Below are 72089 nucleotides of genomic sequence, written 5' to 3' on the forward strand. Positions count from 1 at the left end.
CCTCATCCCTGTCCTTATCTGTTTTGTGCTGTACAGTGGCTTCATTCCACTTTTGTACGGATTTTCTAAATGTGTAACAAGATCTACAGGAAATTCTGTTAATAACTGATTTGACTGCTATTTTAACTCAGAAATTAACATTTCATGTGTGGTGACAGGACATAACTGTTTAACATCTGGATATAATGTAAGTGTATCACCCTTATCTGGTTCTTTACCATCAGAAGATTTTTTTCTACAGTTTAACTTCAACAATGGTCTGAACTGTACTTGTATGACTTTGCACACTGAAAGCAGTTTGATATGACTCGTACAGTAAACATTTACTGTCATACCACAGATTATTTTGTTTGAGATACCAGTCAAATGTTGTAATTCCTCTGCATAATGCCTATCAACTTGCTCTAATAAGGGTTTACATTTGCCAGTATGCTGTTTATATGACATTGCATTCTGTCCCAGATTTTGTTTGATTGTTTTGATACATTAAGAGTAAAACTCTGTTTACTTTTTTACATTGACATCTAATGGCATCCATACTGTATGTGACACTGGAAAAAGTGTTACTACACAGCAAATAGACAGGTGATCAAGCTGTTATTTTGCAGATGGCTTGAAATTATTCCATAGTCTCTCAAAAAGCTGGTGAAACAAAACTTGCAGTAGCAGCTTTGAAACCTTGGACTTCACCAACCTGGAGTATTTATTACACTGGGACAATCCTGCATGACAGTCTCACTCCAGATTCAGACATCTGAAAACTGTACTGCTGCAAGCTGTATAAAATCAAGGTCACCTGTTCAGGACTCACTCATAAATTTTAGTTAATGCACCTTTACTGGAGTGACCCGTACAAGGCACCACTCCCACTGTCTTTGAATACATGCCAGGCTCACCACAGAAAAATTAATTATCATGACATTTTGTAATACACTTTAAGCAACTTAAGTGCAGTTACTAATTAAATAACTTATCTATATAACAGACAACATGTACTATATGTTGCAGCTTACAGCTTTTAATGTACAAGGTTTGCGTCTCCATACAGATACAGATGATAATTTTCCATTTACCATGGAACTGTTGTTCCTACAAAATACCCAAACTAACACCATTTAGTCTACAGTTCTTCTTATGAAACCTGACTCCTTCTGTTACTCTGGTATTTGGTTGATGTCAAGCAGTCTGCTGATAAGCTGAATTTTGTTCAGTTTCAAGGTTAATTATGTGGCAACCTTTAAGACTTAGGGAGTCATTGTCTCTGGTCATCCTTTCAGCTGTACTAGTCAGGAATTAGGAAGTCAGCTTTATCTGCAGTTCTCTTTGCAGCTGTACCAGTCACAGAACAATTATTACAGTATGGCTGCCAAACATATACAGCAATAAACTACTCTATTTTTCCTACTTTTTCTACTTATTTTCAGCTAAGAAAGTTTTAACCCATTTATACACACACACACACACACACACACACACATTTATATATATATATATATATATATATATATATATATATATATATATATATATATATATATGTGTGTGTGTGTGTGTGTGTGTGTGTGTGTGTGTGTCTAGGACTATTCACTGAAAGCACATTTCACTGAAAGTCAAATTACTGTGCACAAATCACTGAAAGCTCAATTCACTAAAAACACAATTCACTGAAACATTTCACTGAAAGTTATATATGGCCTTTTCCCCAATGGAGTGCAGCCCTGGAGTTAGTATATATAGTAAGTGGGGTGGGGTGTAGCCCCACCACATAGTTTGGATATATATTATGTTCAGAAAAGAGTAATTTATTGGAATTTCAAGCATCCATGTATATAGTTCAAAATATTTAAAATAGGTGGGAGGGTCTAAGCCCCCCACACACCCCAGTGTGAGGGGCGGTGCCCCCCTTACTATATATACTAACTCCAGGGTTGCACTACAGTGGGGAAAAGGCCATATATAACTTTCAGTGAAATGTTTTTCAGTGAATTGTATTTTCAGTGAATTGAGCTTTCAGTGAAATGTGCACAGTTAAATGCGTTTTAGTGAAATGTGATTTCAGTGAATAGTCCTAGATCCATATATATATATATATATATATATATATATATATATATATATATATATTTTTTTAACAAACAGAAATGTACATACACTACTGTAAGTGATTAAATATATATATATTCTAATGCAATATGTAAATGATATTGTTGCCAGCAGTACTATAGCAATATTTATTTTATTTTTTAAAAGAAGTTAAGACTTGTGGATGAGGGATGTTTATTTTTTATGGTGGATGGAGCACATACAGTACTTATATTCTTACTGGCTGTTGTGTGCCCTTTAATGTAACCTACTAAGGCTTGCAGTGAATCATTTGGCAAAAACATGCCACAGGTATCCCAGTCATTAAACAGATGATGCAGAGGTAATATTCACTTTGGTTAAAACACTGATTAATAAGTCTCATGTATAGACACAGCTTATATCTGTAAGAGACTTTCCTATAATGCAAACACTGCAAAGTTTTATGGTATGTTTCAAGTACTTGCCACATGCATTTTTCAGAATAATTCATAGAACAGTTGCCTTGGTTTATATTACGTGAGTACTTAGATCATTGTACAGCTGGAGGTATGTGGATTGTAATTCCTACAGGTATTTGTTGCAATAGTCTGTAATTATGTATATATCACCAATATATATCTCATGTTTATACTCATGTAAGTAATTAGGGGCCGAAATATGGCAACCTTTTTTTGTTTCAGTGGAAAGTCTAATCTTAAAAAAAAAGCAGAATAATCAGTGACACAGATACAACACTGGAAAATAAATACCTACAGTTAGATATAAATATATATATATAGATATATATAGCTATATAGATATATTGGTTCCTTTTTTGTTACATTCTTTCCAGCTTTCTGCAGTACCCATTTCCATTGCTGAGTCTTCCAGCATCTCCTACAGCTCCCAAAGTATTTACTTTCTAAGGCAGTGGATGAGGCAGAACCTAAGGGTGTCCTGGGTGTGTCATGCCTTTAACTGCTTACTCTGGAGAATTTTTAATTTATGACCTAAACCTTGACCTGCCCCCCCCCCCACACACACACATACATTTCCCTGTTTAAGTCTAAAAACTCCTCCCCTCTATGAACCATTCCTCCTCACAAAGAATTCCTAGTCAAATGTCACCCCCTTGCTAGCACCTCAGACTCCCTAGTCACTTACTGAGTGTGGGTCACCTGTCCCATAGTTAGGGCTCTATTGCTCTACCATGGTGCTAGCTTGTCATATTTTACTTTTCATGCAAGCAATATTTTAAGATAGTTCATAGATGGGGTCTAGGTTCTGATACCACAATAATTAATTTTCAAATGTGTTAAATGAAAAAAAACATATGTACAGGTATGAAAGGAGTGCAAAATTCCTAACTCTGAGTACCATGACCTATAAAAACAGAAATGCAATGAATTCCATAACCACACCATTAATATGTTGTTTCAAGGTGACTTTTGTCTGTTGCACCACTGCTTTGTGAGGTGCTAAGCCTTCAGGGCTTTGTTTCATACTAATACATCATTGTTCCTCAGAGTAATTTGAATAATTTCTAGTAGTGCATTCTCAGAGTTCCCCTAGTCACATTTTGTGATTAAAATTATAGGATTCATCATTATGGAACCAACACTCCTGCAATATTCTATTCTGCACAGATAAAACTTCCCAGTCAAGATCAGAAACCAAAAAACAAGACCAAACAGCTGGAATGGAAGCACAGCAAAAAAAAAAAAAAAAAAAAAAAAAAAACTAGATGCCAATGCAAATCTGAGACCAATACTTTAGCGTAAAACATGTTTAATTCACTTTCAAATGTGTAAGCTGACTTCTTCAGAAACTAATATAACTCTAAAAAACATCTCCTTATAAACCAAAAAACACACCTTATTTCAACAATTAACCAATAAATCAATTAAAAGAACACCAACACCACCAACAAACGAAAACGAATGTAAAAGGCAGAAACCACCAAACAAATGATAAAAAAATACAGCTCACCACAATAGGTAGATCCAGAAGAAAAAATCCAGTATTTCAGTGGAAAAACAGCTTTTATTTAAACGCCACAATCCTCAACGTTTTCATCAAGATAAGACTTCGTCAGAATACAAACATCTACAGCAGAAATACTGAAGTTAGTAGCTCTTGCGTTAAAATCTAAAATAAATCAATTAATTAAACTACACAATAAAACACATATTTTAATGCAAAAATACATAAACTAATCCTGTAATAAAACTTTTTACCAAAAGGTTGTTACTGAAAAATACATAAACATTTTTATATCAAAAAATACTTAAGGATAAATAGTTAATCTTTTTTGTTTTAGAAAGCATTTGATATTAATGGTATCAATAAGACCAGGAAAAGTGTCTGCCCCTAATTTCAACTGCCGTAATGTTTCTCTTCTCTCTAATCTGTTCCTATAGTTACCCACTCTAAGGGCCTTAGGGACGTATTCTAAAATAGTAAACATAATTTTTTTATTTACTCAATGAGTTTTATGTCTATATAGGGCATTTTTCGTGTCATTACTTTTAACAGAATATAAATGCTCTTTAACTCTTTTAAATAAACTCATTTCAGTCATGCCTATATAATAGCTTTCACAGTCAGAACATATTACAGTGTATATTATTCCTGCTGTTTATAATTGAAAACTGCTGTAACAGGTAGTGTCTTCTCGAAAAACTTCAGATCTATAAAGGGGCCTTATAATATAAACCTACAGATTCTAAAGAACCCACACTTGTATATCCTCTTGTTTTTATTAGACCTACTGGTTCTTAATTATACCAAACGGGCATCATTCTGTCAGATCTTTTTAAGTTTATAATTATTCTTAAAAACAAATTTAGGGCCATGACCCACTATCTCCACTAAATCTGCATTACTCTCAATAATTTTCCAATTGTTTTTAATAATGGAACAAATATCCCCATTATCAACAGTCATATCTAGGGAACAAGTAACAGAGAATTCAGAATGTATTCACATTCACCTTTCCTAGTTAAGGGTTTCCTAAGAATCGGCAGAAAAAAAATCTTTCTTTTAAGTTCTAATCTCATTTACTGCATTAGCCAGTAATTTTCTGTCATAATCCCTATCTAACAACATATGTCTTATAAGTTCTACGTCTTCATGAAAGGTCAAATCAGTAGTAGTCATTCAAGAGCCTCTAATAAGTTGACCTCTAGGTTTATTTTTCTTTGTTAAATACAAATAGTTACTAGCAAAATGTAATTGTTAACAAAAGTTGTCTTTTTATATGCCTGACTGTTAAAAACATTTTCTGAGGCAACCCAATAAAGGGTAACATCTAAATAGTTGACTGTAGTACCTACATCACCCACCACAAAATTCAAAAAATTCAAGCTCTCATTGATTTTCCTAATGAAATTGTTAACATCATTGTTGTCACCATCAATAACAAAAATCAAATTGTCCACAAAACAAAAGTTGCCTTGTCTTTCGGCTTTTCCCGGTTAGGGGTTGCCACAGCAGAACTCCGGTCCGCTAATGATTGGCAGTAGATTTTTACGTGCCGAGTTGCTGGCCCTGATGCACAACCTTCAATGAAGGTATGCCCATTCACGCATGTCTCCACACAGAAGATGCTCTAGCTGAGAATCGAACAGGACAATGTCTTACTGTGAGGCGACAATGCTACCGCAGCACCACCACCGCATCCACAAAACAAAAGTAAAATACAATATTAAATTTTTCCATAAGTGGAACAAGGGCCTCATGCTCCCACCATCCCAGTACCAAATTTGCATATACGGGTGTGGCTGCGGAGCCCATCACCACCCCTCTAATTTGTTTGTACACTTTTTTATCAAACAAAAAAGAATTATGCTTTAACATAATTTCTAACAAACTACACTTTAAGTAAATAGAATCCACTGAAAAACTCTCTATATTACTTAAATAATTTCTGACATAATCTATTCCAGTTTCATGGGGAATGCATGTAAAGCGAGAACTAACATTGACTGTAAAAATCAATTTACGTGATTCATTAAAAGCATAATTTTCTGAAAATATTCTTACTTTCTCTAAAAAGTCCCATGAGTCCTTAATGTAAGATTTCATCTTTTGTACTATGGGATTAAGTGTATAGTCAATAAATAATGATATCCCTTCAGTAACATATTTAGGGGCAGACACTATAGGTATAAAAGGTGGATCGGTAGGATGTTTATGTACCTTGGGTATTCTAAATAAATTGCCAAGTACTGGAAATTCCACGTTCATAAAATCATATTGTTCTAGGTTAATATCCCTTCCATTAAATACACATTGAGTAACCACTGTATCTGTTTATAACTCTTATTAACCTCTATGCTAGTTGTTAAAATATATTCATGATCATTGCTTAACATCTTGGACATAGACTGTACATAATTTTTATTGTACATAATTACCATCTCACCCCCCCTTATCTTCTTTGATAAATCTTAAGTCATTCATATTTTTAAGTTTGTATAATGCAGCATGGTGTTCACAAGTAAGGTTAAATAATTTTCTACATGGTTTGTGCTTAAATAAATCTCTAACATTTTTTTCACAGGCATCTTTAAAAACCTTTATTGTGTGGACTAAAACTGGGTTAAATGTAGAATACTTTTTAAAATGATTAACTGGTCTATCAAGATTATGCGAAATTTAATTTAAATTCACTTTCTGTCTAAAAAGTTTAAGTCCAGCAAAAGTCTATCAAGGTCCAATATTTTAGCTGGTACAAAGTTAAATCCAAATTTTAAAACTTCCAATTGTGCCTGATTAAATAATCTCTCAGTAATATTAAGTAAAACTATTCCAGTACTTACCATGCCATGTTGGTTAAATTGTTCCTGGTCCTGCATTGAGTCTGCACATGTTGTGTCATGCTTTTTGATTCCCCCTTCCCCAAAAAAAGGAGGAAAAAGCTGGTGCATTATCTTTGGTCTCACACCGAGGGATGTTCCTTGCCCACTTGTGTGTTGTGGAGAAATAACAGAAGAAGCCACTGATGACAGACCACTGTTTCTGCCTTCTAGTGGATTTATTTGTGCACTCGTATGTGTCAGTGAAAGTAAAGGGAGCTCTTTAAAACCTTCAACATCCCTACTGCGACTTTCTGGTACTGGTACTTCCTAATGGTGTAATATGTCATCTTCAATAACATCATTTCCTTCTTTGGACACCAGCTCTAGTGCAACTTCTGACTTGAGAAACGCTGATAAATGTCAGTCTTCTTAAGGTGGATCCATGCTGTTTGCCTTGATGTAGATTACCTTGTTCCCTAGGTTGAAACAAGGAATATGTCATCTTGTTACGATAAGCGAGAATGTTTCTATTCAATTTTTTCATCTTACGTGAGACAATATTCCTCTCTTGCTGTTCTACCAATAATAAAGTGCTCTCCAAGTCTTTTTTGAGCAAAGGATCTCTCTTAAGCAACTGCTGTATGGTCTCCTCGACCTTAAGTATATCTTGCTGTAACTGTTGTACTATTTCTCTGTTACAGTCATTTAACAGTTTTAATAATGAGAGTCCCATACCACTGAAGAAGGAAACTAAGGTGGTAAAACTTGAGTCATTCATAGCAACACCATTTAGGCATTTAAATCATCTCAGCCCTTTTGGAACTACCTTCAAATCAATACATTTATCAAAATACTTAATTTCTATAACCATAGAATGATATTTGACTAGTATATTTTTCTAGTTTATGCTGTAAATCCTTCATCTCAATATGCACTTCACTGCCTTCAACATAGGACATGGACCCCAAAAATGGGTCATAAAGTGAATTCAACACATTAACAACATCCTTGTATTAAAACATAGTTGAAGTAATATTTTTAGTCTTACTGAAAGGCTTGAATTTGTCAACCACGGTGTTGATTTCTTCTCCGAAACTCTTAGATGCAGGTAAATTACCTGAACTTGTGTTTATTCTCTCTAACAATGTTTTCAACATCTTATGGGTATCATTTACAGAACATAGAAGATTTAACATAATAGAATTACCATTCTCACCCGGAGTGATGTGTAAAGACAATTTAAGTAGTGGATCACTCTCTGTGCCAGCCATAGGGAAGACTTCAAAAAACACAGATAAATCTTCCCAGTCAAGATCAGGAACCACAAAAACAAAACCAAATGGCTGAAATGGAAGCACAGCAAAAAAAATGGATGCCAATACAAATCTGAGACCAATACTTGAGCATAAAACGCATCTAATTTGCTTTCATCTGTATCACCCGACTTCTTCAGAAACTAATACATCTCTAAAAAACATCTCCTTATAAATCAAAAACCATACCTTTTTTCAACAATTAACCTGTAAATCAATTAAATAAACTATACAATAAAACACATATTTTAATACAAAAATGCATAAACTAATCCTGTAATAAAATGTTTTACTGAAAGGTTGCTACTAAAAAATACATGAAAAAATGTTTATATCAAAAAATACTTAAAGGCAAATAGTTAATCGTTTTTCTTTTTGAAAGCATTAATCTATTCTGGAATGCAGTAATTTAATTTTACATTAGAGAATAGGCAAACTGTACATCGACACCCTGATTGAAGAATGAGCATTCTCCAGGAGGGTATTAATGTACAAGTAATGTCCACTGACAAATGAGCCCACAACTTCATGGCAGCATATCAAGCTGCTGTGGAGCTCAGACTGCAAAAAAAAAAAAAAAAACAACTAACATCCACCATTGTTTTACACTTACTAAGCAGTGGTTTAGCAAGCGTAAAAAAAAAAAGGAGAAAGACTGTATGAGTGAGTGTGTGTGTATGTGAGAGAGAGAGAAAGAGAAAAAGAGATCAAGAGAGTGATAGTGAAAGTGAGAGTGATCTTGTGTGACTGAATGTGTGTATGAAAGCAGAGGAGACTGTGTGTGTATGAGATTGAGAGAGAGTGATCTTGTGTGAGTGAGTGTGTATATTAAAGCAGAGGAGACTGTGTGTATGTATATGTATGTGTGTGAAAGCAGAAGAGACTGTGTTATGCGCGTATGGGAGAGAGAGAATGGGCTGTATGTAAAATTGCTGTGTTTTACTTGGTTATTATTTTTTAAGATCTATATTTTTTATATATGTTTGATGTAAGATGCTTCCTCCCAACACCATTTACTTATACTACCGCAAGTCTGAAACATTAGATGGAGGAACTATTTTATAATAAAAATAAATAAAAAAATAATATAGTACTTAAAAATAAATAAGCAAGTAAAATACAACACTTTTACAATGATCCCATTCTCTAAGTGCAATAATGCCCTCCAGGATGTATGTTAATGTGCAATTCCCTTCCAGTGGTGCATAGGCCCTCAGTCTGTGGTGTCCGGCCTCTTAGCACCCCTGGGCATGCGTTAATTACACATTACCACACACCCTGTCAGGCATTATTGCTTGCTTATTAACCTCCATATTAGCTAAAAAGAGGCCTCAGCCACATAAAATTAACTTTCCAAGGAAGTGTGCACCATTTCCCACTCAAATGGACATATCATAATGTCCTTTTCATTTTTCTGGTATACGTCAACATACTGCACTGATTGTTTTTCCTACTGCACTTATCATTTTTATTCATCAAATGAAGAACACTGAATCTTTATGTGTTAGTCCACATTTCTGAAATGAGATTGTTGATCACAGCATTCTGCATCAAAGTATATAGATGTGGTGCGCTACAGATCATTTATAGAGTAGACTGTCTGCTCCCTGAAACCATGAAATACATGAGAGCTAACAATCCGAATATCACATCTGTTTTGCTGCATCTCATTAATTGAAAAAAAAAATTGCGTATATTTCTTCTTCATTTGTGGTGGTACAAAATAAATTCATCAGTTCAACTCACAACGCGTTGTACACAGTAGGCAGGATTCACAAAGGCTTGCACGGAGTGTAAGAGACGTGCAACACTCCATGCAAGCCTTGCGATCCAGGAACAGCCCTAAACTCCATGTAAGAGACCAGCTAAAACGTCTCTTACACAGATTGGGCGTGGATATGCTAAATACCTCCACTGCAGCCAAAAGGTATGCAAATGAGGTATATTAGCGATCCACGAAGCAGAAACCAGCCCGTGTAAGAGACGTTTTAGCTGCAGAAATGTACTCAGTTGACAAATGAGTATGTTTCTGCAAAAATCACAACGGGGCCATGTCATCTCCAAATAAAGGGTGCATATGTGTCAGGCAACATGCCAATGGCCAAATATGTGGCCATTTGCAGGGTAACCCGATGCAAAAATTATAAAAATATATTTTTTTTCAGCGATCGCCGATGTTTAAATGCAGCGCAGCCCCGCGCAAACGGGTTGCGCTGTATAAAACATAAAAATGAAGGTTATAAACCCACAAATTTGGGTTTTTTGCAATACATGGAATGACAATGCAGGGACCAGCAGACCAAAAACAACATGGCCACCGTGTAGTGGTTGCTAAGGGGGGAAGCTGAGTCTAAGACATGTAACTAAGCATTAGTAGGCAATCTCATGTAAATGAAGGTTAGGATACTGAATCTCACAATCACATAGCAAATGAGCACAGTCTGAGTAGTGTAAGAGATACCTAAGGGGGAAGAATAGAGTAGGAGATAGGTGACATCACAGGGGGGAATGGTAGAAAGAAATGCAGTTCATTGGAGATCAGTGTAACATGACAGATGACAGACACAGATCAGGGAAAGAGGAGTGCCACAAGATAAGCATGGGAAAGTCAAGAAATGGAAGGTGTACACTGTTACTTACACCAAAGATTCTTGCTGGGCATGCATGCACACGTGCGCGCCATGAAGCGCAAGTAGGGCAGTGTGCGCACGTGTAAGGCAGACTGAGCATGTGGGAGCATGTTGGTAGATGTTTAACACTGTTTGCACTGGTGTACGCGTGTTTTAACCCGAATAGGCAGATCCTGAACTGTGTAAGCATGTGTGCGCACGTGTAAGCCACTGTGAGCATGTTTCTGCTGGTATGCATGCTGCTCCCCCCTGAGGAAACAGAAAGGAAAAAGGAAGCAACAGAATTAGTAGGAAGCTAGTAGGGAATACTGCTGGAGCTAGCAGGTGAAAGCAATTAGACGCAGGCAATTACACAGGCAGAATAGTAGCCCAGCCCAGCACTTAAAACTCTGCAAACAGCAGTGCAGGATGTTTCTCTCAAGAGACACTGCAAGACAGGAGTAAGCTATTAGAAGTGAAAACTGAAAAAGCTGAACTCAGAGCAGAAATGTTAGGGGCTGCCATAGCTGTCATAATGAGACATAGGCGACTTGCTGAGGGTGGTGACAATGCAGATGGTGCCAGACAACCCACAGTGAAGAGATGGAGAAGAGTGTACAGGCCCAGGGTCACCTACCACAGGTTACATGAGCTGGAGATAGTAGAGCGCTATAGAGTGGACAGAGAGCTCCTGCAGCAAATAGTTGAGCTGTGAAGGCCACGCCTTACACACAGAACCAACAGAGAGGAACCCATCCCAGTGGAAACCAAGGTATGTGTTGGCCTAAGAATACTAGCAACAGGTACCTTCCAAAGACCAACTGGTGATATGATGGGGATATCACAGGCATCAGCCTCCAGGGTACTGCACCAGTTCCTGGATGCCATGTCAGCACATGTCGGTGATCATGTATATTTCCCCAATGCCCGTGAGGTATTGGCCAGCAATATGCGTCTCTTCCAGCAAATAGCGGAATACCCTGAGGTAGTGGGTGCAATAGACTGCACACACATACGCATCAAAGCACCAGCCAGTGAGCAGGGTAGGGCCTACATTAACCGCAAGGGCTTCCTCCATCTACTGCCAGGTCATGTGTGATGCCCAGGGCATAATAATGAATGTGTGTGCTGGCTGCCCTGGGAGCTACCATGATTCCCACATCTGGCATTTGACGCAGCTGTACCAGACATTTGCCAATGGGGACATCCCACACGGACACCTAGTGGGGGATGCAGGTTATGCACTGGAGCTGTGGCTGATGACACCCATCAGAAATGCACACACACCTGAACAGGAACGCCATAATGAGGCACATGCACAAACACGTAATGTAATAGAGCGTGTGTTTGGGCTGCTCAAGTCATGGTTCCGGTGTCTGGACACATCTGGTGGAGCCTTGCAGTACACACCAACTACATATACCCAAATTGTCATGGTATGTGCTATGCTACATAATATGATCTTATGAAAACAGCTGCAGCAGGACCAGCATAGGGCTGGGCCAAACAGCCCCCCACCATTGCCAAGGCCATCACAGGCAGAGCGTGACTCGGAGGAGGAACAACCTGAGCCTGCCCCAGTAGGCAGAAGGAGGCGTGCCCAGTATGCCCTGGCCTTGACAAAGAGGCAATGCATAGCACATACACTGGCTCAGTAGGAACCCTGGGAAGGATACCCCCTCTGACTCACTCAAATAATAACAGGGATGCCTAAAATGACATGACCTGCTCACAAACATGTACAGGGAGTGTAATATGCGCATCCAACAGAGGCAGCCCTGCACCACCACCTGAGGCATGAATGCCATGTGTTAAGTAATGTAACACCATGTACTATATGCACACCTGAGGACCCTGACTAACATCCACCCTCACCAAGCATGAAGCCACAAAATGACGATGGGATGATCAATTGCAATAACTGGCTGAAGTAATGCAGTTAGTCAAAGGGGAGCCAATGTGTTCCAGCCTGGGAAGACATGCGGAGCATGTAATGATGCACCACCTGCTAGGGGTGGCATGCACCTATCAGTCCAGGCCCCATGGATACTGGCAAAGGCTGTCAGTACCCACAGCATGCCCTGAATAGGTAAGTCTCAAAACACAAACCCACCTTCATAGGTACCACAAGGGATAGGAACCTAGATGTAATGCTACCCATTGCCAGAAGTCTAAACAGCAAAATGTGTGCAGTGTAAATGCACACAGTATTGAGAATGTAGATATCAGTCCTGTAATAGAAAACTTGGTCAAGGCTCACATCAGCACCCTAACACTACCAGGTCACACCTCATACTGTGCTGTACAGCCGCAAAACATGGAACAAGCTACAAAAGGAGGGTGACTAGCAATAAATGTCAAGGATAACCACACCCCCATGTTGGTACCACAAGAAGAAGCAGCATGGATTAGCCATGGTCAAATACCAATGGCTAAAACCGCCTCCCAGTAAATAGCCTGCTGCAGACTACTGTCTTAATACCATGAACTGCACCTGGCCTATGTTGGAATACATGAATATATCATGCCCCCCAAACCACATTATATTGCTTGACTGAAAATACCCAGACATACACTGGGAGCATTATACTAGCACCAACACAGTAGGAGAAAAGTTCCCAGAATCCATAAACCAAAATGCCCAGGAACAACGTACCACTCCCACAAGAGGGGTAAGCATACTGGATGTGATAATCAGCAACATGTGTACTGGATGGCAAGATGAGAAGTGTATCCCTCACTGGTAAGACCAGACCATAGAGTAATCACACTGGATATACACATACTGACCCCAGTCCCTGGTCAGAATACCACAGTGAAAACATGTGTAAAGCAGAGGTTGCACCCCTCCAAACCGATGTGGAATTCACGAAAGGCTCTGTGCAAGTGCAGAATATGGGACACACCGCAGAACATGTTATACAGGCATTCCATGAACACAGCCAGGAATGCTTGGAGTATGCAATCACAAATAACAACAAGAAACAATGCCATACACACAGGCATCTGGCATGCTGGACTCCAGCCATTACCAAACCATGCAAGAGAATGAGGAAGCTACTACATGATAGAGCAAACATAAAAAGGGAAGTAATCACTGATCAGTAGTATGGCAATAAAATATGTCCACACATACAATCCACTAAGGCCAGCCACAACAAGTAGAATCTGTGAATCCAGAGGCAATGTGACACTTGGCCCAAGTACACAGACAACCCACAACTCCCCCAATAAATACAAATATATGTGAGAGATGCAACCAAGTACCCAAACTGGAGGCTGAGCTCCCCCAACTCAGTACTGTCAAAACTAGGCAGGAGGAGAAGGTAACCACATACACCACAAACCCAGTCCCACATAGACCTATCACAACTGTAAACCAAACACATAAACACAGAAAATCATTCCCAGAGGCCCTAATTACAAACACACCACACCAACAGAAGCCTCCAAAGCAGATCCCAAGCAACCACATCCTCCAAACATAGCACATGCAACACATAGTACACAAAGCTGGTGTGCCAAACAGTCACAGGCCAGAAGGAGAAACAACATGCCTGATACAGTTGTAATAGGAGTCTGTATAGGCAGACACACTGCTGTCCCACTCACCAGACTGAACAAGGGAAAGGGTACAGTAAGATGCTTGTAGGCTGCCACAATATGCCACATAACACAAGTACGCAGGTCACCCCAAAGCAAGCAGAAATATGATGCACTCATTGTCCATGCTGGTGTGAATGACCTGAGATGTACCTCCCTGGACTACATAAAAAGAGACATGGGTATGTACCCCAGGCCGGTATGACACTGGCCATTTGCAGCATCCAACCCTCACCAAGAATGATGCCACAGTACAAACACAGAATGATCATCTTTAACAGGTGGCACAGTTACAGCTGTCAGTCCAAGAGGGTCTAATGTCTGTCTGCTTGAGATGTCGTGCATGACAAGCCATGCTGCTGTTCCAGGGATGGCTTGCGCCTTTTACCCCTGGGCATCTGGATACTGGATAAGGCCTTTGCCCCCTCCATAGAGCCATACATACGCAAGGCCAAAAAGACTACCCACCACCCTAGAAAACATAAGTGGTAAGAAACATAAGGGTAATGCTGACCAATGCCAGATGTGTAAACTGCAATATGCATACCCCTGAGGCACTTCCAGTATGGAGAACATCAATGTCTGTGCGGTGACAGAAGCCTTCTGCAAGCCTACTGATAGCACACCAGCACTACCAGGTTATACCACATATCATGCGTTATGGCTCCAACACCTGGACCAAAACATCAAAGGAGGGGGAGTATCCATATGCAGCACAGACACCCATACGGCCAGGTAACTGACAATGCACAAAGCAGCGGAGACCACCCATGTGCACCTAAGTGTAGTCAAAACTGCTGTACAGTCTGTAGCATGTGACAGACCACACTCTCACACACAAGAACTCTACCCAGACATCCTGAAGACACTGGACAGTATGAATGTCCCACCAAATACCAGACAAGGTACTCACAAATTACCATATTGGTGGTAAACCATTATGTATGCAAGGAGTAATCAGGGACCTAGGGACGCAAGTCGACATGTAACGCTCACAATGCCAGTGTGGCTAGGAAGATTGTCGATATTGGACACCGTATCATGAAAGGATTCACATCTACATCAACAGAGGTCACTGTGCCCCTGTACTGTTCCCTTATCAGACCCATAATCTAGTACAATGACTCATATGGAATGTACTGTACGTGACACCTGCAGCGGTTCGGAAGACCTCAAAGGTACCCCACCAAGAGGATAAAGGGTGTCAAATATATGTCATATGCTGCCTGGCTGTAGACACCCCAGCTGAATGCAGTCACAGACTGCCTACACAGAGGCATTGTATGTCTATTGTACAAGGCCATGTCCAACACAGGAGTAATGGACATGCTCCACCACAGGAAATCAAAGCCATTGGAGCTGTGAGAGTGACAGATGTCAGCCTCAACACATAATGAAATAGGATGTGCTGGAGGGACAGAAACATAACCCAGAGGCTTCCCACACCCAGAAACAGGATCCCAATCCATGTTAGGCAGAGCCCCTCACTGACACCCCTCAACAGGAATATTGCCAAGTGGATGGATGATCGTACATGTACACTGGGGGTGTTCACTGTGTCACGTCCAGACAGAGGCACAGTAAAGAAAATCATAAATGGTCATAATAGTCACATAGCAAGGGCGTGAAAGACACACACACTCTGGCTTGGCTTACTAATGCCCTAGGATGGATAGCCTAGTATGAACCCATGAACCTATGAAGATACAAATTGTACAGGACACTAAGGATAATCACAAGGCTTACTTAACTGATGGTAGGAACCATGCTGGGAATCCACAGATATGCTCCGAATCACACAGATATTACAAGCAACATACCAAACACACACACATATTGCCAACATACAACCTGACAGGTGCAGTGCAACCCCCCCACCCCAGAATGCAAAATATCTATCCCAGCAGACTGCTGGTCCCCTGACATTGCAGATGCTGAGGTAACAGCCATCATCTGCAAAGCCAAACACACAGCAGGAAAGGTATGTGATGGTGTCCTGGGCTGAGGCCAACATGGACTCCAAGAATAATGGAATGCCAAATCACACTACTGTCCAATGTCAGCCTTACCACAGGATATGTACCCAAAGAGCAGTGTACAACAACAGTGGTCCTTCACAACAAAGGTGTTGCCTGAATGGATACTGCAAACTACCACCCCAGGATCCCGACAAGCTTGGTCTGCACAGCTACGGAAAGGATCAGTATGTACCGCAGACATAAAGCTATCGTGGACCTACTGATACCGGACCCTACACAGTGTGGCTGTCATAACTGCAGATCCTGCCCGTAAACATGTTTGACCCATTTGAAACAGTCATTAAGGTCATTGATGAGGGCAATGTGGTCCACACAGTGTAGCTGGACCGTGTATATGCTTCCAGACAATACCCTACGAGTTCAGTATGGATATGTTCACCAGCTTAAATATATACCCCTATGTTATTAGAGGGGTTGCAAACCAGACCAAGGACAGAAATGACATGGTCAGACATGCTGCATCCATGTCAGACTACAAAGCAGATATGAGTGGCATCCCATAAGGCTTGGTCCTGGGACCCGCCCCCGTTCCGTATATAGGTCCCATAGGTACAGGCCAACATGGAAGGACTGTGACTGAACATGTAGGCAAAGGAGAACAAACAGCCAACCATATCCGACCCCCAGCTGACACAAGCAACCCACAAAAGGGCCACCTAGAAACACACAACTGGAGCCATAGCCATGTCAGCAAGCTAATTGCAGAACTGTGTATAGACAACCACCGTGGATATACAGTATGTGCCCACAAATTACCACACAGGTGTTAACCCATTACGTACCTAACATGTAATGAGAGACCTGGGTACACAAGGTGATAAATATCCTGCACTGGACAAACATGTGGCTGTAGTGTTCGCAGAAACATACCCTATACCCACCCAATCATGAAGGTTGTCAGATGTAGATAAGGGGAGGTCACTGTGGCTCTGCAGTCATCCTTCATCAGCGTCACAATTGACTACAATAGGCCCTGTGCGATATAACTCAGCAGACACCTCCATCAACTGTAAAGTCCACAACAGTACCCCACCAGGAGTAGCAAAGAGCATGAACAGATGCCATGTGTTGCCTGAGTAAACAAACTGCAGCGCCACACACTGCCATACTGCCCAGCCAAAGGCAAGCTGTGCCTGATGTATGAAGCCATGTCCAAGCTGGAATCAATGAACACACTGCACCTTGTACAATCTGAATGGCAGTGAGCTATGCACATGACAGACCTGAACCCCAGCACTGACATGCATAGGACAAGCTGTACAGAATGATCCATAACACAGAAGGCACCCCCACTCTTGAGTAAACTCCCAGTACAGGTTAGCCAGAGAGTCACCTATCGACACCCCTCAAGAGGAATCCCGATGAGTGGATGGGAGATGGTAGGTTAACCCTGGGTATCACTGTTATGTCAGAGGTAGACGGAGGCACAGTATACTAACCATGACATATGTCATGGCAAACTCCAGTTACAATGTGTGTCAAAGGACAAATACACCCTGTGACTAGCATCAGAAATGGCCTAGGGAACATCGCTAGTATTTGCCAATGTCCACCTATGTTGTGGAATACACTACCAATGTTGGACGAGCCTGGTGTAGGTAGTCCATATCTGAACATAATGCAACATGGTCAAATGTGCACAACTGGCCCCTGCACAGTCTGTTGTGCTCACTATGAAGATGTCAAGCAGTGATAGGACTAAAGCCCAGGATACTGTCCACCACAGTGAAAGTACTGAACCAGTACACTATACGGTACTACAGTGTTAGGTCATTATGAAAGTATGTTGACAACTGTCTGCAAAGTATCCCATGCAATCCCTGCAGGCACAGTATAATCCCTGTTGTGGCAGACACGAAGCAGTTGGCCAGTTAGTACACAACATGACACCCAACACACAACCATAAACATGAGATATTGTTGAAGTTCACACACACCCAAATATGTGGTGGACTTCAGAGTTCAACATATGGAAAGCTCACACTGGGCATGCTCGCACACTTTGATAAATGAGGCATATGTCAGACAATATGCCATGGAAAGGCTGAACTGGGCATGCTCACACACTTAGGCCATATCTCCGTTTAGCAGTTGGCCACACATATCTGGTATTTGTATGTGTCATTCCAGGAACCAACCACAACACAGCAATCTGCCCAGTGCACACAGTAAATGACTACAGAGACATAACTGATATAGTGGATCGCCCTCATATTCAAGCATCTTCCACAGATACACAAGTTGTTCATAGGAACAGGGAATGCTATGGCAATAAAGACCTGCAAACAGTATAACAGCACAACAAATATTGTGCATCTGACAATTGAACATATGGCTGTAGAGGTCAATACTGGGCTTGTTGCCCTAGGGAATGACAGCTTAGCCAGAGTGTGCTTGGCATCTGCATCCCCAGTACAGTAGGCTACTGTGCCACTGTAAAGTAGGTTACATAAGGCACCGTGTGAGGCTAGTGAGCTGTGCCTCTGTCAAGCAGGGGCACAGTGGAGATCCCAGGGTTTGAATGTGCTCAGCCACAGCCATGTTGTTGGTGTGTGCTGGAAGAGGGCTGCTGAGGACCTCTAACAGTAAGGGGCCATCAATAACAGACTGAGGGGAGCCCTATCTGCATTGTCTAGACAATTCCACTGTCAACACTGTGTTGTGATGATTATGTGGGAATGAAGTGTCATGCCGGAACTGTTCACAGATGTCCTCCCTCTGTGGGCTACAATTCTGCAATGTATTAGCTCACTCTGTCTATTGGACGGCTCATATATGGCTGGTGTACACCTGACAGGTGTCTTGTTGTGGAGCAGTCATGGGTATATGTGGGATAGCATGATCAATGCAAACCTTACACATGCTCATAGAAAGCAATTGTCAAGGATTATGCAGAGTGGCCAGTATAGTCCCCCAGCATGGGTCCTTTGAAGTAGTCCACCCCAGTCTTCACAAGTGTAGAGTCTGCTTGTGTGAAATACAGTTTGTGTGCAGTGACAGCCTTGCCTGGGGGTGGGGATGGGATATGGATGTCCAGGGAAAGGTGGGTATGGTCAGATATCAACAATGGTGGTCTACCTCTGGTGTGGAACAGTGAGTACCCATGTTGCAGATGGACAGGTGCAATATGTATTCCCCCATGTGGCTGTGGTGTGTGGTTCTGCCATAGCACATGGACCCACAAATTGTAGTGGCTGTAGGGTAAAGTGGTAGAGGCCTGAGTAGTTCTCACACACAATATGCCTCTACCTGATGTTAACAACTGGAATGGTGTATGTGAACACCTGCATATCCTGGCACTGTTCCCAGGGAAGCAAAGTGTGTGTCCTGGATGTGGGAGTGGTGTTCTGGACTGGTTGTGTTGTGTGTTACAGGTCCTGTGGTCACGAAGCATGGTATAGAACATAACCTGCCAGTGCGATGTGCATATCTCACCCTGACGTAGGTGGCTGCAAATGCATATATATGCTATCCCCCATCTGACAGGTAGTACTAGATGTACATACCTCTGTAGAAATAAAGATGTCAGCACCCTATAAATACTGCAGGTGCAGACCTGATGCCCAGTAATTCTGTTAGCGTGCTCTGCTAATGCATCTCCCTCAAGTGTCATAATATAGGTAGGTAGGAGTTTGAACCATGCAAATGCTCAGTGTGTGTGTGTGAGTGAGTGGGGTTGATGTGTGTGCAAGTCTGTGTGAGGAAGATGTCCCTTTTGGCAACTGTGAAAGCACTCTACAGGATGCACATTCCCCTATCTAAGCACAGATGATGTCAGCACCCTATAAGTACAGCAGGAGAAGGGAAACCTCCCAATAATTTGAATAGTGCGCTCTGCTAATGTGTCTGTCATGAGTGTCAGAACATAGTTAGGTAGGGGGTTGAATCCTGAAACTGCCCAGTGTGTGTGGAGGGGGGTTAGTGTGTGTGTGAGGGAGATGTCCCTTTTGGCAACTGTGAAAGCACTCTACAGGATGCACATTCCCCTATCTAAGCACGGATGCTGTCAGCACCCTATAAGTACAGCGGAGAAGGGAAACATCCCAGTAATTCGAATAGCGCACTCTGCTAATGCGTCTCTCTCAAGTGTCATAACATAGTTAGGTAGGAGTTTGAAACCTGCAAGTGTGTGTGTTTGGATGTGGGGAGTTTGTGTGTGTGCAATTCTGTATGAAAGACATGCTTTTTTGCAATCAGGAGATCACACTACATGATGCACATTACCCTTTCCAAACACTGATGATGTCAGCACCCTATACATACAGCTGGAGAAGGGACACCTCCCAGTAATCCGAATAGCTCACTCTGCTAAAGCATCTTTCTCAAGTGTCATAACATAGTTTGGTAGGGGTTTGAAACCTGCAAATGGTAAGTGTGTGTGTGTTTGGATGTGGGGAGTTTGTGTGTGTGCAATTCTGTATGAAACACATGTTAGTTTTGGCAATCAGGAGATCACACTACATGATGCACATTACCCTTTCCAAACACTGATGATGTCAGCACCCTATAAGTACAGCCAGAGAAGAGAAACCTCCTAGTAATCCGAATAGTGCGCTTCGCTATTGTGTCTCTTTCATGTGTTGTGACATAGTTAGGTAGGGGTATGAATCCTGCAAATGGTAAGTGTGTGTGTGTTTGGTGGGGTAGTAGAGTGTGTGTAATTGCAAGTGTGAGAGAACAGATCCTTTTGGCAAATACTACAATACACCAGATACTGCATATTCCCCCAGTAAACACAGGGGATGTCACCACACTATCAGCACAGCCAAACAGGGCTAGTTGGCCAGTAATGCCAATAGTGCGCTCCGCTACTGGGTCTATTACCATTGTCAGAGTACAGATAGGTATGTTTTGGAAACCCACAACTGCCATGTGTGGTTGTGTCACACATTATGACCTTGTGTGGGTCTTTGTGCATAACAATGCATGCCATTGCCTAAACCAGCAATGGCAATGCACACATGATGTATGTGTGTGACACATACACATAAATACCTGTGACCTGCAGTAGTTACCATGTCTGACACATGCCTCGAGTGGATAAATGGTATTTGCAATGCATAACAATATGACTGTGTCTTACTGTGCAGGGGCCACACATGGAATGTGTCTATACAGTGTGGGTGTATATGGTAAAATAACTACAGCAGGGGATACACATCTGGTCTGGGCCATATAGTCTACATGTAGTCGATGTACATGTGCTGCATTTTCCCACCTGTTGTGGGAGTGGTAATATGTTATTCCACTGCAATTCAGTGACCACATGCTGGGAACCTTTCAACTAGTGTGTTGTAGCTACAGTAGTGCTCACGCACAATGTTTGGCTGGATGCAGTCCAGCCATATAAAGACAGTTCTTGAGACTGTCATATTGCCAGTGTTGTTATGGAGGATAGGTGGGTTTCCTGTGTATGGGAGGGTTGTGTGTGCCAGGCTATGAACCAGAAGGCAGTCCGACACACTGTTAGCTGCACATGAATAGGCCCTGATGCTTTGTGCTGTGCCAACAACCTGGAGGTGTGTGTATCTGTGGTGCCTTGGGATACCACCCCCCTGTCCATGTGTGTTACATGTGTAGGGGATGACAGGCATGGTATGAGGTATAACCTGGCAGTGATGGGTTGCACCTGTGAGCCGTGAATCAGGACTCTGGTACTGAACAGACATTGCAGTTCACCGTGCTGAGGACAGTGACCAGTGCATGCATCTTGCGGTGTACACTGCTGGTGTTGTGTAGCATCACTGTTAGTGTCCTATCCTGTGTGATACCCATGGAGGTGGCTATGTAATCCGTGTCCTGCAGCATAAGGCAGTATGTGTGTATCAAGGGGCTTCACCAATATACATTGACCCATGGGTGTCACATGCAAGCTGCCCCTCGCAAATCATTGTGGCTTCCCTAGCATGTAAGCACACATTGACAGCCAGTGGATACCCTATGAATGACATTGGAGATTGAGCAGAATGTAGACATAGAACACCCTTCCTACATATAGTGGTAGCATACCTGGTGAGGGCATGATGGCAACCAAGATCAGGCTCATACTGGCCCATGCCACATGCTGAGAGATCCCTTCTATGTTCCCTATCATGTAGTCCAGGGAGGTATGTCTCAGGTCATCCATAGTGGCATGGTCAATGACTGAGTCATATGTGTCCATGCCTCTGACTGACCTGTATGCATGTGTTTTGTGGTGGACCATAGTGCCCCACAGGCATATCACTGTGACCTTCACCATGTACAGCCTGTTGAGCGGGACCCCACTGCAGCGGCCAAGAGATGTACCTGACACATCTGTAGCAGGTGTGTTGTGTAGCCCTACAGGCTGTGAGTGTGTGGCACACGGGATGTGTGTGCCATGTGTGGCATGTGCTCTGTTCTGACGTAACGTATGCCTGTGTGCCAGCTGCAGAGGTGTGTGATGCTCAGGCAGGATGCTATTCTGAGTCTCCAAGTATGCCCCAGTGTGTTCAGATTGCTGTCAGTGTGGGTCTATGTCTGACTGGTATTGTAGTCACTGTAGTATGTCATGCCACCTGACAGGGTATGGCATTACTGGGTTCAGAGTGCTCAGTCCCCAGATTGGCTATGTGGTGGCATCCCACACATGTGTTGTACGTTCCTGGCCAGGGGTGATGGTTGACTGCATACATGTGGCAGCTGTGACATTGCCACATGACTCACATAAACCACAACTGGACCATAGAGGTGATTCACAGGTTACCTTTGCACATGCTACCCTAGTAGTGTGATTGCCATGGTGATTACCAACACATAGGGCCAATGGGGAACAACATACTGAAGGTGTGTATGTGTGGGTGTCCTGCTACTTATTTCATAGCACTGGCATATATGACTGCACACGTGGGTAACTGCCAGGTAAGACATGTGCAATGTGTCACAGGCAACGTACATGCGAATGGGACAGACAGTGATGTTCTGTCATGTGTAAACTTGACATATGTATCATACGCTATGCAGATGTCACTAGGAGTCCACAGAAGCACTGTAACTCTGCATTGCAGGTGGAAGCAGTGTTCCAGGGAACCCCAAGCGAACATGCATGCAAACAAAGCTATAGTAAGCAGGGCTGGAAGTAGTCCATTGTACAACAAAGAATGGGTAACACTAACAGTAGGTAACAGTGCAAATATGTAGGCACTATCAACATGTACCCAGGAATGCACAGCGCAGATGGTCATGGTAGAACTGATATTATGTCATAGTTAATTGTGATTTGGATTACATTGGTACTGCACACATATCAACATGCACAAACATCCACATTGCATAGTCATTTTGGGCAACTTGCCACCATTACTGTACACGTCCATCATTGCGTATCACTACTTGCATTAGCTTCCCCCCTGTGCTACCCATGTATGTGACTATCTGTTGACATCCTTACCACTGGTATGCAATAATGTGCAGCTTTTACACTTTGGTACGTACTATGGGTGCAGATAACAATTCAGGACAGTCATACAGTTACTGCATCAGGCATACTGGGATATACACACAGTCATATCAGCACACTGTACTGTTACCAACATGATACTACTAATACACTTCTATGTAGTCACCCTGTGCATCAGCAACGTGTTTATCTGTTCCTGCACTGATGTTGGAAATTGCAGGAGGTGGCACAGTTTCATCATATGCACAGGGTGTGAATTAGGTATGCCTGAGTCTGCCACTGATACCACCAATTGACATGTGTGTGTATGTGTGTTGGTGAGGGACAGCAGTACAGGGTGGGGCACTGTTGGTGCAGTGTGTGCATGTATGTGGTAGCCCTAGGTGTTAACATTTCACATGTGTGTATGCACGCACACAGTTCCACCTCATGGCTGCCATATACAGGGGTTTGTGGACAGCCACAGACTGCACCTGGCAGGTCATACAGATCAGTGTCTGTGGGCACGGACACGATACCTGTGCCTGGCAGGGTGCTACGGACCATATCCAGTACTAAGCCAGACTGGGTACTGTCATCAGAAGCGGGAGTGTGTTGACTGGACACAGGTCCCTGTTGGGACTGTCCAGAGCCACATGCACGTGGTCTCCTGGGGCGTTCCGATGACAGCACAGACCCAGCATTGCTGGGGCTGCTGCTGGCACTATGGGGGCATGCGCAGGCCTGTTGTCATCTGTGCCGACTGCCAGCTGCTGCTGTTGCTGGCATACGGCCACATTGACGCCGCAACCACCCACCATTCCCCTGGCTCATGGACATGTGGTTGTGGAACTGCTGTAATATGTCCTCACAACATCTGTCTATGACATCAGTGAAATTATGGATAGCATCCGCAATGTCACGCATACTGTCAGTCATGGCTGTGCGACATGCTCTCAGCTCCCTCAGACCCTGTCTGGTGTACCTTTCCATACGCGACTGTGCCTGCATGACAGTCCGAAACATAGCTGAGGTTGACAGACCTCTTTGGGCAGGTCTGCCAGAGGCAGTACGCCCACGGATGCTCCCACGAGAACCCATGGGCAACTGTCTGTGTGGTACCATCGCAGGACCCTGCCCATGGCTGCTGTGTGGGGAAGCATGTGCCACAGATACCACATTACCCTGGTCAATGCCCACTGTATCCTGTCCATCACCTAGGGACAATGGTTACATAGGATGTACTGGCAGGATGACTGTGCGCAATGATGGGGTTGACAGCTGTGTACTGTCAATTGGCTGACCAATGGCGGACCCTGACACACCTTCCTATGCCATTACACAGATATCATCATTACCAGTACCTGTGGCACCAGATTCAGGTTCCCTGCTGCAGGACACCAGAGCAGCACCAGAACCTGTGGGAAGAAGACAGCAAACACAGTTTACAGTGTCCACACAATGTTACCAGTGATGCACTTATGCACACATGCACACATGCACACATGCGCACGTAGACACATGCACACATGCACACATGGACACAGGCACACATGCACACATGCACACGTGCACACGTGGACATGTGGACACATGCACACATGCACACGTGGACACATGCACACATGCAAACATGCACACGTGGACGCAGGTACACATGCACACATGCACACATGCACACATGGACACAGGCACACATGCACACATGCACACATGCACATGTGGACACAGGCACACATGCACACCCCGCAGTATACACACAGAGCACTACTGAGTTACACTAGTATTACTAGCACTATCAGGACTATTATAGGTATTGTTAAACACACTCACCAGCATGGATGGCCTGCCTTGCTGTAACACCGGAGGGACCTGCAGAAATGAGGAGATTAATGTCAGTGAGCACAACTGTGCTATTGATACTGCATATGATACAGTGCAGTAGTACACCAGTTGCCTTTCACATGTCAGCTACTGATATTGCCAATATCACACCTGCACAATTACATACTATGTTGACAGCTACATACCACGGACACACCTTACACATGCATAACTAACAGTGTACAGAATAGTGAAGTGTACATATGGCATATTACCTGCACGCTCCATGTCTTGCTGCTGTGTGGATCCAGCCTCCATCATGATGCAGGTGTATTGCTGTTGCTGTTCCGGGGCTGGAGCCACAACACTTAGGAGTAGCCCCTCCAGTCTGGTGAGGGGGGATGTGTGGCCACCCCACCTCCTGTGACAACCTGTTGCCTGTGGATATCCGACGCATGCTGACGGACATTTCTGATTAAATCACTGCAGTGATGTCGTACCTGCTCATATGTCCTATTATGCGTGCCAATGTCATTTACCCTATGGACAAGGTTTTGCCACAGTGCAGTCCTCTCCTGCTGATTCTGGCTGGTGGGGGAAAACAGTATGTCATAATCCCGCACCAGGCTCTGGTGTATCTCTTCATCTTCTGCTGCAGAGTAGGCGGGATTACGCTGACGCACCATCTCCCTGGAAGAGAACACAAACAGGATATCAGCAGACTATGTCAGCAATATATGGCACGCATACTATACATGATACTCAACTGTAGTGATATACTACTACTCCCATATGTAGCATGTGTGTGTCTCTCTTAGTGGATACACAAGTACATGGCCAGATATCAGTGCTCAGCCAACACCTGTGCAGCAATACCTGCCACATTCCATACAACATAGTGGCATGCCCCATCAGTCAGCACACTGTGACAGGTCCAATGCACAACCTCACTCTGGGGGTTCATACCAAGGTACTGTATGTGGAACGCCATCCATTAGTGTGATCTGGACACAAGTTACTCGGCCTGGATATACATATCCCGCCACCACCACCAGCACAGTAGACTACTTTGATATGTATGTGATTAGACAGTTATTCACTTGTTAGGACTGAGATGGTATCCATGCAGCCCACTGGGCCAGTGGAAGCCAAAACCCACACTGCTGACCCCTTTGCGAATGCTTCCCATGGACATCCCAAAGATTGCATGGAACATGCACACACATTTCTAACCCAGACCCTATGCACAATGGTTAGGCATCCTGTCCGATGGACCCCAGCCAAAGGCAGATTGTATAACAATAGAAGGAGGCTACTGCAGGACAGAGCAGATTCACATTAAGGGAAGGCATCTGTGGTCAGCACTGGTAATAAGCTACGGTCTCTCATAACAACATCCACGGCCTACTCTGGGAGGGAAATGGCCACGAACACTATAGATAACCACAAGGCCTTCTTCAGTTATGTTACACATATGGACCAAACGCCTCAGATATGCTCAGAGTTAATACACACCTACTTAACATTCATCGAACACACAGATATTGGCAACATTCTTGCAGACAGGTTTGGTGCACGTATCCCCCCTCCTTCTCCCCCACAAGTAGAAATACTTATCACAGCTGAATGTAACCTCCCTGTCATCTCACATGTCCATGTGAGGGCCACCCTCAGCAAAGCAGAACACACAGCATGAATGTGACCTGATGATATCCCTGGATGTGTGCTACGTGAACTCCAAGAGGACATGCAACCGCATATAAGACTGATATTTAACCTTGGCCATACTACAGGATATGTACCTGAACACTGGCATACAGCAACAGAGGTCCCACTCCACTAAGGAGGCACCTCTACTGACCCTGGGAACTACCGCACCATAAGCTTAACCAGCCTGGTTTGCTAAGCTATGGAATTATTCAGTATGGGACGCATATACAGCGATATTGGGTACCTGCAGACACTTGTTCCCAGCCAGTTTGCCTTTGTGATGGGCTGATCCTGCCTTTTGAACCTGGTTGACCTTTCAAAACAGTCACTACAGCCATTGATGAGGGCAACGCAATCCATACAGCCTACCTGGACTTGCCTAAGGCCTTCAACACAGTACTCCATTCAGGCATCATAGACAAGCTCATTAGCTTACATGTTACTACATATGTCACATGATGGGTTGCACACTGGTTGACATACAGAATCCATAATATCGATATTGTAGGAGCCATGTCAGACTCAATGCCAGTCACATGTGGTATCCCACAAGCCTCTGTCCTAGGACCCCTCTTGTTTGGCATTTATTTCTCAGATGTAAAAGTGAACATGTGCGGGTTGTGGATGACAAAGTTCCCAGATGACTGCTAACTAAGAGCATTAGTCGTTACACCAGCTGACACACACATCCTACAGACAGGCCTCACTGCAACAGAAAACTGCTGCCAGGATCATGGCCTAACACTGACTGACATGTAATGTATAGTCATCCCCTTTTGGTGGAACTATGTGCACACAACATATCACATGGACATACCTATAGATACAGACCTATGACACATATGGAGGGTTCACAGTATGCAGGCTATTAACCTGCTACTTTACATTACCTGTGTTTGTCGCAGCTGGTTGCATTCCCGCTACTACTGCTTCCTGCTGCTGTTGGCACGGCTTGCTACTGTCACTGCTGACAGCTTAGACTCAGTGTGTGAACCATGTGTTGTTGTTTGTGTTTTTTTTCTCTCTCTCTCTCTCTCTGTCTCTGTCTGTCTCTCTCTCTCTCTCTCTGTCTGCCTCCAGACAGTGCAATGAATGTATTGCATGTGTGGAGTGTGAGTACAGGATGCTTTTGTAGGTATCTGCATAAGTCCATGTGATGGCCTCTGCACCAATTGTAAGCCAGCATTTGCTAATTGCATGCAGCTAGTTGTGTATTGATTGTAGTTCTCACTGTGATTTCAGGACAGTGCTATAAAAGGGTATGTGAGATAGGCGTTGCCCTTTCAGATTGTAAGGGCGGGGACCATGCTGGTATGCTGTGGACACTGTTCTGTGAGTGTAAAGGTTAGTATCTCTCTCATGATTCAGGCTGTGTTGTAGATTAACATTTCTCCATTCCTCTCTCCTGTTTCCTGTAGTAAGTGTGTATGCACACTGACACCTACAACTATATATATATATATATATATATATATATATATATATATATATATATATATATACATACATTTATATATGTACATTAGCTGACATTATTACCTACTAGCTACCAACTAGCATGGCTGTTTCTGTTCACACACTATTATTATGGAAATCCACTAGTTTTGACAGTAATTCTAAATGACATGCTTTGTGTACTACACATCCTATATTCCCTTTACATTCATTCCTACTATTACATGATATATTTATTTTAGCACAATGTTCTTGTATAAGAGTCATTAAATTATGATAGCAGATCCCAAGTCCTCAGCTCGAACAGGGCGATGTTAGTCACAGTTCACTTTTAGTACAATAAGGTGAAAACTCGAAGTATCGATAAAACACAGGTTTATTGTCACAAAAATGTACACTCCAAAAAATCAATTGAATGTCAGGTTAAGCGCTTTCATCTGAATCACTCAGACTTCTTCAGAACCAAGATTGTCAAGTAAACCAGCCCTTTTAAAGTTAATTAGGCGCCAAAACACCTTGTTTAGAATACTAAAATTTAAAGAGACATTTTAATAGACATATACATGTTATTAGACACAAAAAGACTTATAAAATACTCATGTTGCATATACTAAAAATACTAATAATGTTTAAAAGTGATGTACTGATTAAGTAAATTAAAAATAATACTAGTGATTGTATACACAATATACAAAAATCCTTGGCAAGAAATGACAAGACAAAAAATGGGGTAATATGTAATTGTTTTACTAGAGGTTAGTTCCAACACTAAGTCTACTAAGAACAGGAGTGGAACAAAAAGATGTGGTTCCTGCAACCAGTGTAATAATATCAACGAAAACAGTAGTGTTAAATTAGACAATTTATTGAACACTCGGTGTTGGAGTATTAAAGGGAACTGTAATAGCCAGAGGGTAGTGTATCTTGCCACCTGTACAATCTGCCCTGCCTACTACGTAGGCAAGACAGAGAGGAAACTTAAAACAAGGGTCTATGAACATCTATATAGAATAAAGAAAAAAGACATTAAAAATGCATTAAGTAGACATGTTTTGGATAAGGGTGAGGATCACACATTCACATTCACCATAATAGACCAGGTAGAATTGTCAGTATATGGTGGTAATTGGAAGACCTATTTGTCATACAAAGAAAGTGAGTGGCAAATTTTTTGTGACGCAACAACTCCCCCCGGTCTTAATGACAGTATTAGTATTAAGCCTTTTTTCCTTCTAGACCGGGTATGATAGAAATTCACATGTCTTCATTCATTTTGTGTACATATAACCCCATAATACAAAAATTTTTAATTAGGGAAAAACAATTACATATTACCCCATTTTTTGTCTTGTCATTTCTTGCCAAGGATTTTTGTATATTGTGTATACAATCACTAGTATTATTTTTAATTTACTTAATCAGTACATCACTTTTAAACATTATTAGTATTTTTAGTATATGCAACATGAGTATTTTCTAAGTCTTTTTGAGTCTAATAACATGTATATGTCTATTAAAATGTCTCTTTAAATTTTAATATTCTAAACAAGGTGTTTTGGCGCCTAATTAACTTTAAAAGGGCTGGTTTACTTGACAATCTTGGTTCTGAAGAAGTCTGAGTGATTCAGATGAAAGCTCTTAACCTGACATTCAATTGATTTTTTGGAGTGTACATTTTTGTGACAATAAACCTGTGTTTTATCGATACTTCGAGTTTTCACCTTATTGTACTGGAAGTGAACTGTGACTAACATCGCCCTGTTCAAGCTGAGGACTTGGGATCTGCTATCATAATTTAGTGGTTGGAGTTTTGTGTGCTTTTTACATCATCGTGATTATGGCAGACACCGGGTCTCCTCCTGCTTTATTGGGCAGGGACGAATACTCTACACTCCGTGCGGAAGTAACGTCACTTCAAAGTGACGTTAGCAGGCTATTGGAGCTCGTGGGGAAGCTTTCCGAGTCTATACAACATGGAGGATCCAAAGATCTAGGGCTACGGACAATATCTAGGGAATCACCACCACGAAGCCGTAATAATTTAGAAGCTTCAGAGAGTGAAGAAGATATTCCAAATGGACAAGAAGCAGTAAAATCCACAGGAATTCCCAGAACAGATTTGGACCTAGAATTAAAGGAAGCGGACATTAATTTATCGCCAACTGGTGACTTTACTTTTGATCTTAGTCTCTTACAGCAAGAAGAGACACACAGACTGGGGGCTAAACCTAAAAGGAAGGTACAAGCCAAATCCTATTCCGCTACACTTTCCACGAGACAGGAGTGTAACAAAGGTACAGATTTAAGAGACACTATTTCTAGTCCTGTTTCTAAAATCAAGTATGCTTATAAACAGGGACACATGTTTGGTGAAATTAACAAAAACCATAATGTAGTTAATATTGCAAATGATGCTTTAAATAATTTTTTAAGTGATGATGTTGAATATTTCTCGGAAGGAACTAACTGTGATTTCAATAGGGACTCAAATGACAACAATACTGAGCCCATTAAAGAAAAGATTTGTTTAATGGGTAAAAAATTAATTATTTTAAAATGTGCAAGAATTGATAATGCCTATTTAGGAAAATGTTTAAAGTTAGGTATAGTTCCAAAAGGAATTCGATTTTTTAAACTACCACTAGGTTTAAAATACACAGATGAAGTTATTTGTGAATTTAATAAAATGTTTGATGACTTTGGTTTCTACTTCATTAAGAAATTAATCAAGTTTAATGACGGGAAAATTTCTGTATTGCTAAATGAGGTAGAAACAATGAATGAGGAGATTGTGCACAACACTAGTTTTGAGGACTGGCAAGACTTGTATCACAAACAGTTTACTAATGCTGAAAACAAAGCTAAGAGTGTTTACAGTAGAAAGCTTAAGAAGTTAGACAGGGATATGGAGTTATACAGAGGACACAAGGCATATGTTTGGCCACATCCCACTACAGGTAGAGACAGTAAAAGATGTAATGAAGACCCTGACAGGAACTATATTAAAAGGAGTGACAGGATAGATGAACATTCAAATTTTCAAGGGGGGAGACACCACCCCGCGCTCAAGCAATACAGGAAAAAATATTAAAATCTAAGGACAAAGGTCCTAAAACAAAGGAACCATCAGGGTATAAAGTGTTTTACACGTTGAAGGACATCTCTACATTACCTATTTCAGATAGTTTGAGTTGTATTACACAGGAAGAAGGAATAGGGTTAAACAATACAGATAGACCACCTCACAATACATATGATACAAGAAACAGACAGGTACCATTTGTTTCAACCTTTGCTGGGTTCAAGGTCTATAACTACACTGACCTATTTGTCTCACATGACTTTTTCAACCTTTTCAGCAAAGGAATGAAATACATTCCCACAGTCAAATTTAATTTTGTTGACATGGTCAAGGAAATAAAGCTATATTGTCGGAGACTTAATTTAGCCCTACAATTCAGAGATAAAATAGACACTAATCCTCGTAACTACCAGCATGACCACCGGCTGTGTAAAAAGAGTGCATACATTCCCACTTCTTACCCTCAAGTGGTGTTATTCAAGAAAATGGTTTGTAAGGACATCTACAGACTACATAAAAACATACACAAGAGAAATGCCTTCATTCCATCTTTTGAAGATAACCTGACTAAGGGGGAGAGAGAGACTGTTTGCAAGAAATTGTGAACAACAAACACATTAGATTAATGAAACCAGACAAGGGTGGGGGTATTATTATTTTTGACACAGTCAATTACAACAAAGTGATACATGATATTCTTTTCACATCAGGAAACTATGAAGAAGTTTCACTGAACCAAATTAACATCGGATATCGTAGGATAGACCTAGTTATTGAAGAATACTTGATGGATAATCGTATTACTAATGAGGTCTATGATTTTTTGAGAACTGAATTTCCAAGAATGGCTTATATATTTGGAATTCCAAAAATACATAAATCTCTAGACACCCCACCATTTAGACCCATCATTGCTGGTTCCTTTTCCAAGACTTACAATATAGGAGTTACGATTGACCAATGGACCAAACATATTTATAATATTGTTCCCCATTTAATAAAAGACTCTTGGGAATTTTTGAGCAAGTTAACCTCTGAAGTATGGGCTGAGGAAATTACCTATTTGACAATAGACGTCCAGGATTTATTCTCTTGCATTCCCTGTATCACAGGCTTAGAGTATTTTGAAAACAGCTTAAAAAAGTACTCTGGACTTAGTTGGGACAGAATTAGTTTAATCCTGGACATGATGGGGTTAATACTTGACCACAATTGCATTCAATTTGAAGGAGAATATTTCAGGCAGACCAGGGGGGTGGCTATGGGGGCTTCTTGTGCCCCCATTTTCGCCAACCTGGTCATGCTAGAGTGGGAAAATCAATTTCTTTTTCCAAGTGAATATTTTAAATATATTTCTCTTTATTCTCGATATTTGGACGACCTGTTCATCATATGGAAGGGTCCGACTGATGACATTAAGAGATTTATTGATTACATTAATACCAGTACTGATTTCCTAAAATTTACATTCAAGATGGAAAAACTAGGTATTGCTTACTTAGACACTTTTATCAGTACTTCCCTCGATGGCTTTGTCTCAAAGATATTTAGAAAATCAACGTTCTCGAATGACTATATTGAATTTGGTAGCTGTCACCCCCAACATATTTTCAGGAATGTTCTCAAGGGACAATGTATTCGTGCAGCGAGGATGTCCTCCACCCAAGACATCATGAAAAAAAAATAGATGGAATCTCCCAAATGTTTTTGGATAGAAAATATCCAAAAAGAATGGTGGAGAAAGTGGCCCGATTTGTCAAAAACAACTGGGGCACGAAATATAGACCCTTATTAGGAGAACCTTTAGTGACTAGCAAGAAGATGACCTCTGGTCTTGATAGAACAGTTTGTATCATCATGTTTAACCCATACACTAACCTGGTGAAAGAAATTTTGAAAAGACACTGGGAACTGCTTAACACTTCTGATAACATTACATCTTGTCTAGGGAATAACCCCATATGTGTATGTAAGACTTCATTTAACTTGAAAAAGTTACTAGAGGTTAGTTCCAACACTAAGTCTACTAAGAACAGGAGTGGAACAAAAAGATGTGGTTCCTGCAACCAGTGTAATCATATCAACGAAAACAGTAGTGTTAAATTAGATAACTTATTGAACACTCGGTGTTGGAGTATTAAAGGGAACTGTAATAGCCAGAGGGTAGTGTATCTTGCCACCTGTACAATCTGCCCTGCCTACTACGTAGGCAAGACAGAGAGGAAACTTAAAACAAGGCTCTATGAACATCTACATAGAATAAAGAAAAAAGATATTAAAAACGCATTAAGTAGACATGTTTTGGATAAGGGTGAGGATCACACATTCACATTCACCGTAATAGACCAGGTAGAATTGTCAGTATATGGTGGTAATTGGAAGACCTATTTGTCATACAAAGAAAGTGAGTGGCAAATTTTTTGTGACGCAACAACTCCCCCCCGGTCTTAATGACAGTATTAGTATTAAGCCTTTTTTACTTCTAGACCGGGTATGATAGAAATTCGCATGCCTTCATTCATTTTGTGTACATATAACCCCATAATACAAAGATTTTTAATTAGGGAAAAACAATTACATATTACCCCATTTTTTGTCTTGTCATTTCTTGCCAAGGATTTTTGTATATTGTGTATACAATCACTAGTATTATTTTTAATTTACTTAATCAGTACATCACTTTTAAACATTATTAGTATTTTTAGTATATGCAACATGAGTATTTTATAGGTTTTTTGTGTCTAATAACATGTATATGTCTATTAAAATGTCTCTTTAAATTTTAGTATTCTAAATAAGGTGTTTTGGTGCCTAATTAACTTTAAAAGGGCTGGTTTATTTGACAATCTTGGTTCTGAAGAAGTCTGAGTGATTCAGATGAAAGCGCTTAACCTGACATTCAATTGATTTTTTGGAGTGAACATTTTTGTGACAATAAAGCTGTGTTTTATCGATACTTCGAGTTTTCACCTTATTGTATTGGAAGTGAACTGTGACTAACATCGCCCTGTTCGAGCTGAGGACTTGGGATCTGCTATCATAATTTAGTGGTTGTATAAGAGTCATGGCTTAGTGGTAGGTCATGCAGACTACTGTTTCCAAGGTCCTGGGTTCGGGACTGACAGTGGGATTTTATTTTGCTTTTGAACTGACTACAGGACCTGTCAATCAGAGTGACTAAGGCACTTTTAAGCAGTTGTAACTGGGTTAGTGCTGGTTTGCGCGGAGCTCACTCATGCGCACTGGCATTTAGCTCTGCGCACACATGCGCACACCCGCTTACAACCGCTTAACAGTGCTTACTCTGGCACACACCCGCTATTTTCTTTGAAAGAAATGAAAATGGGGAGACAGGAAAGTGGTGAAAAAGGGGTCACAAAGAGGGTAAGACAGTAGGGAAACAAGCTTGGGATTTGCAGGAGGGATGTAGGTAAGGCCCATAGCTGCCCATTTCTTCATCAGCAACAGCTGTGCATATGTATCTAATTTGGTGTGACATTTGAAACCTTCCACCCCTGAGAGAGGTGTCAGGACAACAATAATACTTGTTGTACAGCCAATTGTAATTGATAGTTTCCATGTCCAGCAGACATGTGTGTGGAATGGGCAGCTATGTATGGGGCGTAATTTTTTGTGGGTACAGAGTGCCCTTTTTTTTTTTTTTTTTCAGGTGAGAGTAGTATGTCAGGTGAAGGAAGTCGGTATAGCTGGGGAGGTAGGTTGGGTAGGTCAACAGACAAGACAAACAAGATGCATACAGGGGTGGTGTATGACACATGTGGGGGGGTTACACAATTGACGGGGACGGATGTTTGGATATCCAGAGCTCATGAGCCCACAGATGGCAACAGTGGAACTGATATCCCCACCCATGGGCAGTTGCCACTGTTCCTTCACTGCCCAGGATGGGGCTGTGCTGGGGGCTGTGCAGGCCGGGCAACAGGCATGCCTGTAAGTTGTGCCACCTGTGCCTCAAGCTGGCGTAGGGGCCCAAGAACAGAGTCCCGGATCTCCCTATGTACTACAGTCCGGACGCTATGGAGGTTGAGTGGTGGTTCTCCTCTGGCCACGCTTGCAGAGGGGGGACGGGCCCCATCCCCTGCAGCGCTTCCACCCACAGGTGGCACAGGGCCACCGGAGGAGGTCCAGACTGGGCACTAGTGCCAGGTGCACCCACCAGCTGAGGTGGGAGAGGTGGGTCCGCTGGAACCCACCTTCCCTGTCGTCCTATGTTTTGCATTATGTCATGACAGTTTGGGTTAGTAACATATAATACCATTCGCAATTAGTTGTAACAGCATGCATTAGCATTCCCATTAACCAAACACCCAGATATTCACAGCATTGAACAGCGAGCATAACACATGCATAATTTGAACAGCAATACACAGTCCAACAACATGCAGGGTTGATTGATGGCAACAGGCCATCAGGTTTGGCTGTATGAACAGGGCAGATGCATCAACGGACATGCAAATATTTATGACCCAACAGGAAAAATGTCCAGGGGTGTTAACTGTGATTGCGCATACCATTTTCACGTGGAATGGGTTATATGTGGTTATAGGGTGGGGTTAAAAAAATAACATTAACACCTTTGAATACCAATACATATGCTGTACATTTCTAATAGTTGCACATATATACACACTACTGTTCTAACTACAGTTTCCTATATGATAACTGCTTCAATTTGGTGAAAGACTGTTACTGCTACATCAATATACATTTTATTGTTCTTCATACACATTCATATCTGGCTTTGTTCAGCTACATCATCCTGCTACATTTGCTTTATATAGCTATAGACAACTGTGGATTTTGGTATGTCAGACAATCATACTATCTGCATATTTCAGACTGAGAGCAACATATCCAGATTTTGGGATACACATTCCAGCTGCTGCAACACTTTGAACAGATTTCGCTGTTTGGTTTTGCTTCTCACATTCATTTCATTCTGTACTGACTGCAGTATACTTTATTCAGGGGTTATTACTACTGTATTGGTGGATTCATAACTCTTTCTCACACTCTCTCACTTGTTTTCATTTTACTATTCAGGATGGTACTTACTTCCAGGCTTTATTGACATGTTTTACCTGTAGTTATTGCAATCCTTTCCAGCAGTCTCACTTCTGTCATGTTTCAGTATTTCAACAGGGGTATATTTCACACATGTGATTTGCTCATCTTCTGCAGCTGTACTTTTCAGCCTGCTGCAGGTTGTGTACTATTATATTACAGGTGGGGCATATTTATTTCAGACTTTATTTCAGACATTTTCATTTTTCTGTTTGGATTACAGACTGCAACACACTTTTGTAATGAAGCAATACTTGCAAACACTCTTACACTGTTATTTGCACATTGTATTACTTAGTGACTACACTACACTGCACTCTTTTGCTAACTGTCATACTTTTATATTTCTTTATAGTTACTGGGAGAGGATTACTGACCTGCCTGGTGGCGCAACCGCACCAGCCTATCGCCATAGGCTCTGCGGTTCACAGAACGGACACCTGCAGCTGTAATATAAATGGAGTAATATTGGAATACACATCTCCATAATATCATCTAGTTTAATTTCTTACATACATAATTAAATGTAACTTACTCAGTAGTGGGGCGTTGGGCATTTGCCGGGCCTCCTGGATCCAAAGGTTCAATTGGTCCTGCTTACATCTCTTCAGGTCCGCATGGTGGTGATGAACCTGCTCACCAGTCCTTGGAATCCCTCTGGCACTGGTGAGATCATGAGCCAACCGGACCCAGGCCTCAGCCCTATATGCTCCCCACAGGACCTGGCCCTGCATGAGTTGGGCCTCATGATTGTGGACTAGGAGCCAGACCATGTATCTGGACTCCTCAATGCCCCACCTCTGTGCTCAAAAGCAACTACCCTCACCTACTCCTGACATTCTGGCTGCAAGTTAGTTCTACAATCATTTATGCTGTGTATTCCTGCCTATGGGGCTTATATATGCCGTTTTTCCCGCACATATCTGTGATTGGCCATTTTGGAATTGTATCAACTTCACAAAACCTGCTTTGTCATGCTCCACTTTGTATTCATTCCTATACATTTGCTATTACTGTAGTTATAGGTACTGCTGTCATGGCTTAGTGGTTCAGTACCTTGACTATGGTGCGTAGTATCCTGGATTCAAACCTGGCCACTGCTTTTTATTTTTTATGACTGTCTAGACAGGCTGAGGGGTGTGTCTGTGTAAAGGCAGTTTTGATACGGCTTGCTGAACGTTGCCCATCGGTTAGCTTGTTGGCACGGTCCGCAGCTTCGCGCAAACGGGGTACTCTAGTTTACGCTTCATTTGGCTGTTAGCACGCATATTACACTCAGCTCAGCTAGGGGCACACAGTTTCAGCGTGTTAACCCACTGCTCACCTACGGGCACTCATTTTACACCTGTTAAACCACTGTTCACCTACGGGCAGATGCACTCACCTTGTTAAACTGTAGCTCAGCTATAGGCGCATCTCGCATTTTTTATTGTTTTGTTATCTCACATTTCTTTAAAATAAATGGACTATTTCATTACATTTTACATAAACTATGATTTTATATGTGTACATGTTTGTCAGGGACTTGTTTCATGCTTATTTTACTAAAAATAAAAATTGATGTTGTGGGGGCTCGAACTATGAATGCCTGCTCTTCAGCCGACGTCTCTACCGCTACACTATTGCTTCTTGGCTTACTTTGCATATTTAGTTCTTATATCCTTTTCCACTGACTGCTAACTGTGGCTAAGCTATGGGAACGCCCGCGCAAACGAGTGCACTCACTGGCAAACATCTTTACGATTTAAAAAAAATATATAACATGTTCATTTATATATTTTATGTTCATAGTCTGTGGGGGCATGTGTTGTGTTGTGTTTATTCACATTTCCATGGCCTCTGTCGTGGGTGTTTACTTTGGGCAATTTTACTCTTCTGGGGGAATGTCCGCTTGCAGGGCTCGGCCTACGGACATGCCCCCTACTGTCTTCCACGGACCGTGTTAGCATTCGGTGTGATTCAGCATGCCCTCATGCATATGCATGACATGCTGACGTCACACCGTTTAACTACAGCCTCCGTGTAAGCCATGTATCTCTTACACGGAGGCTTCGTGAATCCTGCCCAGTCTCTTTTCTAACCATTTGTTTTGTGAGCCAGCTGAGTCTTTGGCAGAAAAGAGGCCATCTCATTTCTGGTCATTGCTTGTTTGTGTTTGTGTGTATGCATGTTAGTGAGTGTGTGGTTGTGTGCATGTATATGTGTGTGCATATGTGTTTGTGTGTGTGTTTGCATGCATGCGCATGTGTGTGTGTGTGTGTGTGTGTGTGTGTGTGTGTGTGTGTGTGTGTGTGTGTGAGCATATGGTTTTCCTATCTGCAGATTTACCTTGTATAATGTACGTTAACTGGAATATATTTTTCTGTCTAACCGCCTAATTCTTATATGTTTATGATATTTCATAAACTTATCAACAATAATATTATCAAACAAGAAAGGCATTTTACATAAATTTATTAGAAAATTAGATTTAATATGGAATCAGAACATTACATACAGCATATTAAAAATATGCATATTTCTAAAGAACAGAATGGAAACCAAGATGAGTTTATGCAATATTAAATGAATGTGTCTTTAAAAATGAAAGCATCCCTTTCAGAATTAAGTAGAATATGAGTCACTTGAATTTTAATTGAGCTTCAGAAACTAAAAAGTATTCATTATGACCTGAACATCTCATTCCTGTCATAAGTTAGTCATTTTACTCCAACTGTGCAAGCTCTGGGATTCCTGTGGCTTTCTTCATAATGTTTTTCTTACAACATTTTCTACATCTTAATTACATTTCACTGGGCATCTGCCAGACTGCTTATTTCTCTTCTGAGGAGTGATTTTTTTTTAAATAATATGACAGCATGCACCAGGATTTGTAATACAATAGATTGCAATAATGCTAAGTTATTAGCCCCTCTTCTTCTTCTTCTTCTTCTTGGAGCATGCAATGACTTATTTCCTTGTCTAATACTGCTGCCTATATTAGTATACACAGCTAGTTCTTTCCAATCAATCACTGAAACAGCATTCTCTTCAAGAAATATGTAGTTTTCTTTCTTAACTTATAATTCCAAACACCTTTTAATCTCTGGATGTCAACATTCATTAAAAAAAATGACTTGTTAACATTAAACTGCAGTAAGTGTTTACAGAGAGTATTTCTGTCTTTTATGCTTTTGTCTATGCAAATATGGGTTATGATCACCTTATATTACCTACTAAAAATGAATCAAACTTCTAAAAGAAATATTTTTGAGATGTACTTTTTGTTTTTAAATTAGGGTCTGATCAAACATATATAAAGTCCAGGCTTCTTTTTCATTACGCAGATCTGAGAATACTGAAACATTCAGAGTCAGTAATCTATTATTTTCTGTTTTTATTTATTTTGATTCCTGGGGTAGGATACTAATCACAGAGGACCAATTTCAGGTCCAGTCTGTATTGATACAAAGGCCATTATTCATAGTCAGTGATAGAAATGCTTTAAGGATATTGGGGTAGTACGCAAAAGACTGCAGCTGAGCTGCGATTCAGTGAGGTAATTTATACCAATGTACAGTGACCTCGAATGTACTTATGGAAATGGGCAGATAATTATACGGAAATGAGGAGTCATGTAATCATTGTATGCTAATGAAGACTATTCTACACCATTTGCAATTCTTAGTCAAATTTTCCCGCTTTTTCATGCTGGTCACAAATGCGCTGTAAAAATGGAAGCATCACCAAATGTATTAGAGTTGCAGTTGGTGAAAATGCTATCTCTTGCAGCAAACGTTGCTATTTCTAGGTCTGACTTCCTTGTCTTGACCAAAACTACTTGCAACTATGTCTGTCAATAAGGCAAAAGTATAAGCAAAGGATTACTCATAATAACTTTGATAATCAAGAAATGCTTGATAGGTTTAGAGTAGTCAAGGACATTATAATGGTCTTAGTTGGAATATTTGACCCCCATAGGGGTAGTGGAGGAATGCATGGACTTCCTATTTCTCTGGACACCAAAGAATGCATAGCCTTCTCTGTACTTGCTACTGGGACCTTCCAGAGACAGACTGGGGACACATTGGATACCTCACAGGCTTCTGCCTCAAGAATACCAAAACAGTTCCTTGGCATATGTGGATCATACATCTATTTCCTGGTGTAACCTCAGGAAAAAAGCCAGGACAATGCATGTCTTTTATGAGCTGGCACATTTCTCTGATGTACTCTGTGAGATAGATTGGACCCATGTTTCAGTTAGGGCCCCTCCCGATCCGCAGGAGAATGATACCACAATAGAAAGGGCTACCATTCTATCAATTGCCAGATAGTGTGTGATACATGAGGGTGCATCACCAACATCTCTGTCCAATATCCCGGCAATGCACATGATTCCCATAACTAGCACACTAGCTCACTCTACCGCCTCTGAATAGTAGGATGTCTAGCGGACATTTTGATGATAAGATGATTTTTTTTTTTTATAATTTTATTATGTAATTATTGAAGATAAACTTTATTGCTTTATATTAATGTTTATTTGCCTGTTTTGTCTCCTATCCCCTTTCCCTCTCACTTATTTATTTATTTATTTTTTAAAGGGGATACTGGATATGCACTGGATCCATGGCTCATGACTCCAGTGAGAAATTCATCTGGAGCTGTGGAGGACACATATAAGACATCACTGCTCCAAACTTGTATTGTCATTTAGAGAGTGTTTGGCCTCCTGAAAAGTCATTTCAGGTGCCTGGATGAGTCTGGAGGTGCCATTCAGTATGACTCAGCCACTGAGTGCAGGATATTTACTGCCTGTTACATTTTATATAATATGATGATGCACCATTATGCTGGTGAAATGACCCATGGTATCACTGCAGCTCCCAGTTCTAGTTCCACTTTAACTAATGATGACCAGCCGATAACAATTGTAAGGGACCCCCATGAGGCAGGCTTGTGAGTAGCATGCAGCTTAACAGGTTAAGAGGTGGTGTCTAGTCTAGAACTATAGACCAGGGCATTCAGGTTAGTGTCTACATTTTATTGTAAAAAAAAACACAGAGTATAATTGATGCATGCAGTGATAATTTGCAAGCTCTGCTGTGTAGTACATTGTCTGTTGTTACTTTTCATCAGACATTCCTTTTCACCTTAAAGTATTTGTGCATTGCTACATCCTTGCCTGACTGCTTATTCCTGTTCAGTGATGCTGCAAGACATTGAATCAGTAAAGAAATCATCAGTTGTACCTGATATACTGACTAACCTTTGCTTTAATTATTTATTCAGTATGCAATAGAAAGCAATACTTGCAAAAATGAAATATTCAGTTATATATGCCATTTCTGTTTATTGTATTCTGTTGTACCATACATCATATTGTTTTTGAGTGTCATATAAAATACATTTTGACTTCAGAAACTGTCATAATTTGTGCAATGATGAGGGTTTAGTGACAGCAGTTAAGCTTACATGGCAGGATACATATTTTAATGTGTAATTTCCTTAATGGACCTGAAAATGTTTGATAACTACTATTATGATTTCTTATTTGACTGCAACCAGAAGGAATGGTAATCCATGTGTCACTGCATTTTGTACAGTGTTCATTTAAGCACTTCATTAGATTTATACAGACTTGCCCCCTCCCCATAATTCAATTCTATTTGAACACGACATTCTGTAAATGACTTGATTCAGAGTTTGGCGTAAATAATTGCTACAAAGGGAATAACAATATATATGCACCCCCCACCCAGAAAAACATCATTCCAACTGAACAGGAAGCTTTGTCAGTTGTAATTCACAATAGCTCCAGATCAAATGTGTCATCCACATCTCTCATTGATAGGCGTGGTGATGGTCGACAGATTTGGAGGAAGGACTACCTTGAGAACTATAAGGTGAGTTACTTCAGTGGTTTCAGCTCCCGGAAGAAGGTGATCCTGCTATCCATGACTTAACAGTGCTTCAGGTTGTAATCATAATCTGGAGCATGATATTCTTCTAAGTGTAAATGACTATTGCCATGGCCTGTGAGAAATGTGTTGTAACTGTTTACTGTGAGCACTGATTTTACTGTCTTAAGAGCCAGTGGTGGTATCATGTGATTTCCTTCTATGTGTCCAGACAATACCCCATCTACAGACCCTTGTAAGACTTTGTCCAGCTTGAGTCTGGTACGTCCTAAGTAGTGTATGACTGGAGGCTGCAACTGATGCTTGGTGCACCTTTATAGTGTGCATCAGTGATAACATGGTTTTATCTGTGTTCTCTTCCAGTTCAAAGTAGTGTTGGAAATCATCATGCATAACCTGTAGGACTCTGACCATTTCTAACTGACTCTCTGTTGCAGTGCTTTGGGCTCTAACAATATCATGGCACATTTCTTGTTGGGCAGCCAATGCCTTACATGTTTCATGAAGAAACTGCAAATAATTCCCATATCTGGCATCTCTTTGTAATGGTATCACTGTGGACAGTGTGGCCTCAGAATACTTGCCATCATCCTCAAAGTGTTCTGTGTTTGGAGATGCTGCTGTAGAGATGCAGGATTGTTCCTGCTGTACATGTGTGAGTAAAATGCCAGCTTGTATTTGACTTTTTTATGCAGTGTCACTTTTTGTAGGGTTACTAACATGTCGTGAGGTGAGAGAACCTGCTATTAAACTTGAAGACTGCCTGCCATTTCCATCAGGTTGCTTCATAGAAACAACTATATTATAATCTTCAGCTGCTACTGACTTCATCCATATTTGTTGGTACAGCTGAACTGTGTATTTCTGATTCTGTAAAATAAATCATTACAAAACATTAATAACAATACAGCAGCATCCAATATACACAGCTTACAAGATAGTGAGTGGACACTTTCCTTGCACTCTGCCTTCATTTTCTTTAATTGCCGATGTAAAAGGCAATTATGTACGCCCATTTGGGATGTACCCACCAGACACCTGCAGCAACTGAAAGACAAAAAAAAATACCAAGGGCTCAAACATCCAAAGAGGAAACAAGAGCCATATGTCCAACCAATGACTCTGTGTTCCTCACCAGTGGCATACCTGCTCAGCTGCGGTCTGTGCCTGACGATATAAAGCCATGTAAAACCAACCAGGGATGACATGCAATCCAAATCCCAAATCCCATCGAGCTCGTCAACGAGACTTGAACCTCCTCATTGAAATAAATAGAAGGGACAGGAGGGAGGACAGGGACAGATTCATCTCCCTTCACTCTGAATAAAAACCCAGTCCAGGTTAGGCAGAGTCCTCATTGACTCTCTTGACTCTCTTCAAGAGGAATCTTGATGATGGATCATAGGTGGTTTAGGTATCCATTCTCTGTGTGTCTGAGACAGACAGACAGGTATACTACTTCTCGAAAAAGGGCATAGCAAAATTAATTTAAAATGGGTGGCGAAAGCCAAACACACTCTGGCTAGGCTTATAAATGCCCTAGGTCAGATAGCCTAGTATGAACCTATGAACCTATGAACCTATACCTAATAATAATGAATTGTAATGTATTTAATTGCAGCCGTCTTCATCACCATTCAGTTTAACTATAAAAAGTGTGTATTTTAAACCAACCTTCAGGAGATGATGAATGTAAATGCTGCTGTCCACGCCACCTCTAATTATTCTAGTTGCCCCATGTTCTGTATCATAGTGATCCTGAAGGATGGATAGTAGGTATTCATCACCTGACATTAGCTTAATAAGATTCAGAGAAAACCCTCTCCCCATTGTCCTGAAAACTGCATTATGTCAAGCCTTGCTTCCAGCACATGCCACCATATAATTTGCCCTTTTTTTGCACTGCGTCTGTGATCTGTCTCTGACTGCAACTGCATTGATTTCAACAACTATTTGCTCCATGCTTTGCTTCTCCTGACTTGCCTAGGGTCCCCCCCTTTACCAAAAAGAAAATCTCTCATATTTTGTAAGTTCTGCCATGAGTACACAATCTTCCTCATGGATAAAGTTATCATGTCTATGTCTTGATTCCTTATTCTCCATAAGTACTTAAAAAAAGACTACAGTAATCAGCTGTTAAAGTATAAACTGTCTGGTCCTACCACCCAAGGATATAAATAAATAAGATCAGCAAAATATTATCTAAATTACACAACTACAATTTATTCAATAATAACAGTCACACCAAAATAACCTGTCATGTAATGTTTGCCATTGTCATGTATTTTTCCCTTACGTCAGCATCATGTTTATCACATCTATTCTTGTCCTTCGCACATTGAAATTTCAAGTACAATAAACATTTTTCCATGTATCCACAATTACTACAGTACACTAACGTATTTAATAATCTAATGACCATTTAGTAAAATTACAATGTATTGCATGTGAGGCAACTTCTACACTGCAAAAACTCAGCTCTCCAAAACAAGTACAAAAATAGAAAATTATGTAAATATTACTTAAAAATAAGAAAAAATATCTGCCAACAGAATAGGAAAATTTCACTTCCCAAGACAAGTAAATATTTCCAGCATCCAAACCCCCCATGGACATCTTAAAACCAGTGCATTCAAACTTAAAACAAGTACATTTGTTTAGTACAAAGAAAACAAATTAAGATTTTTTTCTAAATATGTAGGAAAGTTTGCTTTAATTTAAAAAGTGCAAGCCAAAAGTCTTGAAACATTTTTAGGAATTATATCTTAAAACCATTGCAACCAACTAAAACCAAGTTTTTTTAGATGCAAAGTGAAAGATAACCCTTTTGTCTAAACTGTAGGAAATGTTGCTTGAATTTAACATTCAGTGCAGGTATAAATGTCTTAAAATTAGACAAAATACCATGGAATTACCGACAAAAGTATACTATGCTACAGACTGACTGACTGCTTAAATAATTCTTTATCCAGAGGCAAGTGTGGCAGAACAACATGCAAAAACAAGGCCATTGCTCACTGTGATAATGAGAATGTCAGCATATGCAGTATATCAAATGTAGTGACCTTATGAATTGACAAGCAGCAAACTAAACCAACACCCTGCCAAACAATTAAAGATAAAATCAAATTTGAAGTTTGTTATGCCTTTCACTACTCGGGACACAATCACCACCGTGAATAAAAAAAAAGGTTCTATGCATTTCTACTCAGCAAGGAACTTTTTCTACTCAGCCATAGCTTTTCTATATGAAGAAGTCATGTCACAGTCACGGATGACATTTGAGAGTACTTCAGTCTGCAGCACAGAGACAAGTGTCACAATGCACTTAGGATATGTAAGGTGAAAGGTGTAATAACATACCATGAGATATATCACACTTGCATAAATATCATCTTTTTGGAAGGTCATCAAAAGCATGATTCCAATGCCAGTAAGCAATCGGTTTCACAGACAATCATGACAGGGCTGAAGAATGGCCTTGTCTGAAGAAAGGTGTCAGGGGTCTTCTTTACACTGACCAAAACAAGAGAAAAAGATAAAAAAAGATTCTGACCACAAAAACGATTCATTGTAATTTATGCTGAAGTAATATATAAAACTATCATTAATTCACAAATTTCTTACCTCATGGATGTGAAGCATAGCCTCACTTGCATGTAACTTCTTGGGTGGAGCCACAAGTGATGAGAACATGTCTGGTAAAGCCTTTATCAAGGTGAGTGCTTCACTGTTAAAAACAAAAACAGACATCTGATTTACTGTGGCCAGTTGTTTTCAAAACCACGGAGTAGTTCAAATTTTTTGTATACACTTAGGAGGTTGTGATGTCATGATACAGGAAATTTTAAATGTTGATACAATTCCAATAAATGTTTTGAAATTCAATAGCATTTTCTATGCTCAACACATCATATCTAAACCAAAGTGTATTTACACTGGAGTTTTGTTTGCATGCAGTAAAGTCTTTTCAGTGATAAAGAAACACTTTGAGACCTATGCAGAGTTTAATTTTTGATAGGTTTGAGGTAATTATTGTGTGATGGTAGCCCAGTCTCAATAGACAAGTCTGAACTGGAAGTGCAAATACATGATCAAAATTAATTGAAATTCATGACCAAATCGATACTTTCAAAATGTTGACAACCCTATAGTAGGATGTACTTATTATCCATACTCAGAGTGTTACCTACAGTATGACAGTATAAGCCCAAGTTTGCAGAAGCAAACAAGAACATGGAAGCAAATAAGAGCTAATAATTACTTTTGTCCAGCAACAATGGCTTCATGAGCTTTCTGAATACTGCATAAAACTATGCCTTCCTCATAAAAGGTCCCCAGCAGGTCTGCAGATCAGATAAACAGGAGTTCCCTCGATCAAGGATCTGTTGGAGCTCATCCATAAGCTGACATACACACACAGCCAGAGAGAGAGAGAGAGAGTGCAATTTCAAACATATATAGAAGATATAGCTGGATAAGTAAGGATTAGCCAGAAAAGATCAAAAGTTTTAATATTTTTGGAGATATTCAAAAATAATACACTTTGCGTCTTTCATTCTGCATTTAGAATTTGGTTACATATATGTTTACTTAAAATGAACACATTTGCTTACATGATCCAGTTCTCTGAAGCAATGATATGCTTGAATAATCTTAGTAAGCATGTCCTGCTCCTTAGTAACATCAAAGTAAATGAAGGCATGTCTTGCTTGGAATTCAAGGTCCAGGAGCTGTGAAACATCCGTCTTGTTGGGTCTGACCTTGCTATACAGCTCCTGTAGAGTGTTACAATGTTTTGCCTGTTTCTTTAGACTATCTGTAATTGCAATTAACACATACTGTGAAATTTAAAGTTTTCCTTGTAGAAGTTGCATTTATACAAAAACACTGTATTTCAGTTTGTGTTCTTACCATCCAACTGATCAAGCTCTGGAGTACTACTTTGCAGTGATCTCTCTATCACAGAGGTGGTAGAGTCATCAGCCTCAACAGTGGACATCTTCTGGCTGTTTTGAAAGCTAAGACATTGTGGTATTTTTCTTGAAGGCGTCACTCCCTGCTTCTTTTTAGGGATCGTCATACTCCGAACCCTTTTCAACAGCTCCTTCTTCACTAATTCCTAGCAAGAAACAGACAAAATTCTTAGTGTTACAAATCTCATTTAATAAAATTGAATCCAGAAATTAATAGATACAGAGACATGCTGGCCTGATTTACATATAAAACACTTCCTAACACCTATGTCAGCTGTTTACACTTTAGTGGGCAAGTATGCAGTGCTGCATTTGGAAACATAAATAGCACACTATTAACATACCCACTGAGCTCCACTGGGTGCAGATTTGTCCCACAGCATTGGGTAGTACACTATGAGATGCTTTGCCAAAACAGTGAATTTACAGCTCTATGGTACTGGAAGTCATCCCCAGTTGCTCTCTTAACTCATTCACTCCACTGGAGCTCAGGATGTTTGCACTGTAACTTCCAACGGATGGAGCCTAAGCCTTTTGAAAGAATCAAATTATGTCCTCACATTTCAAACAAATGTTAATATTTCTGGAACCATAGGGGCTATGTAAGAAGTATAAATGGCACTCCCTTCAGCACAAACTATTTTTATAGAGGTAGTATTATTTAGGTTCTGTGTCTTAAATTGAATTTTATAAGTCACAATAAACACAGTAAGTATTACGTTTATAATATTTTGTAAACAACTTACAGTATCTCAACAACCATTAAAGTTACACACACACTTTCCACAGTATTCTATTATCTAGCTGAGAGCTTTCCTATGAGGCGAAGGAGTTCTGTCTGTGTTACTTGGTTGTTGAGATATTTAGAAAAATGTGAAAAGTATATGTATATAAATTAATATCATAAAAACAACAGTTAGTATCTATTAGCCTGCACTAGACAGAAGCCAAATATTAATGCAGTTGAGTTTGCCATTGTGTACACTTTAAGACGAAATATTTAAAAACCTTGTACATAGCATGATTTTGGAATTATTGATGCAAATATGAACAAGCAATACTTGATGCCTAGAGGTGTCAGTAGAAGTTAACTGCAAATGCACCTGGAGGCATCACGCAGATGTAATGAGTTAATGGAAATCATGCTTGTCACTCTATTTCTGATTAATCAACAGTGAAGATCTTTGGAAAGGGGGTAGACTCCTTTTTGTCCAGCAAATTGCTTTTCAAAAAATATGTTTCTTAACTGCTCCATCTCTGTGTCTGTGTATAAGACATACTGTGGACTAGAAGCTGTATAATTTTGTTGATACCATGCTGGTCTCTTGGCTTTGGAGAATGGTGGGTGGATGGAGAAAGATGAGGGCTAAGAGAGGGGCTGAAAACATGGGTCCCAGAAGAAGTACCTGGTCTACACAGGTCTGCTTCTTTGCCCTGTATATGAGAAACATGTATTTAATGATAATTATAAGGCAAAGAGCACTGACTGTAAGAACAAGGAAACATAACAAAAATACAGTCTTTAAAATGTACAATAGTAAGAAAATGATTATTTGATAATAGAACATACTGTATGGTTATATTAAATGTTATCCCCTGTGAAAATTTGTCAAAAATGTGATTACCTCACTTTCACCATGAGTAAGTATCCAAATGGCTCTCCTTCTGAAAAAGTGCTCTGGCTCAGGAAAGAGATCATGTAAATCCTCCTTAGATAGGGCCATAGAGAGGCTCGGCAGCATGTCTATGGTTATATTAGCAGGTAAAAACACATTTACTCACACAGCAAATGATCAACAGCTTATTATTTTCAACAGCTTCAAACTTTTAATTTAAAAGTGAAGTTTTATAGTAATGATAATAATCCTAGGTGACTTTAATATCAACTGGCTACCTTGTAGTAACAATCATCCAGCCCACCACCTAAACCTTCATGGTTTCTCCCAACTAATACAGTCACCTACCGGGATAAATAAAAACTCTAACAAACATACTACTCTTGACTGGATATTAGTCAATAAAGGCCCTCACTCATACTTAACTGTCTGTCTACCAGACAGCCTCAGTGACCAAACGCCAACATTCCTTCTGAGACACCACTTAAATTGAGCTAAACCCATTATCTATAGGCAAATCCAAAATATGGTCAACTTTAACCCTCTTTCCTTTATCTCATACCTTCAAAAATGTGATTGGACAACACTAAAGTACCTCAATCTGCATGAAGCTGTCCACTTCTTCAATAGCACCTTCCTAAACATCCTAAACACACACGCCCCATAAGACATTCCAGAATCAAAACACAGCATTCCCACTGGCTACAAAAAAACAACAGGGCAATAATGAAAATCACAGATAAGACCTGGGAGCACTGGCAGTTAACAAAAAATCCTCTAGACAGTCATTCCTAGAGTTGCACAACAAGGTCAAAAAGCAAATAAAAGAAGATAAAACCCAATATTATCAGTCTGCCCTAAACTCCTCCCATCACAATCCTAAGCAGTTCTAGTCCACAATAAACTCCATTCTCCACCCAGGTAAAGTAGATCCCCCACCTACCACTCCACCTTCCTCCAGCAGTATTGCTGACTCATTCAATAAACACTTTACTGAAACCATTCTGTCTTTGACTAAACAACACAACCGTCTACCCACCCTCCCTACATCAAAACCAAATACTCTGCCCACAGTATTTTCTTTTTCATCAGTGCCTACCTCCTATATAAAACAACTTCTATTGAAACAAGCCTACAAAATGTGCAGCTGACAATCTTCACTCTGAATACCTAAAAATAGCAGCAGAAGCCCTAGCTTATTCAGTCTCTATCTTAATTAATCAGTCCTTATCAGAACGCTATGTCCCCAGACTCTGGAAAATATCCCACAACATTCCAGTTACTGCCCCATAGCCATCCTTTCTTCATTTTCCAAGATCCTTGTGAAATGTATCCATTCTCAAGTCTTAGACTACCTCTTAGCTAATACCCTCCTCTTTAGCACCCAGCATGGCTTCAGGCCATACCACAGCACTGCTTCCACCTTGCTTTCTTTCACTCATGCTATCCTTCTTCATAAAAATAATGGCCTGTTCTCCTCTACTATATTTTTGGATCTATCCAAGGCTTTTGACATGGTCTCCCACAAACTACTAATCTCTGTTCTCACTAACCTATCCTTTTCCCAATCAGCTTCTGAATGGTTTCACAGCTATCTAACTGGCTACCAACGATCAGTTGTCTAGCATAATGACCTATCTCCTCGACTTCCTGTAACACTCAGTGTTCCCCAAGGCTCCACCCTTTGTCCCGTACTATTCTCACTCATAACCAGTGATCTATTCACAACCACCAAGCATGCTTCTCTTATACAGTATGCAGATGACTCCACCCTCATCTGCTCAGCCTCAACTATATTGGACCTTCACAAGATCACACAGGAATCCTTTTCATCTGTAGAAAACTGACTGACTAATGCCCAGCTATTACTCAACCCGACAAAGACTAAACTCCTTATCTTGCAACCCACTAAATCTAACCCAATTATCCCCCACTTTAATATTCTATCCAAAGACAATATCGTGATCTCCCCAACAGAACACACCAAACTACTTGGTGTTGAGACTAATAACAATCTCAGATTTGACATTCACATTTCTCTTACCATAAAAAAGGTTCACAAACAAACTAGGTGCATTGTACAGAAACAAACAATTCCTCACCAAGACAGTCAGGATTTCTGCTGCCAATTCCCACCTAATCTCCACTTCACTTTACACCTCTCCTATATTTACCTACTTTAGACAAACAAACGTAAACAAGCTCAAGGCTTGCTACAATAAAATTGCTAAGTTTGCCACTGGTGCATCTTATCGCAGCCACCACTGTATCACACTTAGAGAACTTGACTGGCTTGAACTCCCTCAACTTCTTCACCTGGATCAACTCTTCTTTGCCCACAAGTTAGTAAACCATCCTCTTAAAGTCTCATCTGTTCAAAACCTTCTCCAGCCCTACTGCTCCACTAGACCTCTACTTTCCAGCAGCAAAAATCTACTTCTAGTGAACAAACCCAAGAACTCAGCAGGAAAAGCACTATTCTCCTGCATCATATCCAGATTATAGAACAATTTCCGCCCATAACCGCACTACCTTCTTGCAGTCACTTCAAAACTGCACTAAAAACTCACTTAAAAAGTCTCTGATTATACCCATGTACCAATCCTGACTAATAACCCTCCTTTTATCTCCCCTTCCTCTCCCCTCCCCTAGCCACCACACCTCACACAATCTGATCATTGCGTTCCTTTCTCTGCAGGCTCTTGCTCACCCTTTACCCTCCCCTTCTCTCCTCACTCAATCTCTCAGATCTGTTATAACATGCTTAACTCACTTCATCTCAACTCCAAATACATGTCCAACTGACTTACACCTAGCTAACTCTCACTACCATGTATACAACTCACTCAGTCTCCTCTCTTACTCCTCTACCTTCCCCTTTCATCCCATTAGCCCTTATAGCTTGTTCTACCTTCGTGTGGAGCTTCTGCTTTATATCTGCTTTTGAGTTTAGTGTTATATGCAGGGGCGGCACATGCTATAGGACTGCGGGACTGCAGCCCCTCCACCTGTAAAATGGGTTTCCCACCTGTATGGATTAAACACATTCCCCCACCATAGAACATATTAAAGTAAAATTTCTTGGACTCCGCCCATTCGTGCTTAGTTCCTGACTGCTGTGTTAGGCAGACTAGAACTCCAAGCATGCATGCTCAGGCATTCCGAGCTCCAGACTGCTCTGTTAGGCAGTCCGGATAGGAAAGGCAGGAAACTCCGCCCTTCCAGCCCAGAGGTCTGTGCCGGGACGACCGCACAGACTGGACGGTCACCGGACTGCATCACCCACAGGCTGGACCAACAGCAGGAGGCTCCAGCCTCCTCACATCTTGCGGGAGACCCAACGGCATGCAAGGGCCATTATGGAGGACTGATCGGGCTGCAGAGGACAGGTGATCACTGCAGAGGACATAGCTGAGTACAGAGACAGGTAGGGTGTTTATGGAGAAGCATGTGTATAAAATGCCTCAGTTGCTTCATGGTGGTGGGTAGAGAATAAGGCTTGAACCCTGCACCTTGGGCCGAAGTGATAAGAGCCTGAATTCCCTACCCACCACCATTTGTAAAACATTTGCAGATTTTTGCCTCATATTTGTTCTGTTCCTCATAAAATCTGTGGTTCTGTATTTTTGTTACTTTACTTAACACAGCCAATAGTGCAGTGGTGCAGTGGTAGCAGTGTTGCCTAACAGCTGCAGTTTGGTTTAATTCTTGGCTGGGGTGCCATTTGCTCTGGTGTCTTCAGTGGGTATTTGCCCCTATTTTATGGACTGTATTCCCCCATTATTGGCTTCTTCCAGGTTTTTTGTGCCAAGGTTGAGAGCTATGGTGATAACTGAACTCACTGAATATGTTTGGGGGCTGTATAGCCCCATTATTGGCTTTGTTCAGGTGTTTTTTGCTAAGATGTTGACAGCTATGATGAGAACTGAATTCACTAAATGGTAGTCATTTAAGTTTCAGTCTTCCTTTTTTCATAAAAATTGATTATCTGGCATAGTGGTATGTTGCTCTGGCTGTTTTGTACAGGGTCCTGGGTTCAATACTTGGCAGTAGAATGTATGGTGTTAACACAGCATTTTATTCTAGCAACTTTCCAACATTATACAAGCAATGCTTAAAATGTGTCCCTGGTTTTCGGGATTTTGTCCCCCCCCCCCTAATAAATTTTGGCTTTTTCCAGATTTCTTGTGCTGCAAAGTTCAGAGATACAGCTGAGTGTCGAGTAGATTTTACAAGGAGCTGAGAGCTGCAGTGGAACAAAAGTGTAGTGCTGCTTATGCTGAGTCTGCTTACATTGTAAATAGCACAGAAGGTGGTGTACTTGCTTTTGATGCAGAAGGCTGTAGGTTCTACTCCCACAGTAAGCAGATCCATTGCTGATACTGTACTCTGTTGTAGAGGATAGATGCTGCAGTCCTCTTTGGCGAAGATACCTAGTAACTATGAACCTGTTTTCAGTTTGCCATCCATTCCCTATTGTGATATTACTAGCATTATCATTTTTTAATGCAACATAGGCAATTTATTCCTCAAGGGCAACAGGCACTTTATTTGTAGATGAAACAATGATATATAAAGTTGTTTGCTAGCCATAACCTCTTCATTAGTTAACAGATTTCTTTAATGTGGAATTACTTAGATGACTTTTACTTCTTCAGAGATCGTGCATATTTACTGATACTGGTGGACTGTAGAAGTTTGAGCACTTTTATGATGGAAATGTTCTGAATTGGGCAGTTTTGTAATTATTGGTGCATGCATTTTGTTTCGTTGTTTACTGGAAACATGTTCAAAACAATAAATGTAAAATGCCCTCTAACAACTGTACTGTATTGTACAAAGAATATCATTTGATACAATCAGGAAGGTGTATCAAAGAGCATGTGTATGTTTTGTGTTCAAGGGGCCTATAATTTGAAAACAACCCAAAATTAATCTTTATCTGCTACTGGCAAAATGTATTTTCTTTCAATATGGGTTTCAATGTTGTTTCAATGAAAGTGAGTTTCAAGGGCAGAGAAGTTTTAATGCTAAGTCTATTTTCATTGTGAGACTGCATTACTTTGTTTAGCAGATATCTATTAGAGTTTAGGCTGTAAAATATAAAATAAAACTTTCAAATGAAATCCATATCATCGCAGAAGTAAACCAGTATGCACATTACAGTGTTTATGGCAAATGGGGCGAAATAACTAAGGAATGGGACATTGGAATGGCTGCAGGGGGGATGCTCCATTCGACCATGATTTTGTGTGGGGGGGGGCAGCAAATTCAGACAGTCCCAGCTGAACTATACCTCTCAACTGTCCAGAATTTTGAAGAATGAATAGATTTCTGCTTCTTATTTTTGGTTTGTTCCTCATAAAATTTGTGGTTTTCTGCCAAATCATTTAGGAATGAAGTCACTAAATAATGACAGACATTGAGTTTCAGACATCATAACCTTCAGAAAAATGCATGCTAACACAAGACCTGTTATTCTGTCAACTGTCTTTTTAGTACTGTTTGTATGTTCCCCCAATATATTTGGCGTTATCCAGATTTCCTGCATTAAGATGTTGAGAGGTACATGCAAATAAATTGCTTTATAGAATTAAGAATATCCAAACCTCTCAACTCTCTCCAATTTTGGCTCAAAATGTTGCTCTCCCCCTAATAATCCCTCTACAAAATGGCAATTTTGGAAGAAAACGTGGAGGGTTTACAATTATAAATAACTGTAATGATCAGAGTTATAGATTACTTTTATTTCAGAAATGCATGTAGATACTCTTATTTTGTCAGCTGCTCAAGTTAACAGTACTAATTTAAAAAAAGGGTGTCCTTTCTTTGACAGGTTCCCAACTGTATTGTGTGGCAATTTTATATTTTTGCATAACATATTTGGTCTGTTTTTCATAAAATTGTGGTTTTCTGGCAAATTAGTAGCAAATCATTAAAGACTGAAGTTAGAAAATAATGGCAGACATTTGAGTTTCAGATTTCATACCCTTCAAAAATTCATACTAATGCAATACCTACTACTGTTCTATTATCTTTCTAAGTTTATAAGAGCAATATTTAAAAATTGTCTTTATTTGTGGGCCTGTGTCCCACTTCTATGTATGGCTTTGTTCAGATTTCTTGCTCTAAGGTTGGGAGGTATGAGTGTCAGAGCCATCACTGTCAGCCAGAGACATTTCAAACTGTGACCTACTTGTTGCACTCCACTCCCCATTGTAGTGGCTCTGGATGTGTCCAAGCAAGGCAAGGACCAGTTATGCAGTGTAAGTGTGCAGAGTATTCCCCCATCCAAGGTCGACCACAAGTATGACTGTGGCTTTTTATCTGTCCTTGATTTTGCAGAATGTTTTGGTTTTCTGTCATATTTTTATACTGTTGATTTATGCTTATTATTATTCAGAAAATGCATGTTGTTGCAGTGCCCTGTTGCTCTGTATTAAAGTAGCAATGCTTTAATGACTATCAGGTAAGCTTGTCTGAGCTGTATTTGTCGAGTTATTGCAGTTATTTGTTGCTAACAGTTGACTTTACCAATTAGCACCTAGGTGGGCTCAGTGGCATAGCTAAAATTTGAGCTACCCAGTGCGGTCTTTGAGTTTGCCACCCCTCCCCCCTTAGAAAATAAAACATACCATTTGTGGGGGGGGGTGAGTTCCAATCATACCTGTCAGTCCACAAACATTTAAAATATAAAAGAGAAACCAAGTGCTAAGGATTATGTGAAATGCTCCACAATCAGCCATAAATTAACCCCCACTGCTCCACCTTGAACAGCTTTGGGTCTGCTACACAGATTTTGATTGGTTTGTATACTGCAATTACTGCCAATCAGCATCAGATCCCCCAGAGCAGCCTGTCTTGTGGCAACCTCCTTCCCCTCCAAAGCAGCCCTGGTCATGCCAGTGTTCATGACTTGGCTATCTCTCCACAGTAACCGTAAACAGTGTTCAAACCTGTTGTGTACTGCTCTGTTATTTACTTCTACAATGATTTCAGATATTGAAATAAAATAGCAAATGGCTATCAGTGTCTGTGCTAAACAATACAATCTTGCAATGACAATAGACTTAGCACAACCAGTAAACTTCTCTGACTTGAATGTCATTGACATGGTATTAAAACTCACATTCAATAAAATGTATCTGGCCAGTGGAAGATTATATTTACCTTTGGCTGTTTTCAAAACATAGGCTCCTTGTAAATATTTTTAGGGCTATGCATACATGTATGTGTTGTTTGAATCACCTTCCTGATTGTACTAAATTGTATTTCTTGTATAATACAGCACCACTTGTTAGAATGCGTTTTAAATTTGTAGTTTTGAATATTCTTTCAGTAAGCAATGAAACAAAATGTATGAACCAATAATAACAAAGCTATTAATTTCAGAAAATTTCAAACATAAAAGGACAATCAGACATCTGCTATATTACAATCCACCAATATCAGTCAATAAGCAGAATCTCTGCAGAAGTATAAATCATATGAATAATTCCACATTAAAAAGAACTGTAAGAGGTTGCTACTGGCAAGCACTTTACATTTTAGTGTTTCATCTACAAATTCATTGCTTCCTGCCCTTAAATAATTAAACTGCTGATGTTACATTTAAAAAAAAATGGTAAGCTGGTAATATTGCAATATGGAATGATTAACAAACCAGCAAGTTCATAGTTAATAGGCATCTAATACAAAGGAGGGCATACTAAAGGAGAGCAGAATAATACCCCCCATTAAAATGGACAAAATAATCAGCACTCAAAAGGGCATTATAATACCAGCAGTCAATGTGCATGGTGTGGGAGTAGAACCCATAGCCTCCTGCATTCAAAGCAGCTATATTCCATGCTGTGCAACTAATGTTTTCCAATACTTTAGCACAATAGTATTGATATCATTTGCTAAACCACAGTTGCACATTGTAAACAACTTTGCATATAAGCAGCACTAAATTTATCTTCCCCTGAAGCTCTCAGCTCCTTGTAAAATGCACTTGACACTCAGCCATATCTATCAACTTTGTAACACAAGAAATCCGGAAAAAGCCAACATTTATGGTGGGAACAAAGGCCCCAAACCAGGAGCACATTTGAAATATTACTTCTATAATTTTAGAATGTTGCTAGAATAAAAGGTATTTTGTTAAGATGCATTTCCTGAAAGTGCTAATACTGTATAAGCTAACAAAGTTGTGACTAGACACAATCTATAGGCAGAGAAATGCAACAAATTCAACCATTAGCCAGTTAAGTTTATAGTCTCTCTACAATCAATACAGACAGCTAGAATAGACCATTAATCTCACCATATTATAGTGATTATGTAGTTAAATCAACATTTAATAAGCCAAACCCATAAATTAATCAAACACTTTATACTGTCTGAAGTTTATCTGTTAGGCAGGTTACTGTACAGAAACAAAAAAAAAGTTAACAGACTCACAAATATCCCAAAATAATCCTGGATAGATGCAATCAAAAATAAACATTAAATGTAGAGCTAGAAATTACTACAGAACAGCTGAATACAAATACATGAAATGGAGTATTGTTACTAAAGGAGATTTCAAAAAAGAAAAATACAATATTGTCTGCTAAAAAAAGATAAAACATTACCTTAACCTGCTAAAGTATCCAAAAGCTTACAGTAAACCACTGAAATAATGCCTCATACACACCACTAATGCTTGCAGGAGACAGCAGAGCAGTTAAAAGTGAAAGAAAAATATTGTGGCTTATCAAGTGGAGGCCACACACCTTGCACAGGCCACTGAGTTTGCAGATGCTGATAAGCTGGTTTATTTTACATCTTATTACACAATTCCCAGCAACAGCCAAACATTTGTACACATCAAATACTATACTGGGGATGTAATAGAATTGTACAACAGTTCTAATGACTCATATTGTGTTCCCAGATATAAAGTCACTCAATTCACAATAACTGCTACTGAGGATATTTCACACACACAAACACACACACACACACACACACACACACACACACACACACACAAATTCACATTATCAAAAAACACTTTTCCTATTTTGGGGTCAGAAAAGTCTGAAGCCCATCTCCAGAGGGCATAGGGTGTTGGGTAGGGTACACCCTGGACAAGGCATCAACTCATCGCGGGGCATGGAATACAACATTCACTTACACACCATACACATGATTAGTTTCACATCACCAATTCAAATAACCTCCATGTCTTTGGACTGTCAGAGGAAACAAGAGTGACCAGAATAAACTCATACAGACATGAGGAGAACACTGAAACTTCACCCACACTGGATTTGAACCCAGAACCTCAGCAGTGGGAACATGAATGATAACCCACCATGCTGCCCTAAGGATATTTCAAACAAGAAAACAAGTGTGCAAAGTGTTTGGTTACTTAGTCTGCAAAGTTCCTATGCTCAAGTCAAAATGGAGAAATTTAGTTACAAATGGTAGAAATGCCTTGTCTGCATGTTCTGGTGATGTCACCATCCAAGCCGCATGTTCTTCATGTCATTGGAATTGCAAGTGGTTGTATCCTTTACTGTCACAAACTGCACTGATATTTCTGGAGAATATTATACTATTTGCATATTTGTGTTGTTTAACAACTTTTCATCAAATGTTTTACTTTAAGTAGATGTGTAGGGTTGCCATCCCTCCGTTTTTGTTTTCTGGACTATTTGGAAATCAAACTGATTCTCCGGTAGTCCGGAAAACACTGTACAAACTCCGGTATTCTGTTTCAAAAAGTAAACAGACTATCGGAGTTTGTAAATCGGGTGATTTACTATGCTTTTTTGCAGAAAAGCGTTGTAAATCAGCTGAAAGCAGGCAGCAGGAAAGGGAAAAAGGGCATTCCTCGCTGAGTGATGTAATAGTGACATCACAAAATGGGTGGAATGCGGGCGTGGAATGGTTGGGATGGGCGGGGTTACTGATTACGTGAGGGGTGTGACTTTACTCCAGTTTTAGCCATGATGAAAGGTGGCAACCTTATAGATGTGTATATTTCTAAAGTGAACCTTGAGTGTATTATTTCTGCTTGTGTTCATGTTGACCAGATGAATGGCAAACTTTATTTTTCAAATATCTTACATCAATAAAGGCTGACTGAACAGAAAATCTTATTCTTAAAAGACATGTTGTGCAATTTGAATGTTTGCAATAACTTAATGAAGAGATGAAAGAAAAAGATACTTGAAATAAGAAATTCTGACTACAGCAAGCGAATTATGCATGCTTGAACATGGTTATAAATCTTATAGTTCTAGTTGTAAGCATTTATTTACTTTGAATCAGTAATAAAATCTCAGTAACAAGTTAAATAATTTTATTAAGGTAATTAAGGACAAAATGGCTTGAAACAAGCAGACTTCTTTTACATAAAAACTAGAAAGTTCTTGTCAAGCAAAAAAGCAAGCATTATTTCCTTGATTTAAGATATTTAATCTTACATAGATTTCATATTTTGCAGTGAACAAATTGAACAAAGCTACCAGTTATGTATCAAAGCTGTGTTTTGCGTCAATGTTAGAGGAAATGTTACAGTGTCTCTTTATAAACAATAATGGTTTACTATCACTTGACTGATCGCACTTTGTGTGAGTTATCATTTCAATGAACCGGATGAACCAAAAAAAAATCGACTTACACAAAAATTGAATGCGGAAGTGGAGAATGTCAAATTTGTCACAATTCGAACATTCTCCACAATTCCACAACTGCCACTATTGTGCAACACACAGTAAACAACGTTTTTGCAGGCGGGCAAGTGCACACCCCTTGCTACTTATATATGCAAATTCCAAGATCGCACTACAGTGAGGGAAAGGGTACATTTCCCCATCCCCAGTATAGTGCGATCTGCATTAAAATGTTGAAATTCACAACAGTGATTGCTGTATTGCATTCACTGTTGTGCATTTCAACATTTATTTTTTGTTCTTTTGATACTTTCGAATTGGGCATTCAGACTAACATAAATCTAACAAAGTCTGATCACCCATTTGATAGTAAACCACAATAACTATTTTATAAATCTTTCCTTGCTTTCAGGTGTCTGTGGTATACAAAGACATTTGCCACCAACCTCAGCTATTCATGAATCTATACATCAAACCTCAAACTATTGGCATAAATGCAGGCCAGTTTACATGTTTACTATGCAAATTAAGTTATTTTTTTATTTATTTCTATGAATCTCAGTATTATGCAAATGTGTTTCAAGGCATATCAGCATATTTCAATATTTCATCAATTGTGAACAAGTGTCTCACAGTACATGAACTTATTTCAAAGAGACATGTATGCACTCTAGATGATTGCAAACTTGTAGCATTTAACAGCAATGCCAAGCTATCTGCAGAGGTTTACAGATTTCCCAAAATTATCCGAAATGAGACTACAGCTATAAAATTCAAAATTAAGTAATCTACATGTCATGTTGAAAGTAATCTGATGGTTAACCTCGGCCCATCCAACATTGGATGTCACACCCTAGAGTACATATCATAAAGTCATAACTGTTGACATTTTATGTTACCCAAACCTACACAAAAAAAGAGAAGAAAAGTCCTACTTCACTGCATGATACGTGCAGTTGTTAAGAGTAAAAAAAAAATGCTTTTATCAATAAGCATTAACAAAAGCAGTTATTATACATACATTTAAAAATAATCAATGACGTATGGAAAGAACAGGTAAATGTTTTCCTTAAAGAAAAATCTATTTGTGGCAAAGCAGTTTTGGTTACACCAAACTTGCCTATGGTATCAATACCTGCTGTAATAAGCATGCGGGTATTAAAGGGTTTGGTCAAGGTGATGTCACACTGGAGAGTTAGTAGCTCTAACACTGCTTAATACATCCCTCACCTTACTTTCCTCATTCTGGTACTGGCTCATCAAATAATGGCAGAACCTGTGAAGACATGAGGCTGTGCTCCTAGCTGGTCCGATAAAGAGACCTCACTAATACTCTACCTTTTACATTACTCATACATGGAGAAGATCCAGGCATGCATATGTCAGAGTACATGGAAGAAAATTAATATCTGACAGGGGTCTGGTGATGACCTGTCAACCCTGACAGGTATAATCTGCTCTGGTCAGGAGTACCATCACAGGTATGATGATTTGCAGAAGTGCAGAGCTGACCTGGTTGCTGAATGGTTTGACCAGGTTATAGTGAGAATGTCAGAGTTCTGCTGTACGTAAAGATAATTTCTTAATTTATATCTGCCTATGTATAGATAGCATTTATCAAAAATAAAAAGGGAGGTAAAACAATTGCATAACTACATGTACTTCCAGACCCAGATATCTGCACCTGAAAATATTTACTTGTGCAGATATAATGAAATACATTAGAAATTAGTAGCATTTCTGTTATAAGATTAACATCTTTTGTAGAAAGAGGAAAAGTAGTACTGAGTTAACAGGTTACACTAACAGAAATGTCAGGTAAGAGTATTATAATAGTAAACTGCATAAGCAGCTATGTGAACCTTTTACTACTGTTGGATAAGCAGCTATGTGAACCTTTTACTACTGTTCCAGTATCAGTAATGCTGACTGCATATAATAAAGCTGTTAAATAAAAGTTGCAGTAACAGATTTATAATTGTTTAACATTGCAGGAAAGAGTTGCAACACAAATATTACATGAAGACAGTTTTCTGAGAGATAAATATAACTAAAATCAATTTCTTAGTTGTTTTTCATAATTATTTCTAGCAGCATATACAACATGGCTGAAATGACACTTACCAAACACTAGTAAGAATGCATGCTGTGGGAAGGGCGTGGGAGTTACTTTGCTAAGAAGATGAGCAGCATGGAAGTTTTCAGAGAGCATGCTGTTTTACTTTAGTATTACTTACTATAAATTAGACACATTTCAGCAGAAAAGTAAATGCAAACTTCCTCGAATTGATACATTTCAGCTTTTGCACTCTATCTATGCCAGAATATTTTAATGCATTTTTAAAACAAAACTCAAAAGATTCATTCCATATATCTCTTCTACCCTCCAGAATTCAGTGCAATATTATTAAACTACTGCAATCCTTCACATATTTATGCATATAACAGTTAAAATGGGAAAGATAAACCCCAGGATTTAATAAAATCCATGTAGGCACAGTGTAGAGCCTACACATTATTTATCCATGTACATGGCCACAGTTCCTCCTCAGCTGGGCACCATGCATATTAGTGATGGCACGCTGCTAAGGGAAAGCTGAGGAACATGGATATTGAATCAGTGTAGAGAGAGGTGTAGTGGCTACCCTTGGCTGCAGATGTATATGAGACTCCCTGTAATGCTCCCTGCCACTGTTGTAATGTTGCGAATTATGTCAAATGTATATTATGTCACTTTTATAATGAGTTATGTTTTTTTTAATATTCTTTTTATTTTTTTTTGTAACTGCATGTTTATGCGGCACAGTGCTGATCACTCACTGCAATGCCAAGCTGTGCTCACATATAGACAGCTGACACCTGTCAGACATCTAAAAATTGAAACCAGATATAATTAATTATCATAATTATTTTTTTTTTTTTTCAAAGAGCCAAGTGGGGCTTACACATACATGTTCAACACCTGCCAGACATCTAAAAATAGAAACTGGATGTAATTAATTATTTATTTATAGATATGTCTAAGCATGTTTACACAGTGTGGTGAGTTTCTCAGCAAAGCTAACAACCTAGTAGTATATGTGATGGTATGTTAGTTTGCATAACATCCAACTAGCTACATGGGTAGAGTTATGGTCTTATGTGTAGTAGGTCCTGCACTTGAGTCCATAACAGGCAGAATATGTCTGTAAATGAATGTAATATTTTTTTGTTTAATTTTATTAAACTATTGAATTTTGGCACTGCTGCACTTTGCTAAGCACTGCTCATTCATGCTAAGCAGTGTATAAACATGCTAATGGCTACCAATGTTTTCTTGGTGCTAAGCCTCACTAAAACAACAGCTCTGCAAGTTTTTGTGCTACTTGGCTCCACTTAACTGGTTTGCAGACTAATAAGTGACACAGCACTTTTTTGAATGCTGCTGAATGACGTGTAAGGATGGGAAAACAGCTTGTATTAAGCCCAATAGGTGGGAATTCTACAATAGTCATTGGAGTTCACTCAGCTGTTGGTATGGCTGGCAGTGTTGGTGAAGGTGTGTGCTTTTGGGTGCAGAGGTGGAGTATTCAGGAGTCCAGGGTCACGGTCAGCCTTTTTGTTAAAAAGCATGAACCCTGCCTGATGTAGGGCCGATTCTAGGTCTCAGACTGCAAGGTGAAGGCCTGGGACCATTTGACTAGGGAACTCACCAGTGTTACTGATATCCCCCACACAGATGAGCAGTGTCTTCACCATTATGATGACCTGAAAAGGAGAAAGAGGGGAATCTTGGACACCTGGGTCCAAGAAGCAAGAGCAGGGAATTCCCCACAAATATGCAAGTACTTTTTCATCTGTTTTACTAATATGCAAGCTGAATGTCTGCAAAACTGGTATGCATGATGTTGTGTTTCTTTCAAAACAGCTGCAGCTGAGAGGGCTCACAATGTCGAGTCCCATGCCAGGCACCTAGCCAGGTTGCACTGTGAGTGTGGTAAGTATGGGTTTAATATGCTAACTGTAGTGCAATAAGTAAAAAAGAGTAACATATTTACTTCAATAAATTATACACAAGGAAAAACTGTAGTGCAATAAATGGGCAGGCAGACATGTAGTGCAATAAATGGGAAAGTAAAGCTGTAGTGCAATACATGAACAATATCAACTGATGTTTACTAAACAATAAACAATGCCAACAGCAGTAAGCAAAATGGTGTTCAGCAGGACTGTGTTGCCATAACCATGGCAGTAGAGCTGCATGCATTGCTTGTCTATGGTAAGGTTGCTACAGTCAAGTGTAAAACAGTAATAGCTGTGGAATGCAAAACTAGTGGCCTGCAAACTGTATTGCTTAACTCATGGTACTGTCCAATGCTCTTTCCAGGCCAATGTTGGTCACATAATGCTCTCTGTTCCCCCTACTTTAAGTAATAAAGGTATATGGGTGAGGTAGCCCACTCCATGGGCAGATATTGTGTGTGTACTTCACAGATATTTCAAAGTAATAACAATACAAAATGTTCACCAGCATTGTTGTAATGTAATAAAGCTGTTTTAATATATGCAGTCTGGTTGTATTCCATGTATCTGTGTTCTACTGTCACTGCAGTTAATTATTACACTGTAATAGCTCTAGAATGCAAAAAGAATGTCCTGTAGCTTGTATTGCTCAACTCAGTGTATGGTTCAAGGCTATCTCCAGTGCACTATCAGTCACATAATGCTCACACTTTCTCTCTGCCCAGGAAGAAAAGGTATATGAGTGAGGTAGTCCATTTTATGAACAGATATTGTGTTTAGATTTCACAGAGTTTTAAAATCAGTAAGAATACCGTGTTCACCAGCATTGCTGATTCATAAATAAATCTGTCTACTTTCAGTATGGCTGTATTCCTTGCATGTCTGTAGTAAGTTTCTGCAGTCACTTATTACAATTTTTGCAGATGTCCCCTGCAGTAACAGCTATTAGGTTCTATGCCAATGCCTGGCAACTAAGGCATAATGGCTGTCTGGTTTATGAACTCTACACAAACATGCCTTTCAAGTGTCACAATATCTCATACTGTAATTAATATTGCATAATCCTTCTATCATAGGATTACCACATGTATTACTTGGAATGCAAATTCTTACCAAATCTGTTTACAGAACACCTTGCTTGTTATATAAGTCCACATGATGTACAAGTGTTCTGCCTAGTTGTGTACCTGCATCTATTATTGCTTGGTCCATACTGATCCATGAAACAGCTTGGGAGGTATGTAGATGCTACATCACCTATAGCAATCTTGCAGTCACTGTAAACAAATCTGACAATACACACCTGTAAAGTTAATATTATCTGTGTTTTCAGGGATATAATCTGCATTGTCGCTAATGGACTGTTTTTCTCTGTCACACCACCCCTTATCTGCATGTATTTAATATTGTTATGTATTATTATGGTTAACTATTAACATATTTTGTTAAAATAACTTTATTTTGAGAAATGTGGTTTATTATTGTTACCTGTTTTTATGCTTTCATATTGACAAACTGTATCTTCTTAAATTAACTGTGCTGTTGGCCTTATGTGGTTTATTATTGTTATGGCTTATGCTGTCATATTAGCATATCTTGTTAAATTAACCATGTGGTTGCCCTGATGCTTTAACTATTACTGGCATACTGTTAACATACTGACTGTTCTGTTATTTCATCTTTTGTCATACATAATATACATTGCTATGTATATGGGTTAATTAATATGATGTTCCATGCTGTTAATACTAACAATGATTTGTTTCATAAATAAACTCCTCAAATTATTGCTGTACCTCAGTTATCACCACATGTCAAGGTAGGCTGGTTCCAGCTGATCCCCCTGCCTTGCCTCAACCAGCCATGGCACTGGGTCTCAGCACCTATGGGACCCAGCCATGGCACCATGTCTCAGCACATATGGGAACCAGACCAGTGGTGCCCCCTCTGCTGCCCCTGCAATATCTACAGTGTCAGGTAGTGCCAACCCATGGGACAGGGCAGGACCTCCCTTTGGGAGCAGTGGTAGGAGTTGTCACCTGGGCTGAGCTGCTGGTCTTGGTACACAGGATAGTACACCATGCATATGACTGCCTCCTGAGCCAGATTGAGAACATGCTGGCCAACCTGGTGGGACAGGCTTTCCATGGTTTACAGCTTCTCCCATGGGTGGGGATGTGAGTCATGCTGCTGCCATCTGGAGGATCATTGGACTTGAATTCTACAACACCCTCCCTAACCAAGGTGATCACCACATTATGTGTCACACACCATCCCTGTCTACTGTCTTGTCTTTCTTGTCTGCTTGCAAATGCATCATCATCTATCCAACTTACCTTCCCCACATGTACCTATGTCCCCTCCCTAACATTCCACTCTCACCTTAAAAAAATAAATAAATAAACTAGGCACTTGTCACAAAAAAAAAAAATGTCCCATTCATAGCTCACCATTTTGCACATGTGTCCACTGGACACATGTAATTTGGTCCAGGTGGGTTGACAATGCAGTTATGTTGTCCTCAACCCTTTTTCTGGGGTTTGAGAGTCCAAACCCATCTACAAATTCTGTCAAAGTGCATTTGTCACTGTACAAGAAATGGATAGCTATTGGTTCTTTCCTACACCCTTCCTACACATACCTCCCTACCTTTCACTATGTTTGTCCCACTGCTAGCCCCCCATTTAAACACTTTCATATGTCACATTTTTTTCTTTTTTTTATATTTTTTTAGTGCAGCGCTGTATGACACACCTCGTCATGCAGCTTTGCTAAGTTTAGCTAAATAGAGCTATAATGACTATATGTGTTTAGGATATTGTAAGACACATGTACAAAATAAACACTTCTGCAATGTTTCGAACCCGAGCCCATCACACCTGCAGCACACTGCAGTAACCTACCATGCCAAGCAACTCTTAATTAAAACAGGTCTATATTAAATCAGCAATTGCTTAAAATAATGGACTCTGATTTATCAACCCTTTAAGAGCAAAAACCTGACAATCTTGAAGACATGGAACAGCAATTTTTCCAAGGGAAAAAAAATCGCTGTTTCACAAAAAAAAAAAAAAAGTTGAAAACACAAAATAAACTGGGGGTCTTCACCCCCCACACCCCTTTACATAAATATACCAACTCCAAGATCATACCACAGTGGAGGAAATGGCATAGTCCCAAAAATGGCCCGGAGATTTTTTTTTCCCTGGGAAAAAAATCGCTGTTCAGTGTTTTCGGGATTGTCATGTTTTGCTCTTAAAGGGTCAATAAATCAGCTTTTGTTATTTTAAGCATTCACTGATTCAATAGAGACCCATTAAAACAGGTGGTTTAAACCAAACTTAGCATTTGCAAACTACAGTCATTAGTCCTGTTTCAGCAGAGCTGAGCACCAGGCAGCACTGCTAGTACTGGAATAAAAAGTGATGGAAAAAATGGGAGTCTACATTGGACTCTGCTGCAATAGTACACCACTAGACAGCCAAAGAAGTGATAATGGATGTAACTGAGGCCTGTGATAGCAGGTAAGTGTCCCTGTTTATCAGCAACATGTAGAAAGTCACCTGCTAAGGCATTCATGGCAAAACACATTTTCAACTGGGGCTCTGGCACAGAAATACATCCATATAAAGGTATGCACATCCTGATATGTAGAAAATGTTTGTCACAGCCTGTATGTATGCACATATATCTTGCAAATACACCTACTGTAACAGTGACTCAGTAGCCCAGTCTGTTAAATGCCTTGCATTCAGTACATTTTGCCATACACATTCCTGGATTCAAATCCAGTGTTGTGTTGCATTTCAATTACACTATTGAGAAAATGGCAATTAATGAGTGACTCATGCACTCATTATCCACAAAAAGCATTTCAGATTAAATAACTGCTTTTCAGTGCTGGAAGTCACAGGCCTGCAGGTAGGAACATACTTCACATACCTTTATAGCATTACTATATGTCACCTAGTGCCCTGTTATTGACACAGTTGCCTAACATACATACCTTAAACACATGCCTTAGCTGGAGCATAAAGGGTGCCCTCACCCTGGCTCTGCTTCTGCAACATGGCTGACACAGCTGACACAGATACACCAACACCTTCTTGTCCTCCAAAGTGTTCACACTGTCTGCTTAGGTCTATTACCTGCAGCAGCAGCTGCAGCCCATGTGTACACACAGTTCTATATAGAGGCTTCTGCTAGAGACCTATCCTGTCTGAAGATGTAGTCTCCTCACCCCAGTAATATCCATCTCAACAGCTAAGAAAGGGACCCTGTTCTACATAAAGACCTTATATATTGCACTATGGTTACATGTCAATGGTTAATGATAGTGCAATTCAGCTGTTTTGGCTACAATTAGCATATCAGAGCCACAGACTTGTTTAGAGGCAATTACATGCTAATAAGAAGCATGTTAAAATGCAAGCAGCTGGCTATGGGGATACATTCTGTATGAGACTTTTCTCACACAGAGCACATTTCAACAGAGGAGTACTGCACTCCACCAGGTATGTGACTGTTTTTTTTGTGTATAACAGGATGCAGGTAGGATAGAGGTATGGGGAATAGGGATTACAGCAGTAAGCCAGTCTTAGACCTGTGGCAATGATATGTCATTGATATCCTGCTGTCTTTCACCTGCAAGGGATGTACAGTACTTCAAGGTTGTATTGTCTATTGTCATTGTGGCACATTGATGTTGTTGGACTGTCCCTATATAGTGGTTCTAATAGCATGATGCTATTTGTCTGGCACTGGTCTTATGACATATTATTGGTTGGTTGGCCTTAGGGGACACATCACAGTAGACTGGAGTGTTGGATGTATGACCATTCAGCAGAATCTCTCATGGCACACAGGGAAATATCTCAGTACTGATGCTATCTCAGTTGTATCCACACACATAGTATGTTGTCACACTGTGGGGTATGATATGTGTGAGCAAGCAGTAGATAGTGCTGGCCATTATGTCCTTGCTGTATTTGTACATAGTGGATGTCCGCATATCTGATCCTGTAATGTGTTCCCCTTGTGTTGTCTTTCAGGAATAAAGCACAATATATGCCATGCACCCTTCTCAGATGCAGAGAATGACATAAAACCTGAAGGACTAAAGCAGCATCATCATGTCCTGCTATCCAGGGGGAGGCATAACAGGGAACAGTGGGCTGCATTGTGGGCAACCCTTGTCTATGATGTGAATGCCAGTGGCCAAAAGGATAGGGCATATGAGCAGGTTCAACACTGTGCAACAAACATGGTGAATGTTGTATGATGAAGGGCAGCTGACGTAGCTAGTGATCATGCCGTCACCGGTGGAAGCCCTTCAGTGGAACAACCACTCTCAGCTACTGAAGAATTCCTGGCAAACCTAGGAATACCTGACAGCTCCCAGGCATACATCACACCATACATCGTGGAAGTGGGTGCCACAGTGTCTACAGAAGAGAGCATGCAGGTAAGCTTACTGTGATCCCCATTGTAACACTGCAGCAGTCATTGTGTCAGGCTGTACATACTTTTACGTGGGTGTCAGATCTATCTGCTTTAGGGGGTGGGGTTTAAGCTCAGTTCTACACTCATGCACAGAATGTCACCAGTACATCAAGTAAAACAGTAGCTACCATATAATGAGATCTATGTATGTATTACCTTGTTGTGCTGCAACATGCAGTGGTACTAACAGTTCCCCATCCTCAACTTTTTACTGGTCCATTGGGTGCTGCCCAAGGCCATGGTCCTGTGCCTGGTAAGCTTGATAGTTTTTTTGTTATGGAACATATATATGCTATTAAAGTTAAGGGCCAGAATAATGTCCTATGTACCCTTGATTTTGTGTGTAACCAGATTAGAATATTTGTATGTTCCATTCTGGAACATTTACCTAAGGTTCTTAGAGTGGGTAATCACAAGAGTGTAGTTGAACAAACAGAAACACTTTTGCAGTTATAGTTAAGAGTGAATAAGCCCCCAATTTTACATGAGGCTATTAATTCAGCATACATTTTAAAACCCAAAAGGTGGATGGTACATACCTTAGGCAATGACACCTGTATTTGTATATATTTGTTAAGATAGGAGTAGTGGGTTTTATGCTTTGTTTTATCAAATATAGTGTCATATTGAATAACTAAATGGTAAACTGTACTGGTCAAGTGTCACTTGATGTACCTGACATGCTTGTTATAAAGAACTTGAGTTGAATGTGTATTTTGTTATGAGGAAGTCTGTTGTGCATGAAAGCAGAGATGAGAAGATGTGAGACTGGTAATGCAGTTGTTGTTCCTCATTATTGTGACTCTTTGTGGATTTTCCATACATAATAATGCAGGTAGTAATGTATTACTTTTGTCTTGGTTTTCACAGGTGACCGAGGAGGTTGGAGTCTCTCCTCAACACAACCTGATGTCAGCATCTCTTTGGACTCTCGTGATGATGATGGCTACAGTGAGGCACATGTGGGGTTGTCAGGGGTTGAATCTGTCCCAGAGTTTGACATCCCTCTTCTGCCTCCATTGTCACGGCACACAGTCAGTATGCCCACACATACCCAGTCCCCACAGACCACAGATATTGGACAGTCAGAGGGTGGAGACATTGCACAGGAAAGTGTGACAACTATGGCTCCAGTGAGTGTAGACACTGGCCATAGCCAGACAGCTGGCAGGGTCCCACACAGGTGGATTGACAGGGGTGCTTGTAGAAGGACTGCTGTCCGTCCACTACCTGTTGCAAGTGTCACATCATGGGTCACTTGCCGCATGTTTTAGGCCATCATGGAGGCACAGGCACTTTCTGAATGGAACACCAGATGTATGCTTAAGGCTACTGATGCAGCACAGTCTGACATCCGTGACTGCCTCTACCACACCGGAGACAGCCTGGATCGGTTCACTGATGCAGTGGAGAGAGAGAGTGGGCTGAGACAGTGTCTGTCTTATACAGCACATTGTGCTGGAATGTCTGGTTGGAGTTGGGCATTGGTCCCATGGATGTAGGTCAGCAACACTATCTGCTGAGAGTCCATGTGGCCATGCACAGTCACACTCCTATAGTGGCAGTATATCCAGCACTACAGAGGGATGTATGCTGTCAACACCATGATGCAGCAGGCCATGGGCTCATGGTCCTGGGCAGTCCCGTGGGGGACATGGTCCCAGCAGACAGCAGTCACTGTCAGGTACTAGCACCATGTTTGAACTTGGGCATGTTGGTGCCAGTGCAACTCCTGGCAGAACCAATTCCCATGTTCAGGGCCAGAAACAGTGAATTGTCAACTCTACCATGTATGGTCCACAGCTGTTCAACATACACATGTGTGGTGCTAGCACTGTACATGCACAAACTCACACACCACTGTCACATGCAGGTCATATACAGGCACACATGGCACCTCTCCATGATTCATCTATCCTGCTTCCCTTCCTGACTCACACACATGTTGTCAACCATTTGGCTCAGCCTAGGCCTCCAGCACTCCCAAACAACACCCTGTGCAAATGATGATACCTGTGCCGCATCCTGGTCATCCTTTCCATCGATAAAGGGAAATGATGCTATGTGCCGGCACCACAGGGTGACTACATTACTTGACATGTACTTGTGTAATGCAGTGCTGTTTTTGCCATGCCACTTGTAGTGGTCACCAACAGATACTATATGCTGACATGTGTCATGAGTATGCAACATACTTTTGTGTATCTTTTGTTGTATGATGTTGTACTGGTGGTATTGTTGCACAATGATGGGTGTGTCATGGATCTGTGTATGTTTCTGTTCCAGGGGTCTGAAGGGATAACCTATGAACACAAAGCAGCAATAAAGCAGCACAGGATGACTTAGCAACACAGGAGAAATATGACTTCAGCAAGGTACAGCAGAATATGTACATGGCTTCATAGGTTCATATGTGTATAACAGACTAACAAGGACAATGGAGGCAGTCAGCATAC

The sequence above is a fragment of the Protopterus annectens genome, chromosome 5.part1, assembly GCF_019279795.1.
Source record: "Protopterus annectens isolate FY-2018-M chromosome 5.part1, PAN1.0, whole genome shotgun sequence".
In the NCBI taxonomy this organism is placed as follows: Eukaryota; Metazoa; Chordata; order Ceratodontiformes; family Protopteridae; genus Protopterus; species Protopterus annectens.